The sequence below is a fragment of the Solanum lycopersicum genome, chromosome 3, assembly GCF_036512215.1.
Source record: "Solanum lycopersicum chromosome 3, SLM_r2.1".
NCBI lineage: Eukaryota > Viridiplantae > Streptophyta > Magnoliopsida > Solanales > Solanaceae > Solanum > Solanum lycopersicum.
In genome coordinates this window covers 24,805,964-24,878,052 of record NC_090802.1, presented here as the reverse complement: position 1 = coordinate 24,878,052, position 72,089 = coordinate 24,805,964, and the positions used below count along the sequence as shown (strand labels likewise).

Genomic DNA, 72,089 nt, shown 5'->3' with positions numbered 1-72,089 from the left:
TTGTTCAGTGTGTGCCCAAAAAGGGGGGAATGATTGTGGTCCCTAATGAGAAGAATGAGCTTTTTCTAATGAGGCTGGTGACCAGATGGAGAGTTTGTATGGATTACCAAAAGTTGAATGCATAGATTGAGAAGGAACATTTTTCGATGCCCTTCATACATCAGATGCTGGATAGACTCACTAGAAAGGGGTGGTATTATTTTCTTGATGGGTATTTGGGTTATAATAAAATCTTTATTGCACCAAAATATCAAGAGAAAACCACATTTACTTATCCTTATCGAACATTCGCGTTCAAGAGGATGCCTTTTGGGTTTTGTAATGCACCGTCTACTTTTCAAAGATGTATGATGTTGATATTCTCTGATATGATGAAAAATACTATTGAGGTGTTTATGGATGATTAATCAGTTTTTGGCGACTCCTTTGAACATTGTTGGAATCACTTGGCTGAGGTTCTCAAGTGGCATGAAGATTGAAACCTTGTGCTATATTGGGATAAGTGTCACTTCATGATGAAAGAGGGTATTATATTGGGTCATTGCCTTAGAAACGGAAAAGAGGTTTATCGAGCCAAAGTTTAAGTGATAGAGAGACTTCCTCCGCCCATCTCTGTAACAGGCGTGAGGAGTTTTCTTGGGCATGGGGTTTTCTACCGGAGGTTTATCAAGGATTTTTCAAAAATTGTTCATCCTCTATGCAAGTTACTTGAGAAAGAGTGTAAATTTTATTTTGATGAATCTTGTCTGAAAGCGTTTGGTAAGTTGAAGGAGAAGTTAGTGTTTGCGCCCTTTATTATTTCCCCGGATCGGAATAAGACATTTGAGGTGATGTGTGATGCTAGTGGGGTTGCTCTTGGTGTACTTTTGGGTCAAAGAAGGGAAAAAATCCTTCACCCCATTTATTACGCTAGTAAGGCCCTTAATGAAGCTCAAAAGAACAATACTGTGACTAATTGGCACGAGATTCATAGTGCATACTAATCATTCTGCTTTGAAATATTTTATAGCAAAGAAGGATCGAAGCAAGGTTTATTAGATGGGTGCTACTGTTGCAAGAAATTGACTTTGAAGTGAAAAATAGAAAAAGGACCAAAAGTCAAGTTATCAATCAGTTGTAGAAGATAAATCTATGAAAGAGTTGGGTGAAAAGGCTGAAATTAATGATACTTTCCCTGATGAGCATGTTTTAGCCGTTTCGCATGACTTGATTCCATGGTTCGCCGATTTCGCGAATTATTTGTCTAGTGATATAATACCATCAGACTTGTCTTTTGATAAAAGGAAAAAGTTCATGCATGATGTGAAAAAGTTATTTTTGGATGAGCCATATTTATATAGGAGTTGTGCTGATGGTCATATTCACTGTTGTGTGCCGAAAGTTGTGATGTTAAGTGTTTTGGAGGCATGGTATTCCTCGCCTGTAGGTGGGCATTATAGTGGCATCCGGACTGCCCATAAAATCTTACAATGTGGCTACTATTGTCCAACCATGCACCAAGATGCTCATTAGTTCTCCAAGGCATGTGATAGGTTCCAAAGAGATGGAGGTATTTCTAGAAGGCAAGAGCTCCCTTTAAATCCCATTCTTGTAATTGAGTTGTTTGATGTATGGGGCATTGAATTTTTGGGACCTTTTGTGTGTTCTCATGGGATGAAGTACATTCTTATGGCGGTTGATTATGTCTCAAAATGGGTGGAAGTTGTAGTACTTGCAAACAATGAAGGGAAAAGTGTCACCGCTTCTTGAAAAAGAACATAGTTACCAGATTTTGCACCCCTAGAGCTATTATTAGTGATGGGGATCCCACCTTTGCAACATGTTATTCATGTGGTTGTTGGAGAAATATGGGGTTCTCTACAATGTAGGCACTCCTTATCATCCTTAGACTAGTGGGCAAGTTGAGGTGTCAAACAGAGAAATCAAGCAAATTCTGTCAAAAGCGGTGAATGCTAGTAGAATGGATTGGTCAAGGAGGCTTGATGATGCTCTTTGGACCTACCGTATAGCATACAATACTCCCATAGGTATGTCTCCATACCAAATTGTATATGGGAAGGCTTGTCACTTGACGGTTGAGTTAGAGCATAAGGCCATGTGGGCAATGAAGAAACTGAAGATGGGTTGGAATGAAACAGCAAAACAGAGAATAAATGGGTTAAATGATCTTGATGTGTTTCGCTTGAAGGCATATGAAAGTTCAGCCTTCTACAAAGAAAAGATGAAGAATTACCATGACCTAAAGATTGAAAGGCGCGAATTTGAGATTGGGGATTTGGTGCTTTTGTTAAACTCTAGGTTGCGGTTGTTTCCGGGCAAACTCAAGTCCAAATGGACTGGCCATTATTGATTACTCAAGTTTTCCCTCATGGTGCATTTTAGTTGGAGAACACGGAGGGTGCAAGGTTCAAGGTAAATGGGCAAAGAATCAAAATCTACCTCAGGCATGTTGAAAATGCGAATGAACTGGTTGAGGCATACCATCTTGATGAAGTCTGAGTAATCAAGTCTTGTGTCGTGCCGCGATGTTAAATCACACGTTGATTGAGAGGCAACCTAATATGTATCCTCTAGACAACATTAGTTTTTTCCTTGTCTTTATAGGAATAGTTTCATTATTTTGGTTTTCACTTAATGTCATGTGTGGATTTTCTTTTATTTCTTTTGGTATGTTGGGTAGAGAATAGTCTAGGGTCCGTGTAAAAAAACTGTCCAGAAAATACAAAAAGAATGGATTATTGGGTGCTCAATGTGCAAGGACCAAACCTAAGGAAATCGATAGAAATTGGTTTGGTGCATTGATCTACGGACCAATCGACGGGCCGTCGTCCCATTGACGGACCATCGATGACGTTCGTGGATCCTGGGTAAGCTTTTTAATTTTATTTAAGTTAGGTCAGAGTCGACGGAGCTTTCAACGGACCGTCAATTGACTTATGAGAATCGTTAGTTCCCAGAACCCATGACCCGACCCGACCCAACCAGCTATATATTCAAATAACACTTTTCAGTTAAACCCACCTTTTAATATTCTCCCAACCTTTTCCTTCCCCTTATTCTCTTACTCCCCCACTCACTCCCACATTAAATACGCCATAATTCCCTTCCGATTTCCCATATTCTCCAAAAATTGCTCAGTTTCCCAAACACTTCTCTCCCAAATTCCCATACTTTTTCTTTCATTTATCCCGTCGGAGTTCGAAGGTTGGATCGGTGATGTTACTGCAAAATTTATCCTCACATTCACTCCACTACAACGTACAATTATTCCATTCTCATCCGCTCAATAAATTCTCGTTTATTTTCATGCAAAAATGATGAAACTGTATGTGGGTCTTGACTTCGAGACAAAATTGCATGATTAACTTGTTAAAAATTGGGTCCCTTGTCCCTTAGAATGATGGAAAGTGAATGGGTTGGGAGTGCTAGTGTCTAAATGAACTTTGTTATGTGTTTTGTGGTTTTCCGACTTAGAGCTTGATGGTCTCTTAGAATCAAGGATTGAAATTGGAATGACCGAAGCCCTAGGAATGATGAAATTGTGTGTTGATTGATATATGAACATGATATGTCTTGATATGCTTGAAATTATCCTTTGATGGGTGCCAAAAATGGCTTAACAAAATCTATCTCTGACCGACAGTATGAGACAGCGTCTACGGAACGTCGATGGGGTCCGTCGATAGCTGCACCATATATTTGCTTAACTCTAGGACTACAGAAGCTGACTACGATCCGTTGATTTATCGACGGGCCATTCTGCTCGTTTGTCATTCCTAACTGAAACCCTATTTTTCGTTGTACTGTAAATTTTTCAAAGTGTTCAACGACGGAAGTGGAATACGGTACGTCGTTTCATCGACGAACCATTCTGCACGGTTGTCTTTTTTAACTGCAAGCACTTTTGACCTATAACTTCAAAAAATTTCTAAGTGTCCACCGACGAACCCTATCGACAGACCGTCGATAGTGCCCGTCGTCCTGTTTTTCACTTCACTATGCCTTTTGTTCCAAATTTTGTTTTTGCTTCTATTGTGTGTATAGGATGATTAAAATGAATCTAATAACTCTCTCTTATAGGTACCAATGGCCCCCAAGCGGGATTTAGTCTATTCAAGAGGACGGTCTAGATCCGTGGCACCTTACGTCGGATGGTGATTGGCTCGTCGGAGGATGAGCGTGATCCCGAATACCTGTCACCAGGCACCCAAACACCAACATGTGCTGCTAGGATCACTAAAGGCACGCCGAAGAAGGTGGCATCAGGTGTAGTAACTGCTTCCCAATTTGATGCGGAGCGCACACTGGCCGGCACACCCTCTAGGTTTACCTCGGGTTCTGAAGGAGCGTCTGGCTCCGAGGAGGCTTCCGATGCTGAGTCAGCCCACTCTACAGGGTCGAATGAGGCCACCGCCTCAAGTTATGGTTCATAGGGTGCCACTGTTACAGATGCACCTTCCCACCCTACCTCGTCTAATGAGGACTATAGTTTGAAGGCTGCTCCATCACCCCCAAATGAGGATCCTTCACCGGTTGTTCATCAGCCTAACCTGTGGTGCGTAGAGGGGAAGCACCAGATATACAGGGACGCCAAGATGCTCAATGATAAGGGCGTCATGATTCGGACTCTGACAGTTGAGCAGCGGGTTCTTACATGGATTCTACACACGGTCCCTTCCATACATGATATTTTCACCCGCCACCAGCTCGATTGGATGGTTACGAGAGATGGACGCTATAGTGAGGAGTTGGTGCGATATTTATATGCTTCTTACGTAGCAACTCTTACGGCTTCTTTGGACAGGAAGTCTTATCCCGCCAAATAGGCACCACTTACCTATGTTCGAGTTTGTGGACGCCGGGTGGACATCTCTATTCCCACCATTAGCCGTTTCTTATACGGTGTTGATACTGATGCCACCATGGTCACCCTAACCCCCAAGTTTGACTATAGGTGGGATGTGATTAAGCAGGGTCATTTCCAGTGAGACAAGAATCTGAGAGAGACCACCAAGAGGTAGATAGCCCACCACATATCCGTAGACCGTGAGGGCGCAGACTGGGTGCTGGATCACAGAGGTGTTATCAAAAAGGCCAACCTCACGTTTGCAGCCAATTTCATATAGCTTTTGGTCCACCACCGCCTATCCCCGCAGCTGCAGACAATATACTTACATGGGATAGAGTGGTCTTGGTTGCTGCTATGGTCACGGGATTCGAGGTTGATTTTCTAAGGCTATTGCTGGCAGTCATCCATGAGAGGGATTTTAAGGCCTCGGCCATTACCCCTTTCCTTGTATGATTTTGGAGTTGTGCAGCGCTGCTGGAGTGCCCATTTGGTACATTGATGTTCTCCAGACTCGTACTGGGAAAGTGGACTTCGGTCTCATCAAGGATGAGGCCAATGAGGCGGCACAAAATAGGGGGCCCCGAGTAGAGGTACATTTGTTGGGTGAAAACCTCGCAGATACGGCAGAGCAAGCCCAAGGAGCTGATCGTGCTGCTTCAGAGCCTACCGACACCACCCCGGTTGAGTTTTCCCCAGGCACTAGAAGAGCACTGAGTTCCTCCCGATCAACACCATCACCAGCACTAGTCTCGATTGCTAGGGTACAGAAGATAGAGTCCCGAATTGCCACAGTGCTACATTATATCCAGCCTTAGATGCAGAAGCTATTGATAAGGCTGAGGATCAGATTGAGAAGAATATTTCCCATCAGATTGAGCGGCAGATTCTGGCGGTGTACTAGCTCCTCGATGCATTTGAGTTGAGATTCCTCACCCGGCTAGCCTCCACTATTGATTTGAAGACTCTCCAAGCTGATGTGGTGAGTCTGAGGGCTGATGTGGATGCCATTATGGATGTGCGGATGCTCGAGTCTAAGGCCACCCCTACGGAGCCTGCTAAGGATACGGTGCTTGCTGCACTGTTCACTACCTCTACTACACCACTACCCCCACCACGTGGGCGTACCAAGAGGCATCGGTCCTGAGAGAGTGAGGAGGCTCGGTCTATGAAAAAGGAGTGCACTGAGTTGGAGGCCACGAGAAGAGTTTCTTTGGCAGATGAGGAGGCCCGGCAGATGAGGGTGCGTAAAGTTAGTTGTTGGGGTGTCTAGCTCCAGGCTTGATGATGTTTAGAGGAGAACCACTGAGGGTGCTGATATTGATGCGAACACTACTGATGGTGTCCCTACTACTGATGAAGCGGGTTCAAGGAAACTGCACCCTCCAGCTTGTTGATCGCCGGTGGAATGCCCCTCAGGTTTGCTTCACCTACCACTTAATCTTATATTTCCTATGCATTGTATACAATTGCATGCTTTTTTGTTGGGTGGGGTAAATGGAAAGCGAGTGCTAGGGTGAAGTGTGAGTAGCCCAACTCACGATCCTCTTTTGGGGTTTTCTTGCTTGTGCTCTTTTGCCCCAAGATACTGGTTATTTTACTGTTTAACCGGCATGTTTACTATCTTGTACAAAGTATGAATGTGAAATCTGAAGCATGATGGATAAATACAATGATTTCCCATTCTAAAAAGAATGCTTGCATGATTAGGCATAGTGAATGTTGAATGTGTTGGCTCTAAGCAAGACATAGAGATACATCATTGCATGACCCTCAATCTAACACTCGAAGTAGGAGTCCAATAATCTGGTAGGGTAATGAGGTGTTAAGAGAGCGTAAGAGAATTTGAATACTCCACTATTGGTACCTAGCTAGAACTTGCCCGGTTAATCCTGCAAAAAGTATTCTATTTTAGACAATTAGGAAAGGATCATAGGCCGTTATTCAAATTAGACAATCTTTAGTTTGAATAAAAGAAAATCAAATTAAATTAATCACTTTTTTATCCAAATGATTTGACCTTACAATGGACTTTTATTTTTACACCAACTCGTCTTTTAAGGGTATAATGTGTTGGCACTGGTCCCTCCTTGGACATGTGCACCTCAACTTAGGCCAAAAGCATAAGTTGAGGGTGGCTAATGCAGAAATCAATCTCGTCTTGGCCCTGACCCAACCTTGGGTATTGTGTATCTTGACTCATGGCAAAGCCATGAGTTGAGGGTGGATATTATGAGTAATGTTCCAAAAAGTGGAGTTGAGAAGATTAATGTAAAAGAAAAATAAAGAAAAGAAAGAGTGAAAAAGAGAAGTGACTCAATCAAAGATGAAATCAAGTGAAGAATTTGAAAGAAATAATAATAATAATAATAATAATAATAATAATAATAATAATAATAATAATAATTATTATTATTATTATTATTATTATTATTATTATTTCTTTCAAATTCTTCACTTGATTTCATCTTTGATTGAGTCACTTCTCTTTTTCACTCTTTCTTTTCTTTATTATAATAATAATAATTATTATTATTATTATAATCATAAAATAAGATTCATTAGCACAAAAGAAGGAAGAAAGTAGAAACTAAGGTAAAGAATACAAGAAAATGAAGAATAGGATATAATAAACAATAAAAGAGGTACGACGCTTAGCCGTAATGTCAAGAAGTGCAACAAGCCACTAAAATGCATCCATATGTACCATACCTGACCCTGAGCCTACGTTACAAACCAAGGAAGTCCTATCGTGATCCTAAGAGTCTAATATGGTGAACTTAAAGTAGTGAAAATAAGGGCAAGCCTATGGTAACAAGTATCAATTAGGTGTGAAGTTGTTCTGAGACTGAGTATTGAATAATGATACTCATACTCAAATTTGAAGCCACAATGTGAAAAAAAGGAGGATATCTTTTGAAATGAGAATACTAGTTGCAATATTAGAGAGTTAGTGCTTTTGTGAGAGATAAACGAGTAGAGGTGTCGGCGTGGTGAGTATGTGTCATGGCCTGATCCACATGAGTGAGCCTAAGAGTGATATCATGCATAAAAGCAATGAAAATAATAGGGATTGATATCCATATGATAGCGAAAGCTTAAATGAGGATACTTTTGTACAAAGGTGTTGTGGTGAGTCATAGTTTGTCACTTGAGCACAAACAACGAATTTAAGTTGAGGGTGTTGATATATCGTGGTTTCACGGTACCTTCATTGCTTTTTCCTTAAGTTTAGTGTGTCTAGGGACTTTTTGTAGTAATTCTAATGGTTTTTTTCTGTGTTTTCCAGAAAAGTCATCCAAAATAGAAATGCAGAAGATTGTGCAGAAGAGGTGACCCACGAAGCCATCGACGGTCCGTAGGTGGTGGTCATTGACTAGAGATCCAAGTATATGGAAGAAACTCAGGGAATTCTGATAAAATGTGGGGCTACGGAAGGATAGACGATCCATCGACTGACTGACGTACCGTCCAAGCAAACCGTCGATCAGATCAGAGATTAATCCTGGTACCCAAACTTGAAGAAAAACTAAGTGTGGAATGACGGAGGCATCGACGGATCCTAAGTGTATCAACAAACCTTGTTTTTGGTCCGTCAATTGGATTAGAGAAGATGCAAGGATAAAGGCTGAAGAAAATTTTAAGTATGGACCGACGAAGGCAGTTGACGGTCCGTCGTCAGTGGTGTCGTCGATTGAAGACGCATTTCTGGACAGACTTTCCTTATTTTGAACTCCTTTTAATTTAGTACTTTATTATTATAAATAGGTTTACAAACCTCATTTTTTGGGTTGGACTTTTTGTTATTTTTCATACTCTTGTTATTGGAAGTTGAACTTGGGATTTTGGAATGACTTCAAGTTTCCGGAATCGATTCTCGAGATATTTTTGTTAATTCAAGTGTTATTTCTGGATTTTCTTCAAATTTGTAAAAATAGGTACATGAACTCTTGTTTAACAACCATGAATTGTGTATTTCTAGGCATGGGTAACATAATCCATGACTAGGGTTGTGGGAACCATGGGTAATTAAACGGTAAAACTACCTAAATAACAATTCTAGAATAGGTTCTTGTATGTATTGATAATTCTTTAATTTAGAAGTCTTTTTAACGAGTACACGCATTAGAACTTGCCCTACTTCTACTTGCCGGACCTAGGAGGTAGTTGATAGGAAAAGAATTATCAATATATATTTAGTATGCACTATCTAATAAGCTAGTTTTTATTGGTCAAAAGTAGTAATTAAGTCATGCATCGAATATGATGCTTAATATGAGGTAAAAGGTAAGGGTTAGTAATTTAAACACATGTAGCCGGACCAAGGTACGGAGTGAAATTCTCTAGTTGCCGGACCAAGGAATTAGAGATACATAACTTACCACTTTTTATGCAAGACACTAGGAAAGAATTGTTATAGATAGGATTTCCGCGTTATGAACCTATGGGGAACACTTACACCCTAGTTACTCTCATCACTTGATAAACACCAAAGTATTAATCTTGCTACTTGTTTTACTTAGAAATAATTGAACATTTTTGTTTCACAACCCCCCCCCCCCCATTTTAATTAATTGTTTTCGAAAAGCGTTTGACTAAATAGACGTAATTGTAGACTAAAGTTAAGTCTAAACCATTTTCCTCGTGGGATCGACCCAACCTAACCATTGAGTTCTTTACTTGATATGATCGCTTATACTTCTAAAGGGAAGTATAATTTGAGTGTATCAGCAGCCGTAGTCAGACGCACATCTGGAATAGAACTATGTAATCAGCAGCTAGGGTCGGAGAGACATTTGATTGATCAGGCTGACTGGGTTCTGAAACCTTTGTTTGGGGGTATCCACTTTTTTGTTCTTTTTGGTGGTGGTGGAGGTGATGTATCAGAGACTCTAGAATATCTCCTCAAGAATTTTTCAAAGGTCTAGTGGAAAAATCACAAAAAACATCTTCATCATTCGGTTGTATTACAATTGGATTTATAGCTGATAAGGGGGGTGAAGAAGAAGGAGCATGTTCAACTTTAAGTAAGACAAAAGCTTCAGGTTCCTCCGTTATTGGGACAACGTTTGAACATCCATCCTACAATAACAAAATAATTGAAATATTAACATAAAATAATGTATCATATAACAGAAAATAATTAAGACACGAAATAATGTATCACAACACAGAAAATAATGGTATTAAAAGAACAAACTTGGAACCTTTAATTTTCACAATATAAAAAAGGATTCAATGTTACCTCTTGAAAAATGCTAGACATAAGAATTTCAAACTTTGTATTATCAGACACAAATCTACAATTGCACATTCTTCGGATGACATTCCGTTCTCTGACAGCAATTTAAGGATTTTACTGGCATATTCGTGTATTCATACCTTAAGTGGACAAGGCAATTCATATAATTGATATAATTGTTTGCTAATACTGAAATCGTGTCTAAGTGAAATGATGAGATTTTAGAATCAAATTTGTCTTCAAGGATGATCTCGATATCTACCATCTCCAACCATTAAAAATCGACAATCGACATAGATGTATTATAAGTTTGAGTTAAGACAAATGTATGAATAAGTACAAGATAGACATTTGGAGTGCATCCTGATTGTTCTCCCAGTTGCCCATCTTTAATTGTTGGACTAGATGATTCTTGCTAACACTATTCACTGCACCGGAAAAATACTTTTGGAATAGCATAGAAAGAGTTGATTCTGGGTATTCAAAATCTTTGGTACTTCCTTTAACTTTAAGTCCACTTATTATTGCAAATTCATTTATCCCAAATTTTTACCCCCATTTGTATGTCTAATATGCAACACATTAGAGTTTCTATGTTCCAACTCTAACAACAGTAAACATTTAGTGATTTGGCCCTAAAAATTACATTTAGGAATATCTAAAAAGGTTCTAAATATTGTAGCCCAAAATAGTTGAAATACATGCTCCCCTATAGACTCTTGAAAATCCTTTTGAAAAAAGTTGTTAAAATGGACATCAAACCTTATGGGATGTGTTGCTATCTTTTTTATCTAGTACTTCAGTGACTGTAAGTTTTTAAAAAGTAATACAATTTGTAATGATATTCAATAAACATAAATAAAATAAAATCAGACTACACAACAATTAATGATACATGATACAACATAATGATACATAAATAACTCAAAGGATGCCAAATTTCAACTGCCTACACAATAATTAATGATACATAACACAAACATTCTGTTACACAAATAGCATAAAAGGATACCAAATTTTAACTGCCTACAAAACAATCAATGATACATAACACAAATATTCTGATACACAAATTTCAACTGTCTGATACATGAGACAAAGTTTCAATTGTCTAATACATGAATGTTAGTAGAACTTATTTTTTTAAAAAAAACATGATAAAATATATAAAATGTGTCACTTTCTAACACAACAACTATTTTTTTGTTAAATTTGACAAAAATATTTTCCATTATAAATTTTTAGATAAACATATAAAACAAGGGTTTATAACACATACATTAAATCTAAAATCGATATGTATCAGACAAATATTGGATTTTTGAATGTATCAACTTATAACCCAAATCTACTAAACGCTAAAACACATTTAACTCATGTGTCATCAAATTTAAAATTGATATATACCAAACGTACTATAACTCTCAAACAATTTTAAGGAAGAATAACAAGACATACCCTAAGAAATGTGTGAATATAAATAAAGGTTGTTGATCTTTTCCCCTTTTTTTAGGTGGGGGGGGGGGTTGCAACCTTTGGTTTAGAGGATTCCAGAATATCTTTGTTCGGCTCCTTCCTCAATTTCAAAGGATTATGCAAAAGAACTCTATTATGTTCCCAATCTTCGTTATAAAAATCTTATATTTTCAAATTTTTATCATGATCCATGTGTATGAAATAGAAAAATAATGAAACAAAATAAAAATCAAAGTCAAAAGATGAGAAACTTTCGGAGAGAGTAAGAAGAAGACTATATATCAAAGTATCAGACAAATTTGAGAGAGAAAAATTTTGAACACTGAAATTCAAAAGCGAAGACTAGTATTTGGAATTTGTTTGATTGAGGGAGAAAAAAATTTTGAAAATGAATTTGAATATTGATTGTAACTTAAAAGATAATTAAGTGTAATTGTGAAGAGAAGGCATGACATAGGGAGTGATGAAATTTATAGGGAGGAAAGAGTGAGTTATGTATCTGCTAGATTATAATTACAAGAGAAAAAAGGAATTTAAGTGATTTTTAAAAATAGTAGGGAAGAGTAGACAATAAGAAACTTAAAGTTGTGCATTTAAGTTATTTTATCTTTAATCCCTAAAGTAAATTTTTTCTTTTTAAAAATAAAATATTAAAGTGAACTTTATTTGAGTCAATTGCTTAAAAATTGATGAAAAGACACTTTAGTTTTGTGAACTTTAAAGACAAGATTTTCTTGAAGTCTTAATTTTACTTTAAAAAAAAAACACTCCTGACATTCAAGGTCAATGATTAAGGAGATATTGTGCAGCCCCTCTACCACTGAGATAACTCTTCATCTTGTGTTAAAGTGTGTCACCTCTAATATAAATAGGACCAAAATTAAAATTTAACCTATCTATACAACGTAATTTTTAGATGAAGGGGTGTCGCTTGACACCCTTTGGGCAAGGATAACTCCACTCATGCTCACATATTTATCATATATCTTTAGTAACCATTTGTGAGTTTTTTCTACATACATAATACACATTTTCTTTTTAGAAATTTTAAACAATATTTTCTACACTTGTAGCAACAATTTGTGAATAGCTACTATATTCACAATACACTTTTCTTGTACAATTTTTTCACAAATATTAGATTAATAATTATAGAAGTTTGCAATGCTCATATAAGATTGATATTTCAAAGAAATAAATACTTCCACATATGTTTGTACTTGTAAGAAAAACTAATAAGCAAGTCACTAAATATATTCTAATCGTACTAGTTATAATTTTTGAATAGTTCAATCTACCAATAGTACTTGAAGCAATGGTTTAATTATGCATGTTCATCCTACAAATTAAAGAAAAATAGAATTATAATTTGACAAAGTAAGTTATAAAATACACAAATATTAATCTAAAAAGTACAGATATTCACATGAATGCACTCATAAATATTGAAATAACGAATATCGCATACTTAAAAATTTTGTTAGGCTCTACGAAAATTCCTTTAAAAGAAAAGGAAATAAAGGCAGTGTCTCCTCTTCCAATGCTCGAGCTAAGTCACATGTGACTTAAAGATGATGATTAGCCGAGAACATCTCAAAAATATGATAATAATGTTGAAGCAAATTTGGATTTAAAGGATGATGTATTTGTGGCCTTGGTGATATTATTCATATGGAAGTTGATAATTTATTTGGAGATCTAAACTGATATTTGATCTTTCAGCTAGGGAATGTAGTGTGTTGTTATTTTACTCATGTGATTTAATTACATGCTCTTATGTTGAAGCATTTAAATTTTCGTTGTTAGTTTTGTTTTGTACTTCTTTTTTAGGTATTTCTATTTTAATGAAAACGAATATAATTTTTCAGTTGTCAATTGGATCCAAGATGAATAATGGAGATATGTGTCTTCTTGATATTGCTACAACACATACTATACTAAGAGAAAAAAATACTTCTCTAATTTGAGTATGAAAATGACATATGTTAACACAATATCAGATAGTACAAAATTAAATGAGGACAGTGAATGACGATCTTATTCATAGTTGTTCGTCATAGTGCTATCATGTTGAGACTGCTAATGAAGGAAAAGTTGAATACCTTTATATTACTACAGTTAATACAGAGGAGAAAGTTGTGCATGAAAAATTACTTGTACTTTCTCATGGGTTGTACTGTACAAGTATAAGTACAGTTGAACCACATACTGTAGTAAATAAAAGGTTTTTTAATTTTATTTATTTTATCATTTGGCATGACCGGCTGGCCCATCCTATTTTAATATGATGCACAAAATAATTGAGAAGTCACATGACACACCTCAAAGAGTCCAAATATCCTTCAGTCAAAGAAGTTCTCTTATGTTTCTTATTCTCAAGGAAAGTTGATCATTAAAACATCAATAATCAAGGTTGGAATTGAATTCCCTGCGTTTCTGAAATGTATGCATGGTGATACATGTGGACCAGTTCAACCTGCATATGGACCCTTTAAATATTATATGATCTTGATAAATGCTTCTATAAGATAGTCATGTGTGTGCTTATCATCAACTCGCAACATGAATTTTGTGCAATGTTAGCTCAAATAATAAGACTAAAAGCACAATTTCTAGACTATACAATAAAGAAAATACATCAAGATAATACTGGTGAGTTTACATCTAAGACATTTAATGATTATTGTATGTCTACTGAAATAACAGTAACAGTTGAACATTCAATTGTTCGTGTTCATACTCAGAATGGTCTAGCATAATCATTGATTAAACATCTACAATTGATAGCTAGGTCATTACTAATGAGAACAAAATTGTTTTTTGTATATGTAGGAGCATGCTATTTTGCATGCAGCAATACTTTTGCGTATAAGGACGACCCAATTATCATGAATTCTCTCATTACAATTGGCTTTTGGTAAAAATACAAATATTTACTATCTTAAGATTTTTGGATAAGTGATACATGTCGATTGCTCCAACAGAAAGCACAAAAATGGGTCCCCAAAGAAGATTGAGTATATGTTGGGTATGAATCTTCTTCAATAATAAAATATTTGAAATGTATGACTGAAAAATATTTAAGACAAGATTTTCTTATTGTTATTTTGATTAATCAATATACCCAACATTAGGGAGAGAGCATAAGCAGTTGAAAAAGAGATAGATTGAAATTTATCATTACTATCTCATCTAGATCATGGAACAAATCAATGTGAGCAAAAAATTCAAAAAATAATTTATTCCAGAATATTGCGAATCAAATGCCAGATTCTTTTAATGATCTTTCCAGAATTATTGACGCATATGCTAGATGTTAATGCTTATGCTCGATGTCCCGACAAAATAAATTGTTAAGGTAAATGAGTCCATACCACATTAGAGGTTTGGTAGATCAATTGATTTCAAGGATACAATCTTCGAAAAAGAAAAGAAGAAAGTGATTAAGATGATAATGAGGTGAAAGAAATTTCTCAAGAATAGACCCGAGTCATAACACATGATGAAACCTCTGAGGAGGTTCAAAATTCTGAATATAATGAGAATAAATAAATTTTAATGAATTATGTGTCGACGAGAAAGAGGTGGAACTGAAATGGTGTTGTGATTGACAATATATTTGCCTGTAATGTTCCTGTTGAAAAATACAAGATGAAGATTTTGAGCAAAAATTTATTGACAAATATAGATAGAGAAGTGATTGTACAAAATAGAAGAACACAATTCAAGCAAAATCGACTTCACTAGAAAAATGTGATACTTTAGGGTCAATAATTTGAGCACCAAAAGATATCAAGCCAGTGGGGTACAAATGGATTTTTGCACAAAAAATATATGAAAAACATGAAGTCGTTAGTTATAAATCTTGACCTGTTGCTCAAGATTTTTCTCAAAGACCTGAAATTGATTACATAGAGTCATTTCTCCTGAGATGCAATCACCTTCAGATATCTCATAAATTTGGCAATTTATGAAAAATTGAAATGCTCCTAATGAACGTAAATGCTCATTGGACCACAACATTTTTATGAAAAATTCTGAAGCTTTCGAGGTGCCAAAAGCATACAAAAATTCAAGAGAAACTTTTTCAATAAAGTTTCAGAAATCTTTATGGATTGAAATAGTCAGAGAGGATGTGATACAATTGTTTGAGTGAATATTTTCTAAAGAAGGGGTACAAAAAAAACTCGATTTATCACTGTATTTTAATTAAATAGTCGAATCTAAATTTATTATAATAGTTGTTTATGTTGATGGTTTGAACATCATTGGCACTCATAAAGAGCTTTTAGAATCAAATTTGAAATGAAATATCTCGACAAGACAATGTCTTGTCTTGGCATAAATTGAAAATTTTTAAATAAAACACTTGTCAATCAATCAACATACACAAAAAAGATATTAAAGCAATTTTACATGGATAACTCACATCCATTAAGTACCCCAATAGTGGTAAGATCGCTTGACATTTATACAGATTCATTTAGACCTCCAGAGAAGGATGAAGAACCTTTTGGTGATGAAACTTCATATCTTAGTGCAGTCGGGACACTAATGTACCTTGCTAATAATACTCAATCATATATATGTTTTACAGTGAGATTACTGACAAGATTTGGTCCCCTCTCCAACAAAAAGACATTGGAATGGTGTTAAATCATATTTAGATATCTTCGGGGGGACCTTGGACATAGATTTACTCTATGATAAATCCAAGTATTGATTACGCAGATGATGAATATTTCTCTGATCTGTATAAAAATTGATCTCAAACAGGCCATTTATTTACTTGTGGAAACACAAGAACATTTTGGCAAACAATGATGCAAACATTGGCAGTTACTGCTTCATATTGTGCAGAAATGATGGCAATTCATGAAGTAAGTCGAGAGTGCGTCTGGTTAAGATCAATGACCCGCCATATTCAGAAAATGTGTTGCTTTCTTTGAAAAAGAATATACCAACCATAATGTACGAAGATAATGTTGCATGTGTAGCTCAACTGAAAGGAGGATACATCAAATAAGACCGGACAAAGCATATTTCACCAAAGTTTTTTTTACACATGATCTTTAACAAAATGGTGAGATAGAAGTTGAACAAATACGTCCAAGCGATAATATTGTTGATTTATTCATTAAGGCATTGCCAATATCAACATTTGAGAACAAGATTGGAATGTGTCGTCTATGAGATATCAAATGGAGCTTTCATCGGGGGATTGAAATACATGTTGTACTTTTTTCCTTAACTATGATTTGTCCCAAGTTAGATTTTCCTAGTGAGATTTTTAACGAGGCAACATTCAAAACATATTTTGAGATATGTGTACTCTTTTTCATTCACTAGACTTTCATCTATACACTCATCATTTAAAAGACACACTTGAATAAGAAAAATTCAATCTTCTGCCTGTACTTTTTATCTTCTTCTTATCATCTTATATTATTGTGAGATTTCTTTCATAATAAAAATTAATTAAAAGTTTATGTCAAATAACGAGAAAAAAGATCAACTATAACTACCTACTAACTTCTCAATTCTATCTTAAATTAAAAACTGCTAGAACTTTTTTAATTATAAACTAATTAAAAAATTTCAAATTAATTTTATAGTAATTAAAATTATCAATTATTAAATTAAAAAATATATATCAAAAAACAAGACTTACTATTCCATTTTTTAAATGTTACATTATATTTTTAGTTTTCTACTTTAGAAAGATTTTTAAATAAATTAGTAAGAAACCTCAAGTCCCGTGCCCTTATTTCGGAGTAAATTTGATGTAGTTATAACTTCGCAAGTTTTTATCTATAAATCTACTGCCTACAATTTTTCACTCTTCTTTTCTCTTTGTTTTCTTTGTTCTCGGATCTCAATAATGGTGAAGAAATGACTTGATACATACTCACATTCATATTCTTAACATGTTTATGGGAGACTCTAATATTTCTACTACAACACTTCTTTAAAGGTAATGCCAATTTTCTGTCTAAATTTACTTTCATATTTTTCTTAATAGTCTTAAATTTGAAACTTCTTTCTTTAGTTTTATCTAAAAAGTTGAATTGCTCAAATTTTCATCTTTATATCAATTCATGTGCCTTTTTATGGAGTTGTTTTAAACTATTTGAAAAATAGTTTTGCAAGGATTAAATTCAATTCACCTTTATAGTTTATGGAGTATATTATAATCCATTTATGATATTTGTGTTTTTGCAAATTTACGATTTTTAATAGATAATAGGACTTCATTTGAGATGTTCTAAAATAGTAAAGACTTATATTATTTATGAAAAAATTAGGTTGTTTATCTCTTTCATATTTATTTTCTATTTTATTTATTTATTTTATATGTTTGATTCCTCTTTTATCTATCTTTATTTTTCTTTTCTTTTTTTAAACGGATTGTAGTCATAGGATCAGAGGCAGTGGCTTTATTGGCTCTGCCATATGCAAGACTTTAGTGTCAAAGGGTACATAGACCATTAGTTTGAGAAGGTATTTATAAATAAATTTGAATAGTTTAATAGGGATTTCAATTATTAAAATCACTATGTATTATGTTATGTGATAATTTAGGCATAGTACATATAATTGAATTTTAAATTTAGCTTCAAATTTTTAGTTTGACCTTTAATTTTTATAATACACAAACAGACTGTTTAACTATCTTACTTTTAAATAAATAAACACATGAGTAGCAAAATACACGTAGGACACCACATATGACAAAAAATGACATGTAGGACATGCGTGTATATTTGTTCAACTTTATACAAGTTTAAGTGTTTACTTGTGCGTATCCAAAATTGAAGGACATAAATATGATTCGAAATCAAGTTAAAGGCATATTTATGTATCATGCCGATAATTTATGAGATAGATCTTATACATTATCTGTTGATTCATTATAATCCATATAATTATCTTCTTTTTATTTTGTCACTAGCATATATTCATAACCAAAAAAAATTACAGGATAGTACTAGGAGCCTGGACAAGCTGCTTCTACATAAGATCAGAAACCTTCAAAAACTATGACATACTAATCAAGAGGCCTGTGACCTTTAACCAGGATAATCTGCTAACTTGTCTAGGGTCGTTTTTCAAGTAGCAATGTCTCTTCCGCTCATGTGAATATGTAGCACCATATCTTTAACGAACAATGCAGAGTGAAATGGTCGTCTTTGGAAACGAATGTAGTTTCTAGCTTGCCACACCATCTACACAACCATAGCAAAGGCACAACTAGTAATCTTAGATAATCCTCCTCTGCTTCTTGCGAGTAAACTCATCTGTTGTACTTCAGTTTCCTAGTCCATGATTTGCCTTCTAAATCCAAATAATTATCTATCCTCTTATGCTATTTTTAGTGTATTATGGATTCTCAAAATTTATAGTAACACCTATATAAATTAATATAGTTTGGGATCATGAAATTTTATTATTTGATAGAGATATTATTTAATCGATATTAATATTTATTAATTTAAAGAATGATTTGAGATTTAGTGAGGTTAATTTTGAATAGATCATAATCATTGCATCTTACTAATTTATGTATCATGTTTATTGATTTCACATAAAAATATATTATACATAAAGTACAAATTCATCAAAATCATTTTATCTTATTAATTTCAACATTGTGATGTTGGGATATTAAGAGTTTTCAAGATATATTATCGAACAAATTTTATCGTAGGATATTAGAAGATTAAGAAATGGGACAAACTGATCCAGTAAAGATTAATGTTTTGGATGCTGTCAATTTTACAATCCCTTCTGAACAAAAAATGTTTAGTCAAAGATAATAACAAATTGTTTTCGACAATGTAAAATTTGTTCGGAGGATGCAATCTCAGAGAATTTGAATGAACCTACTTGTAAGAACGTCATTAATAAACTTGAGTTGTAGATTAATGATCTCGATTACCACAATAAAATGGGTGTCAATAACATGTTGGATTATCCGGGTGAAGTGAAACACTTTAAGAGGTCCAGAACATAGAAGAAATTGTGGATACCCCTAAAAAAGCAATGTTGAAGATGATACAATATATTTGAAATCAAACAAATGTAAAGAAACACTTATCACATCTAGAACTCTTCATAATTTTATGGTACAATTTGAAATGACAACACTAGAGCTCATAGATGCAATGAGAAAAGTTAGAGATGAGCTTCAACTAGATTAAGTTTTAAGAAAAAAAAACCCAATAGAATTATATTTTACTAAATTGTCTTAGATATATTTGCATATTTAAAGAATTATTAACTTATGACACTAATGATCATATGTTTATATAGGGGTCTTCTGAAAATATATTATATTACTGTCTTATCGAAATAGATGATTTTTTCCATTGACCCAAGTCAGGACCGAAAAAAATATTATTTTAGAGAGATCATTATTTATCGAGTATCAATTTATAGAGAGTTTACTATAGCGTTCTTATACAGGTTCGAACATCCCTCTTACTTGGATTTGTGATAGATAAAGTCACTTGGATAATAATTATGTTCTTTTCTTAATCATACGCTTGAAAGATTGAATGAACGCAAATGAATATTAGAATTGGTGAAATTAATGTAGAAATTAATTGTAGGTTATTGTTACTCCAATTTCACATTTGCTACTTTTTAATATGCTTGCAATTCATTCAATGTAATAAAGGCATTGGATTATGAATACAATATATAAATATTTTATTAGTCTGTAAATTTGTATGAAATTAAATAAGACTTTTGAATATTTATGGAAGTGTCTAAAGTTTCAATCATGAAATATAATAATCAAGAACGGAAAAATAGAAAGAAAATAACAGTATTTCTATTTGAATTTATGCGAAGGTTATCATATTTATAAAAATCTTTAAGAAAATATATGTAATCCCTTGATTCTTCTCTTCATTGATGTTCTTAATTTGATGGAGTACTTGCGGCTTAACTTTTGGAGGAAAGACTTCTTTGTACTTGCGGCTCAACACTTGGAGCTAAGATTTGTCTGTATGTGGAAGACTTGCAAATCACCACTGAAGAGAAAGGATTCTGTATGTGTCTTCTTCCTTTCTTCCTTCTTTTTCTTGCTCTTATGAAGACCTCTTTATATAAGCTTAAGCTATGATTTTAGGGGTACTTTTGTCCAAGCAATTTTGGTCCTTGGGCTTGAAGAACATGATTTGAACTCATATTGTCAACTTAATGGACTGGCTCAAATATATTTTGGACTTGGTCAACGTATCATGAATTTATTTAATCTAAATTTAAAATGGATTTATCAATAAAATTTCACTGTCTGCAAATGCCTCCTGCTTCGAGGCTTGTTGCAGTGTCCAAATTGTTGAACCTTTAAAGACAAGGCTTTAATCATTCGTAAATTTTTTTTTATGAAATCTTTCAAACTTACCATATTTGATTCCAATGAAAATATTCCATTACTTGATTCTTATGGAATTTTTCATAGCTTGATTCCTATAGAAACTTACCATAATTTGGTTCCTAAGAAATTTACCATAATTTTGTTTTAAATATGATTTTTTTTTTTATAATTTGTAGGAACACAATATATATGCTTTTATTTCTATAAATATAGTTACTCTTACAATGAAAGATTTTCAACTTGAGGCATATAGAACTCAATTTTCGTCACTTTTTTTCAGCACAACACAGCACATCTGCGGTAGAAAGTTCATAAATTGATGTATAAGCAGCTAAATCATGATCCCTTTGTTGTTCCAGATAAAGACTCAAAGAGATACAACATATCCGGAATTAAAATCACATCCATTTTGGATTGGCGAAAATTGGTTTTTGAAGTTTGTTATAAAATATGTCTTCTTTTTTAATAGCTCTATGTTGTCCCATCAAAACGTCGCTATCTTGGTGTAGGAGATTCCAAATGACAAGTCACTTATTTCTATATAATCAAGACATCAAAGTCTACAATATATCCAAAAATCAAGGTAAAACTCTTCATGGATTGACGCGAATTAATTTTCAAAGTTGATCTTCAATTCTTTCGTTATTGTTTTGCAGATTTGTGGAGTCTCATTAAAACGTTTATATCTTGGCGTAAGAGAGTTCGAATGGAGAGAGAAGACTCTTAAGTCTTCATGAGTTGACTTATCTGCATCTTTAACGAAGAGTCACATAATAATTTCCATATTGATTGAGAATCTTTTATCATCTACAAAGAGAGACAAAATATAACTCTTAAGTCAATAGGACCATATTCATCATGAAGTGCGCGGGAGAATATATCATAATTTTTATCATGCCGATTTGAAGCTTCGTGCAATTGGCACCGTGAGATACATCATTCATCATGAGGACCATGAGAGCATATGTCATAATTTTCATCACGCTGATTCAAAGCTTTGTGCAATTAGCACCGTGAGACACATTATTCATCATGACGAGCACGAGAGAGTATGCCATAATTTTTACCATACCTATCTGAAGCTTCGTGTAATATGAACCGTGAGACACATCATTCATCATTACGAGCACGAGTGCATATGACATAATTTTCACCAAGCCTATTCAAAGTTTCTTGCAATTAGCACTGTTTGACACATCATTCATCATGATGAGCGCGAGAGCATATGCTATAATTTTCACCATGCCAATTTGAAGCTTCGTGCAATCGGCACTGTGAGACACATCACTTTTTCTTTTCTTTGCAGGTTTACGATGGACTGCAAAAAGCCTCAGTATCATAATAAAAAAATTTTGAGGTGTAATCCATAATTGGCGAGAAACCATTTGGTGTATTTTTTTCTTAGCGGTTGTGGCTTTGGTTAAGATAAATCACACTTCGTGCATCTTCTTTTGAAACGACAGCTTTCACGACAAACTATACTTGCTGCATTTTATTTTGCAATTACGGATTTGATAAGAAACTACACTTAGTCCATCTTTCTCTACAATAGAACCTTTGATGGCAAACCACACAGGAGATATCTTCTTTTGCAGTTGTGAATGGGACGACGAACCACATTTAGTGCATCTTTTTTTACAGTTGTGACTTTGATGAAGAACCACACATAATGCATCTTATTGTGTAGTTGTGATTTTGATGACGAACCACACATAGACATCATCTTCTTTGTAGTTGAAGTTTGGCAATGAATAATATTTGTGTCTTTTCCTCTTTAATTTTGGTTTTGGCAAGAAAGAGATTTTGCTGCAATTTTTCCTAGATCTAGAGGGAAACTACCTTTCATATGATCAACTCCTTAAATAAAACTTCAAAATATGCCCCCATGTCAACAATAAAGTTTCACTTGAATAAATGATGTTTGATGAAGAGACGATGCAAACTTGATAAAGACATCCAGGACGAGTTGACAAATCACTTCTTGAAGTTTGATTTTTTTTTCTACTTAAACTTTTTGTACAGGATGATACATCTTTATTTTACACTCTCTTATGATTCTTGATGTGTAAAAACTTTTGCAATTTTGAAACAATAAAATATAGTTACTTTGCACTTCAATGCAAATTATGCAAGTTTTTTTTTTGTCTATGCCACATATTTTAAGGTTTTCAATATTTGGACCATATAATTTAAACTCATGAGGGACAAAAGTAACAACTTAAAGATTTAACCTGGAGCTTTTGTGACTTAAGGGCTTGACTCGCATTAGAGAAGTATCATGATTTGAAAACTTAACTCGAATTTGAAGAGCTTCAAAACTTGAGACTTGGCTCGAATTTGATGAGCTTCATAACATGCATTTGAGACTTGTGCATCGAGATGCATTTTGATATGAAGATTTTTCTAGAATTTGATGAGCTTTGAAGCTTGAACATTAACAAAATTTGATGAACTTTATGACATGCATTTAGTTTCGTGTATCAAGGAGTATTTTGATTTGAAGATTTTGCTTGAATTTAATGAACTTCATAACTTCAAGAATCAACAAAATTTGATGAACCTTATCACATGCATCTTAGGCTAATGCGTCGAGAAGCATTTTTACTTGAATATTTTTCTCGGATTTGATGAGATTTAAGACTTGAAGATTCAGCTCATATTTGAGAAATTTCTTGACTTGAAAATTTAGTTTGAATTTTATGTGCTTCATGACACATTTTTTTTACTTGTGCGTCAATGAGCATTTTGACTTGAAGATTTTGCTCAAAATTCAGAACCCTTGTAACATGATGACTTAGCTTGAACTCATTGAGTTTTACGACATGAAAATTTAGCTCAAAGTTGATGAGTTTTACGCCATGAAGACTTAGCTTGAATTTGATGAGTTTCATGATACACATTTAAGGCTCGTGCATCGATGAGCATTATGATTTGTAGTTTAAGCTCGTACATCAAAGATCATTATGTTTTGCAGTTTAGGTGCGTATATCAAGAAGCATGACAACTTACACAAAGTCTTCAGTTTTGGTTTCATATGAAAACTTGTTCTTATCCTCAATGTCAATTATATTTTCTTTGTAAGTTTTGAAATTGGTTAACTATTGATCTCCATTTGAAATCATACTCAGTTCCATATCATTAGTACGTGTTTCTAGTTCTTCAGATGTTTTAGGTGTTATGTCTTGCAGTATGTAATAAAGATCCCAATGCATATCTTAGATGCATATTTCATCCCTGAATTTTAATTAAGACGATCTTTGCAGTTAAGACTCAAGCTCCTCCAACGATTTATCAAGTCAATGACTTGTTCATCATTTCTTTGACAGGCGTTTGCAGTCTCTATCAAGCTCACAACACGCCTTGTGTTACAGAAATGTTTGAGGAATTCTTGCTCCATTTGTTTCCAACTATCAATGGAACCAGACTCAAGGTACATGTGTCAATTGAAAGTATTGACCTTAAGAGAGTGGACAAATTGTTTGATAAGGTAATCACCGTATGTTCCAGCATTGTTGCAGGTTTGAATGAAGTGTGTTGTGTGTTTTTTTGGGTTTCCATTGCCGTCAAATTGCTGCAACTTAGGAGGTTGATAACCAACATGTATTTTTAGGTTATCGACTCTTTGGGATACGACTTTACATATGTAAGTAATAACTTAGACATGGTCTCAGATTTATCTTTGATAGTCTCTTTGATGAAATCCTTTAATTTGTCAACAAGAATTAGACCTTCGGCATACACTTGAAACTCCTTGATGATTGTTTCTTGTTTTGCGAAGGACAGTCTTTTCTCTTGAGTTTCATGAAGAGTTTCACATAATTTTGCGGATTCTATTTTCTCCATATTCTCCATCATGTTCGTCAACTTGGTAATTTGGACGTCTTAATTGTTGATATGCATCAATAGGCCTTAAACTATGTTGTCACCCAATTTAGATCGACCTTTAACCATTTTTAGAATGTTATTCGATTAAATACGTGTTTTAAAATATATTCAAAGTATAGAATTTTAGTCGATTTTGCATTAAAAAGTTATATATATTAGTATGTCTACTTTATAAAATTATTATAAATATTATTAAGATATTTTTAAAATTATTAATAAAATTTTGAAGTAATTATTTTATTCAATTTTTCTAAAACTTAAGTGATTTTAATCATATTAAAATTTTATGATATTTGTAGTATTTTAATTAAATAGTATTTCTTTAAATTTCTCTTTAATTATTTAAAAAATAGCCCATTTTATTCTAGTTCCTTTCAATTCTAGCCTATCTAATTCCAGCTTTATTTCAATCATAGTCAAATTTCAATGTCTACCCAATTTTATTGCAATTTTAGTCATTCCAATCCTCAATCCAATTTGATTCAAAGATTTAATCTTTTAATCTCAGCCCTCATTTTTTTAGTAGATCCTTATCAAATCCTAGCCCTCCATCTCTATCTAAATCAACGCTCCAGATCTATCAACTTTCTTTCCTATTTTAATTCTAAAAAGACCACTAACCCTAAAACTTTTTTCATTATCTTTTGCTCCTCTTCAAGAAGCGCCGCTGCTTTTCCTCCTATATGGCAAACTCCGGCGAGACGTCGTTCGACCCCTCTCTCCAGTCGTCTCTCCTTCTCCTCCCTTATGTCTCTCTGTCCCCCTCTCTCTCTCTCCCCTCTTCACCGTCTCTCTCCTTCCTCCATTCTATCCTCCGAGACACCGTCCTACCTCCTTCCTCATTCTTCTCTGTATCCCCCTCCTCTTCTCTTTTCTCAGATAGGGACAACCAGCAACAGACAGCAGCAACGGCGACGACCAACAGCAGCACCGGCCAGCGCCCCAGCCTCATCTCCTCTCTCTTCTCGCTTCTCTCTTGTCCAACAGTTGCGCCCAGTAGGAACAACCAGCAGCAAGCGAGAGCATCATCTGCGACAGCGAAAACCAACAAGCTCCGTCCAGTGAGTAAGGCAAGCTCTGGCCAAGTCATTTGAAAACTTCAAGTTGGTCAAAAGACGGATCTTTAACAGATTTGTCTAGGTACATTTCTTTCAAATTATTCTCATCTTTTAGAAGTTTTATTCTTCTACTTAATTGCTATGTGTCTTTGTAAGAAATGGAGGAGACAGTTCGTTGAAATTTTCTAGTGATCTTTTGATCATTATCTTCAATCTATATATACAAATATTTTGTGCAAGCATATAAGCAAAAAGAAAAATACAGAGATATCTCAGTTGTACACTTGTCTAAATCTTGTAGAATTATTCTAACAACCTAACTAATTTTATTCCCTCACGTGCTGATACAATGTGCTGCTCACATGCTCTTTTTCATTTCTTTCTTTCTACAGCTAATTGATGAGTGGGAATTATGTTTGCCAACATCCCCCCTCAAGTTGGAGGGGAGAGAAGAAACCCTCAACTTGGGTATAATGCTATTAGGGGAGGCGCCAGTAAGAGGCTTTGTGAAGATATTTGTGAGCTGGAGGTTTGAAGGAACAAACTGAAGCGAGATCAATCTAGATGCATATTGTTATCGGACAAAGTGATAATTAAGTTTCATATGTTTTGTCCTCTCATGGAAAATAGGGTTGTGAGCAATATAAATCGCATCTTGACAATCAGAGTCAATAGGTACATGTAATGATGGTGAGACTAAAAGATCCTCCAGTAAACGGATGAGCCAAGAGATCTCGGCAATGACTTTTCTTATGGACCTGTATTCTCCCTCTGCTGAAGAAAGGGAAACAGAGCTTGCTTCTTTGATTTTTGTGTGATGGGGGAACCATTAAGGGTAATGAACAAACCATTGATTGACCGACGAGAATCCTTACAAGATGCCCAATCGACATCGCAAAAAGCATTTAGAGATAAAGAAGGAGGAGACGATAAGAAAATCCCATGCCCTGGATCCAAAGCCAAATATTTCAATACACAAAGAGCAGCAGAGAAATGAGAGTGGCATGGACACTACATAAATTGAGTGAGTTTCAATACCATGAAAGCAAGGTCTGGACGCGTATGTGTCCAATAGTTTAGTTTCCCTACTAAATGCCTGTAAGTTGTAGGATCGGAAAGCAGTATATCAGCATCTATATGTAGTTTGATAGAGGGGTCCAAAGGGGAAGTAATAGAGGAAACATTTGAAGTATCAAATTATTTGAGAAGGTCAAGAACAAATTTGTGTTGACTGATGATAAAACCTTGATTCTCTCTAATAATTTCCAGACCAAGAAAATAATTGATATCCCCTAAATTCTTTACCCTGAATTCAGCAATGAGAAAAGACTTGATTGCAGCAATTTCAGGAAGATCATCACCATTTAAAAGAATATCATCCACATAAACTGCAATAATAAAGATATGCCTGCGGATCTTTTTTTTTAAAAAAGGTAGTCATTCAAAGACGAAGTGTACCCCTTGTAACTGAGAGCATTAGCAAGTCGAGAATACCACTGTTGAGAAGCTTGTTTCAAACCATACAAACACCTTTTAATGATACAAACATGGTTAGGTAATGGTGGAACAAGCCCAAGTGGGATTTTCATGAAACTTCCTCCTCTAATGAACCGTGTAAGAAAGCATTATTGACGTCCAATTGTGAAAATTTCCGATCTTTCTTTACTACCACTGCTAAGAGACATCTAATGGTTGTCATTTTGACAACAGGAGGAAAGGTTTCATTGTAGTCAATTCCCTCTCTTTGAATATATCCCCTCACCACCAATCGAGCTTTAAATCTTTCAATTTAACCACCGGAAAGAAGTTTGATCTTGTAAACCCATTTGCAAGGTAAAACCTTCTTTCCTAGAGGTAATGAAATGACTTACCAAGTGTTGTTGAGTTCTAGAGCTGCAATTTCTGCAGCCATAGCAGATACCCATTCAGGGTGTGCAGCACCTTGAGAGTAACTAGTGGGTTCAGTAAAATTGGTGAGGGATTTGAAAATGTGTTGATTAGTAACAGACAGGGTGTTAAAAGAAAACACTTGAATAGAAGGAGGGGAAGCAAAACACGATTCAGTAAGATTAGTGAGATAAACACTACTGCATGTGAAATCCTTGAGATAACCTGGTTTGTGAGAAAGCCTTTCTGATCTTCGTATAGAAGGGACAGGAGGAATGACAAGGTCTGGTGAAGGAGGATGAACAACATTTAAGAGAGAAAGGTGGTGGAGGAACAGAATAAAATATGTTATTATGGAAATTGAGGGAAAAAGATATTGATCAGTATCATTAAAATAAAAAGGAGAAGGAGTGAAGAGTTGAGAGGATGAGGTAGAAGAGGTAGCAAAAGGGAACTAACCTTCATAAAAACAACATTCGTGGATACAAATATCTTCTTAGAGGTGACTTCCATGACTATGTACCCTTTTTGGAAATGAGGGTAGCCTAAGAAGCCACATTTCGTAGATTAGGGATAAAATTTTGACCTTCCTTGAGATAAGGTGGAACAATAACAGAGACAACCAAAAAATTGTAAAGAAGAGTAGGAAGGTGGATAGTGAAAGAGAATTTTATAAGGGTCTTTCCATGTAAGACCTTTGAAGGAAAAAGGTTGATTAAATGTGTAGCAGTGAGAACATGCTCACCCCAATAAGAAATGGAAACATGGGATTGAACAAATAGACTACTAGCAACCTCCAAAAGATGTCTACGTTTCCTTTCTACCACCCCATTTTGTTGTGGGGTGGCTACATAACTCTGTTGATGTAAAAGGCCATGTTCTTGCAAATAAGCAGCTTCTAGGTTTCCTTTCCCAAGTTCGAAAGCATTATCAGACCTTATACACTTAACCTTTTTGCTAAACTGTCTTTTGTCCATGGATAAAAAGGTCTTTAAAATTAGAAAACCATTGCTTTTAGTACTTAGAAAGAATGTCCAAACACATCTATTATAGTAATCAACTTTGGTAAGAAAATATTTGTAACCATTGTGAGTGACATGTTTATAAGGGCCCCAAGTATCAATGTGAATCAAGTCAAAATTCCCTTTAGTTTTGATTGAACTAGTGGGAAACGAGGACCTGGTTTGTTTTGCTTGAGGACAAATAGGACAAATAAGAGTAGAATTAGAAGAATGTTTGATAAAATTAAATAATTTCATTGGGGATAGGGGAAAATGCCCAAGTCGCATATGCCAAAGGCTTACATTTGAAAGATCATCACAAAAAACAGGACAAGAAACCGGAATAAAATTGGAATTGCTCCCTTTTTAAAAAGGGATAGATTGCTTGACAGAATTTAAACTAGGTCTAAAATTAGTTGGCTACAGAAGATGTAATCCTACTCTAAGTTCACCAAAAGCTACCACTCTCTTCATCATAGGGTCCTGCAAGAGACATGCACTAGAAGTAAACAACATATTCGAGTTGATTTGATCACACAACCTATGTATTGAAAAAAGATCGTATTTAAAAACAGGAACTTCAAGGACGTTTGTTAGAGTAAGGTTAGGCAGAACAGAAATACTACCTATATGAGTGACAGTTTCCATGAAAGAATTAGGTAAACTAATGTTAATGGGAACAGGAAGAGGTTTCATAAAGGAGAAAGAAGAAGAGTCAAAACACGTGTCTTCTGATGCTCCTGAGTCAATGATCCAATTTGTAGAATTTAAAACTGAAAAGCATGTGCCTGAGTATTTAAGGATGGTACCAGCTACACCATTTGCATTTATCTTTGTTGAAGGCACTGATTGCCACATCTACATTTCCTTCACCATTTGACTAATTTGTGCTAACTGTTCCTTAGTAAAGTGTTGAATGTTATTCGTCCCTCCTTCCTTAGAAGACTGATAAGGGTTGTCCTCTCTTGCAAAAGTTGCAGCCCCTTTGATCATAGAGTTTTTCCCTTTAGTGAACTTGAAATCCTCAGGATACCCATGCAATCTATGACAATTATCCATGACATGTCCAGTTCTAAAGTAATATGTACAGGTAACATTTGGGTCGTACTTGCTTTTCTTCCCTTTGGTTCTTTGTGTATTAATGCTAGATGTTTTAGAAGGAAAACCAGCTTTCGGAGGGTAGACACTAGACCTCTGACCACCATACCCGTTTCTAAAATTTTTATTACCATTTCCATTTCTAAGATTTGAAGAATCAGAAGTGTGATTATGCTTTCCTGCCATGAAGGAAGAAGAGTCTAGAGCAGTTTGAGAATATTGATAGATCTCCCTCTAATTTTCATCCTACAATAACAGAGAATATGCAAGATCCATGCCTGGAAGTTGATTCATCATTAGAATGGTACCTCTAGCTTGACTATAGGTGTCACTTAGACCCATTAGGAATTGAATATGTCTTTGATCCTGTAAAGACTTAGAAATTTTGGATTTTCCATTACAAACACAGATACAAGAACAAGCAATATCTGCATTTAAGGGGTCCAACTCATCCCATAAACGTTTCAATTTAGTGAAATAACCTGATATATCAAAATCACCTTGCACTAATCCTTCAGTTCCTTTTTAAGGTGAAAAAGTTCGGTACAATTAGACTTACGAAACCTTTGTTCGAGGCTATCCAAAAGCTCCTTAGCACTGTTGGAATAGATAACACTATCTCCAATTTCTTTGGATAATGAGTTGAATAACCAAGAGGTTACCATGTCATTAGAACAATTCTATTGAGAAGAATCAGAAGTATTGGAAGTTGGTGCTTGACAAGTGCCAATGATGAAGCCTAGATTCCTTTTAGCTGAAAGAGATATCAAGATCAATCTCCTCCACCCAGGAAAACCTCGTCCATCAAACACAGTGCTTATAAGGTTCATTCCAGGAGAATCAGAGGGAAGAAGATAATAAGGGTGACTGGAGTCCATAGCAGATGCTGCAAATGCAACACTTGTTCCAGAATTGTTGGAGGGTTGATGAATCTACCATTGTAGATGATGAGTGAGTGAGAAATGGATCGAGCTTTCTGCTCTGATAGCATGTAAGAAATTGAGGAGACAGTTTGTGGAAATTTTCTAATGATCTTTTGATCATTACTTCAATCTATATATACATGTATTTTGTCTAGGAAAATAAGCAAAAAAAAATACACAAAAATCTCGGTTGTACACTTTTCTAAATCTGGTAGAAATATTCTAACAACCTAACTAATTTTATTCCCCCACGTGCTGATACAGTGTGCTGCTCACATGCTCTTTTTCATTTCTTTCTTTCTGCAGCTAATTGATGAGTGGGAATTATGTTTGCCAACAGTCTTTGATATGGAAGTTTCATGCATATTAAGAATAGGTAGAATTCATTTTAGTACTGCTAGTTGGGTTTTCCAAATTTTATGAATTACATTTTATTTTGATACTTGGTTTGATATATTAATTAGTTGCTCCAGCTGGCTAAGTATATTCATGATACTAATATTGTCATGACTACTAATCCTCCGGGTGTTATTGATTTTCCCAAAGTCGCTTCTACTGTAATTACTTTACTTAATTACTATCGAAGTTTTTCTAGTTTATTTTGATTTTTCATTATGACGACTTGTTAAACTTACATTCTTATGGTATGCAGTATATTTAGATGATTTATAATTTAAATGTTTATTTTTCAATCGTTTGTTAGTGGTTTATTTACTGGCGACTACTCTATATGTTTATGCTTGAAAAGTGCCTGTAGATTGATTTATTTGTGGTATGCATATATTTGGCTTATTTGGTTCTTCTCTGTTAGGGAAATAAATTATTTGTGATTTCTTAGATAATTCTTTCCTTGTATGGGTCATTCTTACTTGTCTCATTTTGCTTAATTGGAATCTTTACAATTTTGCTTATAATTGGTAAAAAATAATAATTATTTTCTAATTTGCCTCCCTTAAAATAAAAAAAATATTAATTGATCAGCGTTTTCTTAATTAAAATTGAGGGATCTATAAAAATGATTTCATATTGGGTAAAAAAAATTAAAAATAATTCTAGTTTTGGCTTTCCTTTGAAATAAGGAAATTGTGGTTTAATTGATTCCTTAAAATATATTCTTTCTTCCTAAACCATGTCTCTTACACTATAGAAATAAGACCCCTCCCTTCATTATTGTTAACCCTCACATTCTCTCATTGCTTATACTTGAATAATAATAACGTAATGCTCTCTAATCTTATGATAATTAAGATTCCGATAAACATTCAAGTGTTTTCTTTGCTATTTTGGTGTGTTCGGATCGAAAGTTGGATTACGTTGTCTCTATTGCTAAGAATTTTTTCTGTTTAATTGTTTAGTGTTCTTATTTAGCATTTATATTAGTCTTGCATCCATCCTTTCTCTCAATGTGCTCTGATATGTTGGAATTCGTCTGAAACTCATTATTATATTTCTATTTGCTCCATTTTTAGTTTGTATTGTAAATTTGTAGTAACTCTAAGTCTCTAATATTATTAAATAACTCGGTGAATCGCCTAAGGGTGAAGGGGTTACACGCTACTTTTTAATTTTATTTTATCGTAACTTATTTGTGTTAGAAAATATGCTTATAGGATTGTGATTCATTTGTTTGTCTGTGTTTTAACAAATATGTTTTAGATCTAACTAATTTAAAACAAAGTATGTCATCATCATTAATCATCATCTATATTTTAATTATAGTTTTAAATTGTTCGTTTTTAATATTATCTTTTAATATGTTATCGGATTGGCGTTAACCACCTTATTAATTGTAAACAAATAAATGATATTAAGGTTTTGAATATTATCATGTTGTGTTTTTATATTGAAAACTTAATTTTGTCACCTTAGATTCCATGACATAAGACTAGATATTTGTAATTGGATTATATTAATCATTTGTCCGACATGTTAAAAGTTTATTTGCATATTTTCTGTCTGCCCTTGTACAAGATTATTTTCTACATACTTAATTTTGAATATGTCTGAAACGTTTATTTGTGCACTATAATCAATTGTTCTGCTATATAAAATCAACCGTGTTATGCATGTGTCTTTTAAAAATCTGCAACTATATGTTGTTTCGATTAACTCTGCTCAAATTAATTAATTTTCTGCACTATTTTTCAACTCAAAGTCTTCTCTAAAAATTATTTTCTACATCCAAACATATTTTAAAATCTGTCAATAACTAACTACATGCTAATTTAAAATAATCTTTACATAATAGTCTAATCTACTATTGCATTAACACGCTATTCTGCATAATCTCTCACTTAAATTTTTCTATCCTAATAAAATTTTGCTCGATCTTAACTTTTGCATTGTAAAAATTGTCTGGCCCCATAAAATTTATTAAAATAATAAGTAAATAAACTCTGCACTGTTCTATATCTTTTGTTCTTTTATTAAAATATTGTCTTGTTGTTTGCTCAAATATTCGTATGTTCACATACTTTGCATGAGATATTTCACAATTATGTGTGTTTGCTAGAATGCTTGTAACCGAATGTAGAGGCAAACTGAGACTTTACGTGTCAAATATTGTCCAATACTTGTTGCTTGGTGTTACAGGTGTCAAAATGGGTTGGCCCAACCCAATCTAACCCAACCCAAACGGGCTAGAGAGTTAAATGGGTTGGGGTGGGCTGACCCTTTTAATCAAAGAGCCAATAAAATATTGGCCCAACCCATCCCTAAGCGGGCCACGGGTTTGGACGGGTTGACCCTTTATAAAAAAAATGAACAATATATTCTTTTAGAAAGAGTATCGAATGTTGACATCTATAAACACGACATCATTTCATATAAATATTCATTTATAAATTTTTGGTGAATACTTATAAAAATACATTTATGAATCACACACTTTGGTGAATACTTACAAAAATACATAATAGCCAATGTAAGATTTAGCGGATAAATGTTGATCATTCCATCATTTCTCCCACAAAAAACTAGTTAGTTTAAAAGATTTTCAGCAATACAAGGCAACCTAAATACTTAACAAATCTAAATTTCTAAATGTTACATGACTCCTCAATTGATGTTTCACAACCCCACTTCTACTTCCACCATCAATCATATTTGAATCAACATGTGATATTATTTCCTTAAGAAGTTCATGTTCATCTAAAATTCACCATGCAAGATGATATTGCCAAATACTTGATTTTTAATTTTTAAATTATTCATAAAATCTTTACAAATAAAACACTATTAAAATATATATAGAAATATTTTAAAAAATTAATAGCCCACGGGTTGGCCTCAAAGGCTTGTGGGTTGAGCATATGATGTCAACTGGTCAAATGGGGCAGGCTAAAAAGCCTCGTTCATAAATGGGCCAAAAATATTAAGTTCAACCCCACTTATTTCAAGGGTTGGGTTGGGCTGACCTCGCGGGTCAAGCCCATTTTGACGGTCTACTTGGTGTCTCGGAGGGCGTTATATTTATTTTGTCTAAACCATACAACTAAGTCCAATGCCTCTTGGACATTAAGTTGTGATGATTAGACATCTTTTAGGTACAAAACGCATGTGGTGGTTGGGTAGGGATAGTTGGCCTATGGATATGATGACATCAACTCAGTCTAAATGAGAAATATTGATTTTGTGTGTCCCTATACAGAAGTTGGCCGACATAAAATTAAAAGTCGAGTGTTGATTTAAAAGTCTCTTAGAGTCCCCCTTTCATTTTGTCCCTTGATTTGTTCTAATTATGTTTATTTGGGGTAGTTTAAAGAAAATATAGAATTGTTTGTCTATATGATTGTACAATTTCTATCATCTTTCCTATCTCTTTATTAATTGCTTAGTATATATTTTATTTATTACTATCACTTAGACCCGCATGCTTAAATAATTAATTAAAATACTAATGTGGAGCTATATGTTCAATTTGTTATTATATCACATAATTTTTCGTGTTTTTAAATAAAAATTATTTTAATTGTTTATGTTATCACCTAGTCTCGCATGCGTAATCAATTATATAAATAAATAAATTGATCTTAATTGTTTATTTTTATCAGCTAGTATCGCACGCTTACTAATTTTTAAAAATGATAATATGAGCTAATTGATTAATAGTTGTTATTTATTATATCACTTAGCTTAGCTTGATAAACTAATTAATTAAATTATCAAAGAAGCCTTAATTGTTTAATTTTATATTACCACTTAGTAAGCATGGTTAATTAATTAATAATAATGAAGTGACCTTATTTGTTACTTGTAACCCTCACATAAATTGCATGAGATACGGCCTGGGCCCACATATGTGGACCTCGAGAGATGCCTAACACCTTTCTCTCGAGGTAATTTAAACCCTTACGTGGATCTCTGATTCGTTCACTTCTTAGTAGATTAATTAGGTTAGATAGGTGCCCTAACGCGCTTTAATTCTTTGAGTGGCGACTCTTCAATACCCAAATTCCAAAAGAGGTGTTAGGTCGTGCACAAAACCCATTTTTACGGGAAAAATCGGGTACAACAGAATGACGACTCCGCTAGGGATATTGGATTCTTACCAATATGTGTTTCATCCTTATTTATGTGGGGTGTACTTTGTTTGGTCATCTCATTATTTGTTAGGTGATTACCTTGTTTAGTTATTATTTTGTTTTCTTATTTATTGTATATTTTCCATGTTCCACCCCTTTCCCTTTCCCTTTTCCTTATTTGTTTATTTTCATTTTTCACCCTTTCCCTTTCCCCTTGTATGTTTACTTGCATGTTTAATCACATACCTTCTTTGCATGATTTTTAATATGTTTATAGTTTACTTTCCTTTACTTATGTTTATTTATTTTCTTATTTGTCGCTTTATAAATTGCCTATGTGTTATTATTTTTCCTCTAAATTCTAAATGTTTACTGTTTTGATAACTGACATTTCGCTCATACTTTCCCCCCAATTGGGACCCTCTTCATTTTTTTTTGTTCTTGTGATGGTGTGTGATTGCACATCTCAAAAATACTCCAATTCTCTTCAAACAACCCTATTAGAGAGATGGTTGATGAGAATAGCTTTACTACCGTGGAACCATGTGCCTTCTCGCATAGAATCCCTTTCTAGTCTGCGTCAAGCCAATTCTTAGAAAATCTTGATTAGGTCATACGTGATGCATAAGCCTTAGGTGGTTTGATCCTTGGTGTCAATCCACATAATTATCAGCCACCCTATTGTCAAAATGTCCCCTACAACTTTTTTAAAAATTGAATATTTACGTGTTAATGTTATCATAATAATTAAATCAAGTCAACTTTGCGAAAATGGAGTTTAGAACTTGTTTTTTGTTTGTTTTTAGTCATGGACGCTCCCTACTTCCCAAACACGCAAATGGTTGTGGGAGTGAACAATATTTTAAAGAAGTGGTGGATGAGTATTAAGAAGGACCATGAGTTCTAAGTCCACAAACTATTGGGTGGGTTGACCTTCCTCTTGTTTGTTGCTCGTGATCGCTACATGATTATGGAGATGCTTAAATTTTGGGACCCATTGATCTTCAAATTCAAGGATTTTGAGATAACTCCGACACTTGAGTAAATTGGCGAATATATTTACCTTCCTCACCAAGGTCGCCAAATGATCGTACCGCATAAGAAATCACCAAATAAGTTCTTGAAGAGTCTAGGGATGAGGCGAAATATGAAATTAGATTTTCTAGATTCTGGGTGGATTTCAATGGAATTTTTGTACTCATGCTTTTGTGACAAAAATCGCATAAAAATTTCAATGCCGATTTTGGTTGTTCTGTCATACAGTGGTAGAAATACAGTCTAAGAGCTTTCGCCATCGAACTATTGGGATCCTTAGTCTTCCCTATGAAGGAATGGAAAATTAGTACCGCTCTAGGTTATGTGGTTAGGATGTTAGCTCAAGGGGAGGGGGGAATCCTAGGAACACTATAGTGCCTATGATTCTTGCAGAAATAATAAGGGCTTTGACCGTATGTGCTAATGGTAAAGATATTATGAAGGTTGTAACCTTTTGTTACAATTATGGGCCACTGAACATTTTTATAAACGAGATAACTTGGTAGACATTTGAGTGGCATGGTAAATAAAACTTCCAGTCATCCCATAAGGATGAAGCATTTTCTTGCTCCTGTGGGAACTGAAGATTGGTTCATGTACCTAAGAGTGCTTTCTGGAAATCAAATCCAATGGAATTACCAGTGGTTGAGGCCTAGTCATTCCATGGTTAGTGTTCATGAGCTATACTTCATCGAGCTTATTGGCCTAAAGGGGGTCCAACCATACGCGCCTCTCGAGCACAAGATTTTGTAGTTGGCCTAAAGGGGGTCCAAGTTGCCTATCTCTGTGGGAACCCGGTTTGGAGAAAATATAGAAAATCCTTGTCACATAACCAAACAACCATGCCAAACAATCCTTCAATCAATATATCCCAACCCGAAATCCACTCATCCAAATATCTTCCCACCACTTCATGCCCAAAATACCCAAATTCCTCTTCGCCATTACTGTAAACAAACCAAGCCAACCCTTCCAAAAACAACTTAAAAACCCTTCACATACTTTTGGAAATAACAACTTCAATCCCATATATATAGAAATCGCTCCTGTAACCCATGACCTCCATGATTCAAAGTCCTACCAAAAAGATATTATGATAAAAACACTGACCGAGATATTAGATAGCTTGACCAATAGGGTGCAACATGTGGAAGGAAGAAAGAGGTTAGGGCTGAGATACGAGGATTTGTTCATACACAGTGATGTAAAATTTCCAGAAGGATACAACCTTCCAAAGTTTGAGATGTTTAATGGCATTAGGGATCCCAAAGCCCACCTGTCTCACTAGGGAGGCCCTATCATGATTTATTGAGCATGACCCTCAGAAATGGGTCGAGTGGGTGGACATGGCGACAAACTTTATGAATAGGTTTGGTTTTAATGTAGAAAATGCACCTGACTGGTTGTACATTCAAAACCTGAATAAGAAACCTAGAGAATATTTCAGAGACTACGCCATAATATAGAGGTATGAGGTGGCTAGGGCCAGACCTCCCATGAAGGAACCCCAGATGAAAGACTACTTTATCTATGCCCAAGAGCCACAATATTATGATAAGAATAATGTTGGTGGCTAAAAAGAGTTTTGCTAAAATCATAAAATAAGGAAAAAGAATAGTGGAAGGTATAAAAAGTGGATCTATCATCAACTGGAGGCCTTGCGGGCAACTAAGACAGCTCTGCAATCCGACGGAATAGAAGAAAATTGGAATAAAACATGTTCCATAGTGATGGATCATGGAACCAAGACCCCTTTGAGGTACCAGGCAACAAACCCACCTCCATCTCGATATCCTCACACTCCATACCCTTAACATACCTCAGCTTCTCCATCTATATCTTCCCAACCCATGCTAGAATATAACCAAAATACTCCTCCTCAGTATGTTCAAGCTTCATAGCTTGTTTATAATGCCCAGACAACATACTTCCAAACTCGGACACCCACCCAAATGCCAAATAATCAAAATAGACCTCCATATGAAAGAAGACCTGCAAAAATGTATACCCCTTTGGATGAACCCATAGCCCAACTTTATGAGAGGCTGAAGCAAACTGGCTACGTTACCCCAATTCCTACATTACTTGTGGATGTCCGCGCAAAATGGTGCGTCCCTAACAAGGTTTGTGCCTATCATTCTGGATGAAAGGTCACACTACCGAAGTTTGAAGATCCTTGAAGGATAAGATTCAAATGCTGATTGATACAAAGTCCATCTAGCTCAAGGATCCTACACAGAATGTTGCAAATAATCCTTTTCCTAACCACCAGGCCAACATGGTAGAAGTTGGTGATATCTAGGATTGGGAAGAATCTATCTGGATCCTCGATACAAAAGAAACCATGATTGCCATCGCCCAAGCACCAATGGTAGTACAAGGACGTCCTCCGTTTGAGGTGGAGGTTGCCCGCCCAGACCGTCATTCACTGTTTGTAGAGTGTCTTCTCTGATCCAATATGATATACATGTTATCTCTTGGGATTACAACAAAATAAAGACAAAAGTGGTAAAAGCAGACGTTGCAGTAGGAGTGACTAGATAAAGAAGAATTTACACTTCTAAAAATTTGGTCCAGGGAAGTTCTAGCAAATCCAAGGCACCAATCGTAGATTATGAAGATCAGGGTATCTGGAAGAAGGTTCAAGCTAATGAGTACTTTTTCATTGATCAATTGAGTATAACCCACATCCCAAATATCAATCCTGGCACAATTAAAATCTTCCAAAACTCATCGGAATGCCCTTTAAAGGTCTTGGGTGAAGCCTATGTCCCATCTAGCATCACTCATTGAGAGGTAGCCCCGATGGTCGGGCAGGTTTTTGAGGCCAACAAAATATCTTTTCACAAATATGAGTTGCCACTTGAAGGAACTACACACAATAAGGCTTTGTACATTTCAATTCAGTATCAAGACAAGGTGATCACCAAAGCGTTAGTCATATAGGCTCGAGTTTGAATGTTTTCCCTCTAAGCATGTTGACAGGGTTGGGCGTGGATAGTACAAAAATTCAAAATTGAAACATGAATGTGAGATCATTTGATGACTCTCAGAGGGGTACCATTGGGGAAATAACCTTGAACGTGCTCATTGGTCCTGCCACTTTTCCAATAGATTTCCAGGTCTTGGACATTCCCTCATCATATAACTTATTGTTAGGTCGTCCATGGATTCATATGGTCGGAGTGGTTCCATCTACTCTTCACTAATGCTTGACGTTTGAATGGAATTATAAAGAGGTTGTAGTTTACGGAGAAAAAGTACATCATGTACCAAACAGTGGAGACTGTCGACAACATTGAAGTGCAACCTTAGTGTACCCAAAAGATCATAGATATGATGTCCTGGTTTGGTTTCGAGGTTGGGAAAGGTTTTGGAGCTGAATTGCAAGGGAGTGTCGAACTTATACAACATGTTTTTCGCTCCTCCACTTTTGGCTAGGGATATAAATACACTACTGAAGAGTGGCTTGAATGGTAACCACCAAGAGATGGGTACTATTTTCCATTAAATAAACCCATAGAATCGTTGCATCAATCATTTTGATCAGCAGGTTCTGTGGGTGGCATCATGGATGAGCTTTTGGAAGAAATGAAGGGATTATTTTTTACCAAAGAAGAAAGGAAGGTTTGCAATGTCATGATCAAGGAGGATGAGAAAAGGGACCCTAGCGGAAGCAAGAGGCGAAGATTAGTATCAGCAATTGGACCTCAACTCCATCCTGACCTCGTCGGGCATCTGAGTAGCTTTGAAAGATGTTTTCTATCGAGTTTTTTTAAAATAAAAAAAGCTTTTCAATAAAGAATTTTAAATTCAAATTTTTCCGCTACTACTTTGAAATGCTAATTTTATGCAAATATGGAGTATTTAATCAATAAAGTTCTTGTCCCATTAATCTAATATCTTTTATTTATTTGTGTGTTATTCTTTCTCCCAACATTTGTTATAAAAATGTTGAATATGAGACTATGGCAAATAACGGGACGGCATAACTTAACATTAATGACTTAGAAGAAGTCAAAGAAAGTGAGGTCCCTGAGGAATTTATCAAAAGGGTTGAGGAATTCAAGGAGAAACCCAATCAAAACTTGGTGGAAACAGAAATAATAAATCTGGGAAATTCAGAGATGACACAAGAGACTCAAGTAAGAATCCATATGACAGAAGATGACAAGAAAGAGTATACCAAGTTTCTCATGGTGGATAAGGATATTTTTGCATGGTCCAATGCAGAAATGACAGGGCTAAGCACTTCAATCGTAGCCCATCGACTACCCACCGATCTAGTATGTCCCCTTGTGAGGAATAACTGAGAAAATAGAAGCCTGAGTTGAGTTTGAAAATAAAAAAAAATAAGTATCAAAGCAATTAGATGTTCGAATTCTTCATGTAACAGTATCTAACCTGGCTTGCAAATGTCTTTCCAGTGCCCAAGAAAGAAGACAAGGTTAGACTATGTGTGGACTATCAGGATTTCAATAAGGCTAGTCCTAAGGATAACTTTCCATTGCCCAACATACACATCTTGATTGACAACTATGCTAAGCATGAAATATAATAAATGTGGATTACTTTGACGGATATCATCAAATTGACATGTACAAGGACGATTTTGATAAAACTGCCTTCATTACACCGTGAGGTTTCTACAACTACAATGTAATGCCTTTTGGGTTAAAAACGTTGAGGATACGTATATAAGGGCGACGAATATTTTGTTTCATGACATGATCCTTAAGGAAATTGAAGTTTATGTGGATGATGTCATCATCAAGTCATAGAAAGTTCAAATCATTTAGATGACTTGTAAGAGTTCTTTGCTAGGCTACACAAGTATAATCTAAAGTTGAATCCATAAAAATGTGTCCTTAGTTTTCCTGCAAGAAAGCTTTTGGGTTTCATTGCCAGTCGTCAAGGTATAAAATTGGATCCATCGAAGATCAAAGAAATTCATGACCTTTTCCCTCTAAAGAGTAAGAAGGAGGTAATGAGTTTCTTGGGACGACTTAACTATATTAGTCGCTTCATAGACCAATCTATTGTAATTTGTGAGCCTATCTTCAAGGTGTCAAAGAAGGATGTTGCAGTAAAATAGACAGACAAATGTCAACGGCATTTGACAAGATCAAAGATTATCTATCTAACCCTCCTATGTTGGTTCCATTTGAGTCTGATAGGCCATTGTTGTTATACATATCAGTATTGGATAATATTTTTCAGTTGCATCTTGGGGAAACATAATGAAAGAGGAAGGAGGGAAACAAAGCTTGATACTCTCTATTGGAGCGTACTTGTTGTGCTCTAACCTGGGTTGCCTAGAGCTGGGACATTATCTCTCCTAGCACACTACTTATCTTATTTCTATGATGGACCCTCTAAAGTATATCTTTCAAAGCCCATGCCTACTAGTAAATTGGCTAAATGGCAGATATTATTAAGCGAGTTTGACATAATGTATGTTACACAAAAAGCAGTAAAGGAACAAGCATTAGCCGATCATATGGAAGAAAATCCCGTGGACAAAGATTATAGACCATTAAATACCTAATTTTCGAATAATGAATTGTCTTTTGTAGGGGAAGAAATTTTTGAATAATATAATGGATGGAGGATGTTCTTTGTAGAGCTAAAAGTTTGAACAGGTTTGGCATCAGAGTTGTTTTGATCTCACCAATCGAGTAACATTATCCGGTATCAACAAAATTCAGATTCCTTTGTTCAAATAATATGGGTGAATAATAATCTTGCACATTCGGTCTCCTATGAGAGATTAACCTGGATGTCCAATAAATACTAATAATAGGGGATTCAGACTTATTGATTCATTAAGCTTGAGGCAATTGGGCAACCGAAATTCAGAATTTTTTACCATACATGGAGTGCGTGCATAGGTCGTGCAAAAGGTGTATCAAGATAAATTCAAAGATGTGACAAGGATCCAAATGAATTCGTAGATGCCTTAGACACTTTGGCTTCCATGATTCAACATCTTGATCGTAATTACATTGATCCTATTTACATCCACATATATGAGCAACCAACCTATTATTTTCATGTTGAGGAAGAGCCTAATGGAAAACCTTTGTACAATGGCATTCGAGGATATATGAAGCACAAATAGTATACAGAAGATGCAAACAATATACAAAAGTGTAACATTCGGAAGTTAGCGACTCAATTCTTTTTAAGTAGAAAAATCCTTTATATGAGGACTCCTGAATTGGGGTTGCTAAGTGCGTTGAAGCTAGAGAGGCTAGCAAGCTAGTTGAAGAGATACATGCATGAACGTGTGGCCCTCATCTGAACAGTTTCACATCATCAAAAAAGATTCTAAGATCGAGATATTTTTTGCTAACTATAAAGACAGACTGCATTCGCTACGTTCAAAAATGCCACCAATGTCAGAATCATGTAGATATGATTTGAATTCCTCCCAACGAACTACATGTTGCTAGTTTACATTGGTCATTCGCAGCATGGGGCATGGATGTCATTGGACCCATCGAGCCAGCAGTATCTAATGGACAATATTCATTCTTGTTATAATTGAATACATCACCAAGTGGGTCGAAGCCACCTCCCAAAAATTGGTGACAAAGAAGGTTGTGGATGATTTTGTCAAAAATAACATTATTTGTAGGTTAGAGATTCCTGAGTCAATCATCACAGACAATGGAACCAACCTAAATAGTGATTTGATGAGATTACTGTGTGAGAAGTTCAAGATCGGTAATCGAAATTCTACAACATATAGACCACAAATGAATGGGGTTGTTGAGGCGGTAAACAAGAACATCAAGAGGATAATGCGCATGATGATTGATAATCACAGACATTGGCATGAAAATCTACCATTCGCATTGCTTGTGTATCGTACCCCAATCAAAACTTCTACTGGGGCCACACCTTACTTTGTGATATACGGTAATGCCTGTTGAAGTAGAGATACCGCCTTTAAGGATTATTCAGGAAGTAGAGTTGAGTGATGTTGAATGGGCACAAGTTTGGGCAGAGAATATGTCACTAATAGATGGAAGAAGAATTAACTCCATTTGTCATGGTCAGCTCCATAAAAATAGAATGGTCAGAGCTTGCAACAAGAAGGTTAGACCTAGACATTTCTCACTTGGCAACTAGTTTTGAAGCAGATTTTCCCAAATCAAGATGAAGCAAAGGGTAAGCACTCACAAAACTAGAAAGGCCCATACATAGTCTCTGGGTACTGACAGGCGGAGCCCTCATACTTGCAAAAATGGACAGAGAAGTTTGGCCCAAACCTATCAACTCAGATTCTGTGAAGAGATATTGCATCTAAGTTTGTTTCATGCTCTAACTTTGGGACTACGTCACACCTGATTTCTGTATAAGAGGGCATATCGTAGGCGCTCCTATGGAGTTTGGTCTTATGATAATAAAAACATCGTTTTCCCCTTTTCATTGGTAACCGGGACAAAACTTTTAAGAGGGTCTTAAAAATTGCATCAAAGCTTTCTCCTTACACATCTTGATACCGGGGCATAATTTTTTAGAGGAACTCAAAAAATCCATCAAAAATAGTTCGTCACACAAAGCAACAACTAGAGCATAATTTTTTAGAGGGTCTCAAAAATTCACAAGCAATCAAGCTACAAATCTTCAACAAAGATCAAAATAACAGATTTGCTACTTAGTTAGATGTTGTAAAGTCACAAACTATGCCATGGTCAAGGATTCATCACTTTTTTCAAAATGATAATTTCAAAATCTTTCAAAATTTCTCTCTTTCTACTATAAATATTTCTTTTAAGTAGATACCAGAGAGGTGTGGATGGCGAGTCAAAGGAAGCACACCAGAAAGAGCAGATCAACCTCACCAAGTTTTAAATTCATGAACGTTTCTTTGAATGTATAAAGTAAGGTAATATATACAAAAAGCAGTTTCAACCATGCTTGAAAGATCATCACACCACTATCGATCTCGACAAACCCTTCCAACAAGGTGAATGTCCGATCTACTTTATGCCGCAATCAACTATTAAATGTGCCTGAAATTGCATTTGCCCAAGATTGCATGTGCCCGGTATTGCATGTGCCTAAAATTGCAAGTGTCTCTGATTGCATTGTGCCCAAAGAATTGCATTATTACATGTGCCCCAAATCGCATTGTGCCCAAATTGCATTGTGCCCGAGAATTGCATTATGGCATATTCCTGAGAATCGCGTTATGCCCGAAATCGCATGCGCCCAACCAAATTCAAATCAAGTCACAAGTATCAACAGATGTCCAAATTACCGATACACTTTATTTACTCATTATTTATATTCCTAAGGCATCATAGTCTAAAGGCATCATCTTTCATGGTCTGTGGATATCATATCATTGCCTAAGGGTTTAACTTTTATCTATCATGATTTGAACGTATCATAGTCTAAAGGAATCATTTGATGGTCTGCAAAAAACATTTTCATGACATGAGGAATTAATTTTGCGTATCATGGCCCTAGACATCATAGCCTAAGACATCATTTTTGTAGTCTTAAGGCAAAATCCATGGTCGACATGGGAAATTGCATCCTGTTTACATTTATTGTTATCAATCATCGTATCTTCTCTAATCACTTTATTTAGTAAGATTACAAGTTACAGATGTGCATATTACACACAAAATCAATCGTCTTCTAAACTACCGTTGCTTACACGACTACCGCAACAAAGGTCTTACTCGCATTATCGTTTGGTTACTCAGGCTATTTTGAATATATTATTGGATTAAATTCGCTATTGTGATCTACTGATTCCATATTTAGGCTTGTCCGCCTCATAATAGATCACTAGGTTCATCTGCCTTACAATATGACGTTAGGCTTGTCCGCGTTACAATACGGCATTAAAGCTCATCCTCCTTATAATGGGACATCTAAGTTGTCGACCTTACAATACGACATTTAGGTCCTTCCGTCTTATAATGGGATGTATAGGCTCGTCCACGTAACAATGTGACATTTAGGCTCAACCGCCTTATAATAGGACATCTAGGTTCATTGACCTTACAAAACGGCATTTAGGTTCGTTCGTCTTATAATAAGACATTTAGGATAGTTCGCCTTAAAACGGCGTTTAGGCTTGTCCGCCTTACAAAAAGACACTTAGTCATTTTAGAATTTGCAGGTGTGATCAATCTCTCTTTTGGATTCTCTATCATGTTGTTCTCGCTTCTCTTCATTTCTCTTCTCGCTACTCTAATCTTATCCATTCAAGCCCGATATCGCCCTTTCGAATTTTAAGAGTTTCATTTGCTTTTGAATGTAAAACTACCCACGACCTGATTCTCGTATAACTAGAGATATGTAGGTGTCTTAATACCAAAGTGTCAGTCATACCTTTTTTCAACTCTACATCGTTTCAGTTGATCCCACTGACATCTCTCGTCGGTCGGATAAAATTGGCTACTAAGTCTCCGTTGAATGCTCGATAATTCATTGTTCATTCTCAAGCAACCAAGGGGCATTTGTTGACACCCAATTTTGACCAACCTTTAACCAATTTTTAGGAATGTTATTCGATTAAATATGTATTTTAAAATTTATTTAAAGTTTAGAATTTTAGTCGATTTTGTATTTAAAAAAAGTTATATATTTTGGTATGTCTACTTTATAAAATTATTGTAAATATAATTCAAATAATTAAAGATTATTAATAAATTTGAAGTAATTATTTTATTCAAATGACCTCAAACTTAAGTGATTTTAATTATATAAAAATTTTACGATAATTGAAGTATTTTAATTGAATAGTATTTCTCTAAATTTCTCTTAAATTATTTCTAAAAATAGCCCATTTTATTCAAATTCCTTTCGATTCTAGCCTATCCAATTCCAATTTTCTTTCAATCATATCCACTCTTTCATTCCAATTCTAACCAATTTTATTGCAACATCGTTCCAATCCTCAATCCAATTTGATTCTAAAATTTAATCTTTTAATCTCAGAATTCATTCTTTAAGTAGATCCTGATCGAATCTTAACCCTATTTATCTAAATCAACGGTTCAGATCTATCCAACTTTCTTTCCTATTTTAATTCTAAAAAGACCACCAACCCTTAAACTTTTTTATTCTCTCTTCCTTCTCTCCAAGCAGCGCCGCTGCTTTTCCTCCTCCACGGTGAACACCGGTGAGACGCCTTTCAACCCCTCTCTCTATCCTTCTCTCCCTCTCTCTCATTCCTCCATTCTATCCGTCAAGACTCCATCCTCCATCCTCCCTTCTTATTATCTGTCTCCCCCTCTCCTCCTCTCTTTTCTCCAGCAAGGATGACCAACAATAGACAGCAGCAGCAGCGACCACCACCAGCAGCGCGGCCAGTGTCCCCGCCTCCTCTCTTTTCTTTTCTCCAGCAGTTGCGCCCAACAGGAATGAGCAGCAGCGCTCAACGACCAGTAGCAGTTGAGAGAAGCAGTTGCGACAACAAAAACCAACAAGCTCCAGCCAGTGAGCAAGGCAAGCTCTAGCCAAACCCTTTGAAACCTTTAAGTTGGTCAAAAGATGGATCTTTAACAGATCCATTCAGGTACATCAGTTATATCTCATCTTTTAGCAATTTTATTCTTCTTCTTATTTGCTATGTGACTTTGATATGGAAGTTCTATGCATATTCAGAATAGTTTGAATTCATTTTAGTACTGCTAGGTGGGATTTCCAAATTTTATGAAATACGTTAATATTTTGATACTTGGTTGGATATATTAATTTGTTGCTCCAGCTCGCTTAATGGATTCATACTACTTATATTGTCATGACTGTTGATCTTCCAAGTGTAAAAGTATTGATTTTCCCTAAATCGCTTCTACTGTAATTACTTCTCTTAATTACTATTGCCAGAGTTTTTCCAGTTTGTTTTGATTTTCCATTTTGACGACTTGTTCTACTTACATGTTAGTGGTATGCAGTATAGTTAGATGATTTATAATTTTAACGTTTATTTTTGAAGCGTTTGTTAGTGGATTAGTTACTAACAACGACTCTATATGTTTATGCATGATAAATGCGTGTAGATTGATTTATTTGTGGTGTGCATATATTTGGCTGATTTGGTTCTCCCCTGTTAGGAAAAATAAATTATTTTGTGATTGCATAGGTAACTTTTTCCTTGTATGGGTCATTCTCACTTGTCTCATTTTGTTTAATTGGAATCTTGACAGATTTTTTATTATAATTGGTAAAAAAATAATTATTTCTTGTTTGGCTCTCTTAAATTTTAAAAAAAATGAGAAGGACTTAAGTAGCTAAGTTTCCAAAGGCTAGTAATTGTCCCTGTTTCCTTAATTAAAATTGATGGATCTATTACAATGTTTTCATATTAGGTAAAAAATTTAAAAATAACTCTAATTTTGGCGTTCCTTTGAAATAAGAAAATTGTGATTTAATTGATTCCTCAAAACATATTTTTTTTTCCTTCTAAATCACGTCTCACCCACTATATTAATAGGACCCCTCCCTTGATTATTCTTAACCCCCTCACATTCTTTCATTGCTTATAATTGAATACTAATAATATGTTGCTCTCTACTCTTAAAATAATTAAGATTCCTATAAACATTCAAGTGCTTTCTTTGCTAATTTGGTGTGTTTGGGTCGAAAGATGGATTATGTTGTCTCCATTGCTGATAATTTTTTCTGCTTAACTGGTTAGTATTCTTATTTAGTATTTATATTAGTCTTGTATTAGTCCTTTCTATCAATGTGTGGTATGATATGTTTGAATTCGTCTGAAACTCGTGTGTTGGTTGTGAATAATTATGTGTTTCCATCTATGTAGCTATCGCCTTTAGTATTTTGTTTAGCAGGTTTGAACTAAAAGCTCAAGAGATGAATAGTCGCTTGACATGGGTTTCCGGACAAGATTTAGTTTATTATTATATTTCTATTGCTCCATTTTTAGTTTGCTATTGTAATACATGTAGTAACTCTAACTCTCTAATATTATTAAATAACCCGGGGAATCGCCTAAGGGCGAAGGAGTTACGTGCTACTTGTTTATTTTATTTTATCAACTTATTTATGTTAGAAAATATGCTTATAGGATTGTGATTCATTTGTTATTCCTTGTTTTAACAAATATGTTTTAGAACTAACTAATTTAAAATAAAATATGTCATCATCATTCATCATCTATCTTTTAATTATAGCTAGTTTCAAATTGTTAATGCCTTAATTGCCTCTTTTAATATGTTATCGGATTGGCGTTAACCACCTCCTTAATTGTAAACAAATAAATGATATTAAGATTTTGAATATTATCATATTGTGCTTTTATATTGAAAACCTATTTTGTCACCTTAGATTCCATGTCATAGGACTGGATAAATGTAATTGGATTATATTAATCATTTGTCTGGGGTGTTAAAAGTTTCTTTGCAAATTTTTTGCCCGCCATTGGACAACATTATTTTATGCTTACTTAATTTTTGAATATGTCTGAAGCGTTTATTTTGTGCACTATTATTAATTGGTCTGCCATATAAAATCAACCATGTTATGCATGTGTTTTTTTAAAATCTACTACTACATGTTGTTTCAATTAAATCCTGCTCAAATTAATTAATTTTCTGCACTATTTTGAAACTTAAAATCTTCTCTAGAATATAGTTTTCTACATCCGCAAATATTTTAAAATCAGTCAATAACTAACTGCATGCTACTTTTAAAATAATTTTTACATAATGGTCTAATCTACTATTGCATTAACATACTATTTTCTACATAATCTCTCATTTTAGTTTTTCGATCCTAATAAAATTTTACTCAAATCTTAATTTCCGCATTATAAAAATTGTCTGGCCCATAAAATTTATTAAAATAAATAAGTAAATAAACTCTTGCCTATGTTATATCTTTTTTTTCTTTCATTAATTTATATTGTCTTATTGCTTATTCAATTTTTCGTATGTTCACACATTTCGCATGAGACCTTTCACAATATGTGTGTTCGCTAGCATGCTAATAACCAAATGTAGAGGCGATTTTGAGAATTTATGTGTCAAACATTGTCCAGTATTTTTTGCTTAGTGTATTTTGTCTAAACCATCCTACCAAGTCCAATGTCTATTGGTCATTATGTCAGGACGGTTCAACACCTTTTAGGTACGAAATGCATGTGGTGGTGGGCTAGTAGTAGTTGACCCTATGGATATGATGACATCGACTCGGTCTAAATGAAAAACATTGGATTTGTCTGTCCCTATACAGAAGTTGATCGAAATAAAATTAAAAGTCTAGTGTTGATCCAAAAGTCTCTTAGAGTCTCCCTTCCCTTTTGTCCCTTGATTTGTTTTAATTATGTTTATTTGGGGTAGCTTACACAAAATCTAGAATTGGTTGTCTATATGATTGTACAATTTCTATCCTCTTGGTTATCTCTTTATTAATTGCTTAGTATATATTTTATTATTATTATCACTAGATTTCCATGATTAAACAATTAATTAAAATAATAATGTGAGCTAGTTTTTCAATATGTTGTTACATCACATAGTCTCGCTTGTATTTAAATAAAAATAATTTTAGTTGTTTATGCTATCGCCTAGTTTCGCATGCCTAATCAATTATATAAGTAAATAAATAAATAAATTGATCTTAATTGTTTATTTTTATCACCAGTATTCCATGCTTAATAATTTTTAAAAATTATTATATGAGCTAATTGTTGAATAGTTGTTATTTATTATATCACTTAGCTTCTTAGCATGATAAGTTAATTAATTAAATTAATAAAGTAGCCTTAATTGTTTAATTTTATGTTACCACTTAGTAAGCATGGCTAATAACTAATCATAATGAAGTGACTTTATTTTCTCCTTGTAATCCTCATATAAATTGAATTAGATACGGTCGGGACTCATATTTGTGGACCATGTGGGATGCTTAACATCTTCCGCTCGAAGTAATTTGAATCCTTACCGTAATCTCTTGTTTGTTGACCTATTAGTAGATTAATTAGGTTAGATAAGTGTCCTACGCGCCTTAATTCATTCCGTGGCGACTTTTCAATACCAAAAATTTCAAAAGAGTTGTCAGGTCGTGCACAAAATCCGTTTTTACGGGAAAAAAATGGTGCGCCACAAACTGCTTTTGTTAGATTTGCAAGTTTTTCTTCTATTGTAGAAGTTTCGACCATCGTCGTGTACATGTTATGTGGGGTAGATCTCGTGCTTAAGACATCATTATCAGTTGAAGCGAATGGCTTCTTGGATGTAGATAGACTCAATTGGGCAAGAACCCTCTCAACCATTTCGGCAATATATTCTTTTGCAGCTTTTGTAGGAGACTTCACATGTTTTGGAGACAAACCAATGACAGTAGAAGATTCGCATGGAACTCGTGAGGCTTGTTATTCTAGCAATTTGGCTTGGTTCCTTTTGATAGGTCCCATGTTTTCCGCATTAACATCAAGAATATTTTCCATAGCGATGTAGAATTTAGATCCATCTATTTTTGCAAAAGTAGATGTGGATTCAGATGCAGATGCAAATTTTAATATAGATATAGATTTCAACGTAGATGCGGATACCGATGTAGATCCAAATTTAAATGTACATGCAAATGCAGATAGGGATGTAGATCCAAATTTGGATGTAGATGCAGATTTTGAGTGATCTTCTTTGGAGTCATCTCAGTATTATTGAACTTTGATTTCGAAAATAAAAGGTGAGAGGTAAGATTGTCCTACTGGGTGTACCAATTTGTAAGCATCTAAAGTTTTAATCCTGAAATACAATAAATAAGAAAGGGAAAATAGCAAGCAAACAACAATATTTGTATTTGAATTTATGCGAAGACTACAATCTTGATAAAAATCAATAAGAAAAGATATTTAGTACCCTGATTCTTTTCTTCAATGATGTTCGTGATTTGATGGAATACTTGCGGCTCAACTTTTGAAGTGAAGACTTATTTGTACTTGCGGCTCAATTGGAGCGAAGATTTCTCTATATGTGGAAGACTTGTACTCAACACTTGGAGCGAAGATTTCTCTTTATGGGAAAGACTTGTAGATCATCACTGAAGAGCAAGAATTCTATATGTGTCTTCTTCCTTTCTTCTGTTTTTTTCTTGGTCTTATGAAGAACTCTTTATATAAGCTTGAGCTAGAATTTTAGGGGTATTTTCGTCTAAGCAATTTTGACTCCTGGGCCTGATGAACATTAGTTGGGTTCATCTTGTCAACTTAATGGATTGGCCCATGTGTAATTTGAACTTGATTTAAGTCATACAATTTTAATTTAGATATTAATCCGACTTTATCAATCAGTAATTTGCTTTGTTCAATGTAGAGCTGTCAATATGGGCTAGCCCACCCCATCCGGGCTAACCCATACAGGCTTTGACATTTTACGGGCCAGGACGGGCTAGCCCAGTTTTTGTGTGGGCTAGAAAATGGCCGGCCCAGCCCACAAGTACGTGGACTACAGACTTGCCGAGCCAGCCCACTTTTTAATAAATTATATTTTTTTATAATTATTAAATTAAATTATAAATTATAATTTAAAAATATTATCATAAATATCGACAAAACAATATTACATTATGTTAGGCCTCATTTATTTGCACTTAATGGGGTTTGAATCTTAATCATTCAGATTTGTCTCATTAAGAGTGTTTGTTCTTAAGAACTGGCTCTTAATTATTCAGATTCAATTCATTAAGTTCGTTTGTTTTATTTTCTTACAATCCTCTTAATGGGTCTGGATATATCTGAATGAATCATATATGTAACACACCCTTAACACTATTCAGACTAAAAGATAAGACTCCTATCTTAATTCAACTAAATCACAACAACTCATAAAAATTGTTTTCTTATTTAATTAATATTAATTACATGCTTCTAATTATAATTTCCTTTATTCATATTAACTTAATAAGCATCTTTTACTTTATAAATTAATTAATATATTTGAATTGATAAACACTCCCATGATTTTAAAAAATAAAAACGTATTAGTTATTTGATCGATAACAATCAAAAATTTCTATAATAAAATAAAATAAAATTTTTTCTAAACTATATATTTACTACTCTGTATGAACTATTTTAAATTACATTATATTAGATTCTCAAAGTATTTGAGTGCAAAAAATAGTCATTTAATGATGTAACTTGATGTTGAGTTCTTAAAAGATAAATCATATTACCTTGTTACGGTAAAAATGTTCAAAATATTATTTTATATGGAAAAAAAAACTATTTTACTAACAAGGTTTTTATAATATTTTGTTGATATAACGTTTAATTTCATATGTGCATTCAGATATTGAAAACAAACTGTCCCAATAATTTAGTGTTCAGATTCGGAGACAATATTTTAATATTCAGATGTTTATTCAGATTTACACATCTACATCTTAAGACACATCTTAACATTTAAATGTGTATTAAAATTCAAACGTCTTAATCTTAATGGAAACAAATGAGACTTTGTCACTACTTGTTAATCAAATTCACAAATATAATAATCTTTATAATATTTAGGGAAAATGCACTAGTACCCCCTAGACTAAGACCGAAATCCCAAAGACACACCTTACTAAGTTCGTATCACCCCCTGAACTTATTATTTTATTTTTTTTTGTAATTTGGTGTACCTCTTTGGCTTATGTGACATCCAAATATCTCTGACGCGCCTCAATTGCGTGGAGTCACATAGAGTGCCACATAAGAAAAAAGGTGTATAAAATTACCAAAAAAAAAAGTTTAGGGGTAATAGGACCTTAGTTTAGTTAAGGTGTGTCTCTAGAATTTTGGTCATAGTCTAGTAGGTACTTGTGCATTTTCTTTAATTTTCAACTAAAAGTATAAATATCTAAATAGAAATATTAACCTAATTGTTTTGATTTTGGACTCTCTTTATTTTTAAATTTTAATATTATATTATATTTTTAAATTAATTCTTATTGGCCCACGGGCCGACTCTACCAATATTTCTCAAGCCCCCAAATGAGCAGGTTTATTCAGGTTGAGCTAAAAAGCTTTTCTTAAAATGGGCTTCAAAAATCTTAGCCTAACCCTATCAAATCCCGGGTTAGACCAGGTCGGCCTTACAGGTCTAGCTCATACTGACGGCTCTAGTTCAATGTATGATAAATTTAAGATTTAATTCAAATTTAATATGAATCTCTTAATAAAAAATCACTGTTTTCAGTTTCATATTCATTGTAATTTATATATTAGTGTTACAATTACTTCTATTGCAGCAATGTTATCACAAATTTTGATTATATAGATGTTTAAGGCTTACATCGGTAAGAGGTTTACGATATCAACCTTCGAGAAAAACTTTGAGTGTAATTATTATGCAGATATAATAATACTTCGTACTCGAGTAAAATTTCACTTACTCTTTCTGATTTTTTAAATTTAAAATCATTACAAATAAATAATACAAATTAATTGTATATTATTTAGAGCTTCAAAATTACTATTATTTCCTTTGAATAAGATAATATTTACATTTGAAGAAATGACCAAATGAGATCAAGGTTAATAAATAACATTTTAAAATTGAAATAATTAGATAATACAATAATAATGTGCAAAAATCGATTCTTTTTTTTAGCTTATTCAAATTTATGAGCGTAATATTAAGCAAAAAAATTATAATAATTAGTAATAATGAATTTAGAGAGAATAAAAATTTGTTTTCCCACATGTGACCGTCTAATATCAAGTCATACGGTAGTTTTAGTACAAAACTAAAACAAAAGAAAAAAATTAATAAACAACAAAATTAATTATTTGAATTTTTTTAAAAAAAAATCATGCTACAAGACTTATATTAATAAGAAGTTTACAATATCAGTCCTTAAAAAAATTCTTTAGCGAGATTATTGTCCAGATGTTATAACACTTTGTATTCAAGTAAAATTTCACTTATTCTTTTTTAATTTTTAATTAAAAAATCATAACAAAAAATAATACAAATTGTATATTACTTAGAGCTTTCAAATTACTATTAGTTTCCTTTGTATAGAGTAATATTTACATTTGAAGAAATGGTCAATGAGGTCAAGGTTAATAAACAATATTTTAAAATTTGAAATAATTAGATAATACAACAATAATTTGCAAAATTGATTATATTTTTTTAGTTTATTTGTAAGTTATGAGCATGATATTATGCAAAAAAAAATTGTAATAATTAGTAATAGTTAATTTAGAGAGGCAAAAAAACTTAAAATGATATTTTCACCCATGTGGCTGTCTAATATCAAGTCATCAGGTAGTTTCACAGCAAAACTAAAACAAAAGAAAAAAAACTAATAAACAACAGAATTAAAGTATTTGAAAAAAAAAATTATCTCATGCTACAAAATAAGTTTTTTAAAAAAACAAAATAATTAACGAAAAAAAAAAGAAAAAGAAACATTAACAAAGACATAGCTATAAATAAGTGATAAATTATTTTTCAAAAAATAATGATCCAAATAACAACTAATCTAAAGCATCTCCTGAAATTTCCAACCCCACTTACCTAGCTATTTTTAATTCTCAAAACTCAATTATATATTTAAATTTTCTACCTGTATTATAGGAAAGATAAAAGTTCACACATAAAAAAAATCAATTCAAATTTTGAGTTTATATAAAATAAATTTGGTATTTCAAATTTTTATTTTATAATAAGAAAATAGCATCAACATAAATATTTTTAAACTATAATTTTTTTAAAAATATGGATTTAAAATATTGTAAATTCATATTTTCCAAAATATTGCAACATTTATCATTAGAATAATTCTAAAATTTTCAGTTTGTATATTTTTTAAAAAAATTATCTCCGTAATTCGTAAAATATATTTTTAATTTGATAAATAATTATGTAAAGATCTATCATATGAGATTGTCAAAAACAAAAATAGACAGTTATATTATTTTAATAGTCATACATACATTTTTGTTACTCAATAATAATTGGTACTAATTATTTTGAATTTAAAATTATTATATTTTAAAATACCCGCATAATCCACGAGTATGTTTACTAATTTATAATTGTTTTAGAGTATATTATTACTCTTTCCCATTTTATAAGTATTAATGGATTTAAAAGTTATTATGTTATAAAAATATCTGCATAATGCACGTGTATGTTTACTAATTTATAATAGTTTGAGATTATATTATTACTTTTTGGAAAAGTGCAAAACTACTCCCTTGACTTAAAGAATCTCAGAGACACATACTTATTCTATATTAAGATTCTATTATAAATAATTTGGCCTACGTGACACTAGTTTAGAAAAAAAAGTCAATTAGTATTGCACCCACAAAATAGTGTCACGTATAAGTCCAAAGGATAATAGAACCTTTGTATAATATAAGTGTGTCTCTAAAATTTTAAGCATAGGTTCAAGGGATGCTTGTGTATTATCCCTTACTTTTTTACATTTTATATATATTACTTTTTTACATTTTATATGTATTAATATATTAAGTGAAGGAGTAGCTATGGATAAAATAAAAGGCAAACAACCTAACGCGGGTGACTAAAACCTTATGCTTACCATATTGAGGACTTAGTATCTTAAAAGTTCATTTTTAAAATTTATCTAATAAAATTATTAAACTTTATTTTGTTGGGTAATTTTCACATATAGCAAATATAAAATTTATATTTGTATGTTATAGCAAAGTTTGCATAATTGCGTTCCATAGCAAATATATATATGTAAAATTCGTTATACATATACAATTGAAGTAAATTGTATAAAACGAGAAAAGAGAAATTATATACAATTTATATTTGTATAAAACGAGAAAGAGAGAAAGTTAAAAGATACTTGGGCAGGAAAATATTTGTATTTTATAATTATAGGTGTATAGAACGATTATATACAATTTGAATTTGTATAATATGAGAAAGAGAGAAAGACAAAAGAGACTTGGGTGTGGAATATACAACTGAATCGAATTGTATAAAATGAGAAAGAGAGAAATTATATACAACTTGAATTTGTATAAAACGAGAAAAAGAGAAAGACAAAAGAAATTGGGCAGAGAAGTATTTTTATTGTGTAATTATAAGTGTATAAGACGAAAATATATGTATTTGCATGTGTATATACAATTTTCTTTCTCTTTATACAAACAGAAAAATAATTTATACATTTTGTTTCTGTTTGTATAAGAGAGAGAGATGAGGGTGGCGAGCAAAATTAGGGAGAGTGGAGAGCGAGATCTGGAAACGAAAATATATGTATTTATACAATTTCCTCTCGTTTTATACAAATACAAACGCATTTTACACAATTGTATTTCTATAAAAAGCGAGAGAGGCGAGCGAGACTGTCACCAAACGAGAGTGACGAGCGAGATTCCACCAAGGAGAGTGGTGAAAATAACTATAATTTTCTATAGGGTACAATAAATTAAAGTATATTTATAACATTTAATTTGAATTAATTGTTCGCTATTATATACAATTTTTCCTATTTTGTATCAATAAAATTACTCAATTTTAATCTTTATATCAATAAAATTATTCAACTAAATTATCATTAAAATTATTTTGATATATATAATAAATTATTTTTATGCCATATATATACTAATTAAGTTAAATAATAAAACTTTTGAAATTGTGATATGCGACCTTAATTATTATTAATTTAATAAGATCAACTCATTAAATCAACATTTTACCCGTGATATATCCCACCTATAAGCCCTTATTTGTTGGTTATAGTTTAAAGTCTTAAACCTAACTGTAATCATTTAAAATTTATTAAATATAAATTTATAAAATGATTTAGATTATATGAAATTTATAAATATATTAATCTAAATAAATATTATGGATTAATATAATTGAGTTAAATATTTAAGTTCAATAAATATGGTTTTAATTAAAGTTTAAATTGATTGATTTGGATCGAGCCCAATTTGTTAAGCCCAATTTCATCTCATTCTAGAGGCTCATCTTGCCGCCACGTGTGCAAATGATGTGGCATGCCAAGTCAAATAAGAAACCAGTGGAATCATGACATGTGTCCAAAATGACAAGCACACTCCATAAAGCCCTATTTCATGTCACTTAAGTCTGATTGGCCAAAAGGAATCATGTTCCAATCGCAACTCCCCTATTCTAAAACTATAAATAGGGGTCCTCATAATTAAGAAAAGGGATAACATTCTAAACAAAAAGTTAGAGAAAATCTGTGGTACAAACGTCATAAAATTCTCTATAAGGTTACAAGTTTAAGAATTCAAGCATTCAAGTTCAAGAACAATCAAGTTCAAGAATAATCAGGATAAAAGTAGAAGTAAAAGTCAAGATCAAGATAAAGTTCAAGTTCATTAGAGATTAAAGAACAAGATTTAAAGCCCATGAATTTATATTTGAAAACGCGGATTTAAAGGAATCATAGAGATTGTAACACTCACACTTGAAATAATAAAACGATTGTTGCTATAATTTTTCAGTCTTGATTATTTTTTTCTCGACGTAAATTTTATCGTCTATAAATTATGGCACGCCCAGTGGGACAATTTCTACATCTCATCTCAACTTTTCAAGCATCAAATAATATCAAGATGACCTCCATGAACAACAACTCTCGATCAACTTCCTCTAAGGCCACTAGCTCCACTATTGAAGTTGAAGGCATCCTTGGTGTTACCTTTGAAAGTTTCAGAGTTGTTACGAGAAGCAAGGATGCTACACTAGAACAACAAACATTTCAAGTGTCGTCAACACCAACTCTTTTTTTTGGGTCTTCGACTCCAAAAGAGAAAGTTCCTCCACAAATGCTCTACAAGGAGGAAGCAGTGTTGTTGAAAACATCAAGAAGACATTGTCTCTACTTGAGCAATTTGGTTCCAAGAACACTACCACAGGAAGGAACTATGATTTAACTGATGAATCATCTCCATATACATCGCGCAATGTGACTCTGCTGAAGATTAACTACGCAACAAACTATGCTACTTTCTACATCTCCAATGATCATGCAAACAATGGCGACCGTTGCTTCCTCTCCGGAGGAAGAACTCGCAAATATGACGAAGTTAGTTGAAGGATTGACAAAGCATGTACAACACCAAGGTTTCAAATTGATAAGTTCATGAATAGGATGGAAGAACTTTTAGATGGAGAAGCAAGTCATGCGCCTTGAAAGGGTTCTAAAGTTCAGGAGATCGAAGATCCTACGAAGAAAATTCCACTTGTTAAAGATATGCCAATTTTATCTGAAGGAATGACCCCACTCGATTGCTTGAAGGAGTATATTGAAGGTACTATCAAAGATAATTATGAAGTCTGCACCAAGTTTTCTCATATGTATGATAAGTCATACACTGCTAGGATTGATATCTTTAAAATGCCTGCTAGTTATCAACATCCAAAATTTCAACAATTTGAGGGAAAAGGAAATCCAATACAACATGTTGTACCCTTTGTGAAGACATTTAATAATGTTGGAACCTATGGAGACCATCTTGTCAAACAGTTTGTCCGCTCTCTAAAAGGAAATGTCTTTGATTGACACACGAATCTTGAAACTAATTCTATTGATAGTTGGGACCAGCTAGAGCACGGGTTTCTAAATCGCTTCTATAGCACAAGGCGTCAGTGAGCATGGTATAACTCATGAATACTATCCAAAGGAAGGATGAACCAGTTATAGATTTCATAAATCGATGGAGGAATGCGATCCTAAATTGCAGGGATAGGCTTAGTGAAGCTTCTGCAATCGAAATGTGTATTCAAGGAATGCACTTGGAGATTCTTTACATCTTGAAAGGAATAAAACCAAAATCCTTTGAAGATATAGCTACTCACGCTCATGATATGGAGTTGAGCATGTCCTCTGCTGGAAAAGATATGACTATTGTCCATGATCTGCACAAATGAAGAGAAAAGCAGGAACCCAAGAGATGGAGCAAGTTTGTGCCCATAAATAACAACAAAGAATCCATGAGTGTTAATGTGTCGCTTGAAAATTTCACCATGAATGAGGGCATAAATCAAAATGTGAGAACGACATTCCAAGCACGTTCAAATCAAAAGTCGACACTAAGAGAGATGCAAGGAGAAAAGTATCCCTTCTTGGATTCTGATGCTTCTGATATTTTTGATGAATTGCTCGAGTTAAAGCTCATTGACTTTCCAGAGATGAAGCGACCCAATGAAGCTGGAAAATTTGATGACCCAAACTACTGCAAGTATCATAGACTTGCGAGTCATCCTCTTGAAAAATGTTTTGTCTTCAAGGATAGAGTGATGCGACTGGTTAACAAAAAGAAAATTGTCCTTGATGAGGAGAAGACTAGTTCTAACAAGATCTCAATCACATTCGGCTCACTCGATCCGGTCCAAATATATATCTCCAAAAATCATGAAAAAAAGTCATTGAAGCAGGAATTTGATATAGATAGTGATGAAGGCTATGTTCTTGTAACTAGGTGAAGACGCAACAATTCAAACTTAAAAAAATAATCATCCAAGTAACCTATTAGAGTAATGTGGTAAAAAAATCAAATAAGCAAAAAGCAATCAAGCGCCCTAAAAGGCAAAGGTAGAAGTGCATCACTACCAAAAACCTCAACTTCCTGCGACTCTGAAAGGAATTCTTACTAAGATCATTTGACATAAAGTCTACTCAAGACAATGTCAAGGCATCATGTTTCAATACTGATAAAAAAAAATGAAGGCGCCTCCTACTGGAAGAGAAGGAATAATGAGTGTATCCTCACCAAAAGTATATCCTAGTGATGAAGAAAAAGCAACAAGCAAAATCTCAGCAATGATGACTCTTTCGTCTTCTGAAAAATTTATTGAACCTCCTTCCCAAGAAGCACATGCATGTGATACTAAAATCACATTTACAGATAATGATCTTCTATTTTGTGAAACACTACACAACCATCCTATGTATATGGTGGGTCATGTGCTAAAGAAGAAGAAAATGAAATCTTAATAGATGAAGGATCTTGAGTTAACATTTTGCCTATCCACAAATTGAAGGAACTTGGCATCACGACTAGGGAACATAGTGAAAGTTGTCTATTGTTACAAGGATTTAATCAAAGGGGGCAGAGGTCCATTGGCACTATTAAATTAGAGATCCACATATAAGATTTGTGATCAAGCACATGGATGCATGTGATCGATGCAAAGAAATCTTACAATATATTACTTGGCAGGCCTTGGTTACATGAGAATAGAATTGTCTCATCTTCTTACTATCAATGTTTGAAATATCTTGAAGGTGGAGTCGAAAGAAAGATAGTTGCAGCTGATAATCCTTTCACCGAAGTTAAGACACAATTTGCCGATGCAAAATTCTATTTTAGATGTTACGTTGTTAAAGGGGCCAAATCTAATGATGTCAAACCAATTATGTCTGAAAAAATATAAGGAAAAGAATCGATGCGGTTGTCAAAAAGGTGAAAGTTGATGCTAAATAACATTGTCCTATCCTTAATGGAGGGAAGGGCATGTCTTCAAAGAAAAATCAAACCTCTAGACTTTGCTATGTTCTAAAAGTAAATAAAGAAGATGGTCAATCATCTAACCTTCAAGAAAATTCTTTAAAAGGGCTAACTCTTCCTGTCAGAAAAATTGATACAATAAACGTGTCTTCAAAGTTTCTAGAAAGGTCAATCACTCAAAAACAAGTGCGAGATGTGGCGCTCCCTACAAAACACACCAGAGAAGGTTTTGGTATCAATGCTTACAAGTTATTTGCGAAGGCAGGATACAACCCTAATGAGTTGTCAATGTTAGGGAAACTTCCAACAGCAGATACAACCAGGCAAGCACGTGAAGTCCTAGGCTATAGCCAACCGCCACCAATTTTCATTTCCATAAGAAGGGCCATCAATAAACATATAACTTTTGAAGATGAGGTCACTACTCCTAATAAAAAGACTTCCGTCTTTGATCGACTTGGGGATGCGACTACAAGAACTTCTGTGTTTGAGAGGTTAGGACCATTGAAGAAGAATAAAAAAATCTGAGAAGTTATTTAAAAGTTACAACGCCTACTTCACATTTCATTTGAAAGGATTTCAGAAGTTTAATTCCTTCTAAAATGAGGCGATGAGTGGAACTTGTGGTTTCGTGTAAAGAGGAACTCAAGACAAAGGTTCACACTGTGGTTTACACAAAAGAGCGCGAGGAAGATAAAGAAAGTGTAGGTTCTTCAAATCATGTTACAATCTAAAATGAGTATGAATCTTTGCCTCAAATAAAGATTGATAAAGAGATAGAAGATGTTGTATCGTGTTGTCATGTATCTGTTAATGACAATGACCTTTTGGATGAGGAAAATGTTGGAGATGCTCCACTAGAACTAGATCTTGAAGAAGGAGTAAAGACCACAATAGATCCTTTGAACGAAGTTAACTTTGGCACTGATGAAGACCCAAGGCCAACATACTTGAGTGGATTTCTAGAAGATGATGAAGAAATCCCTTATATGAATATACTCAAATAGTATAGCGATGTCTTTGCTTGGAGTTATAAAGAAATGCCTGGATTGAATCCTAAAGTAGCGGTCCATCAGTTGGAAATCAAAAATGGTTCTCGTCTTGTTAAGCAGGCTCAAAGACGTTTTAAGCTAGACTTGTTTCCATTGATAGAAAATGAAGTTAACTCATTGAGGCAAAATTTATTCGTTAGGTCAAATATTCTACATGGGTTTCAAAGTATTGTTCTTGTGAGGAAGAAGAATGGTCAAATTCAAGTTTTTGTTGAATTTAGAGATCTCAATCATGCATGCCCTAAATATGAGTTACCTCTTCCCATTCCGGAGTTGATGATTCATGCTACCACTGGTTATGAGACGATGTCGTTCATGGACGGTACTTTTGGCTATAATCAAATACGTATGGCACCAAAGGATGAATAACTCACCGTATTTCTCACACTGAAGGGTATTTATTGATACAAAGTGATGTCGTTTGGTTTAATGAATGTGGGTCCCACATATCAAAGGGCTATGCAAAATATCTTTGTTAACTTGCTCCATATAAATGTTGAATACTATGTTGATGATGTGGTAGTTAAGTCGAGAAAGAGGGGTGATCATTTGAAATACTTAAGTATGGTGTTTGATTTGCTTCGAAGATATCAATTGAGGATGAATCCATTGAAATGTGCCTTCGGAGTTACTTCCAGAAAGTTCCTTGTCTTTAGTGTGAGACATCGAGGAATTGAAATTGATCAAGCCAAAATAAATGCAATATCAAAGATGCCTGAGCCTCAAAATATTCATGAGTTAAAAAGTCTCCAAGGAAAGTTAGCCTACTTGAGAAGATTCATCTCAAATCTAGCAGGGAGATGTCAACCATTTGGGAACCTCGTGAAGAAAGGTGATCCTTTTTATTGGGACCAAACATGTGGTGATGCCTTTAAAAGTATCAAATCGTATCTAGTGAAACCTCTGGTTTTAGTAGCCCTTATACCTAAAAAACCATTAATACTCTACATTGCAACACAAGAAAGGTCTGTAGGAGTCCTGTTAGCTCAAGAGAATAGTGAAGGAAAAGAAAACACTCTTTGTTACTTATAGAACGATGACACCGAATGAGTTATATTATTCTCCAATTGAAAAGTTATGCTTGGCACTTGTCTTTTCATTTCGAAAGATGAAAGTTCATATTGTTGGCTTTATTTCTAGAGAAAATCCCATCAAGTTTGTTATATCAAAACGTGTCCCTAGTGACTGACTAGCAAGATGGTACCTCCAATTTCAACAATTTGAGATTGTATACATCACTAAAAATCTGTAAAGGGACAAGCATTAGCGTATTTCTTGGCAAACCATCTGATACCTGATTATTGAGAGTTAACTAATGAGCTTCCTGATGAAGATGCAATGTCCATTGGAATTTGACCTCCTTGAAGAATGTACTTTGATGGGGCTACACATCGTAGCGGAGCTGGCGCCGGTGTAGTGTTCATCACTTTGCAAGAAGAGATTATACCATTCTTCTTCACTTTGAAGCAATGTTGCTCTAATAATGTCGTTGAATACCAAGCGTTGATACTAGGACTTGAGATGGTTGTCAACATGAAGCAATTACACTTATGAGTCTTTGGTGACTCTCAGTTGGTGATCAACCAACTCTTGGGAAGTTATGAGGTGAAGAAACATGAACTGCGTCCTTATCGTGATTATGCTCAAAAGTTGATTGGATGGCTTGAAGATGTAACCCTTCAACATGTGCGTAGAATGGAAAATAAAAGAATTGATGCATTGGCTGCCCTAGCTTCAAAGCTAACCCTTCATGATCAAACAAAAGTTACTATTTGTCAAAAATGGATAGTACCATTTCCAAATAAGGAAGAATATATAGAAAATGAGTTTGAGCATCTCGTTGCCGTTTGTGAAGTCATAGAGGAAGATTGGAGACAACCCAATATTGATTACATGTGATGGGATAATTCCAGAAAATCCATCCCTTGACAAATTGACGGTAGTAGCTAGCTAATCCAACGAAGCTCCTTACCTCTGTAACATTAGTAGGTCTTACCCAACTCTTCACTGCTTCGATCTTAGAAGGATCCACCATCACTCCATCCTTAGAAACCACATGCCCCAAGAAGGACACTGAATCTAGCCAAAACTCACACTTGGAGAATTTGGCATAAAGCTTTTTCTCCCTCAACATTTCCAATACCATTCTCAAATGCTCCTCATGTTCTTTCCTGCTCTTTGAGTATACCAGTATATCGTCGATGAATACAATGACAAAGAGATCCAGATATGGCTTAAAAATCCCGTTCATCAAACTCATGAAAGCAACAGGGGCATTTGTAAGCCCAAAAGACATTACTAAGAACTTGTAATGCCCATACCTGGTCCGAAAATTAGTCTTGGGCACATCCGTTGCCCGTATTTTCAATTGGTGATAACCAGATCTTAAATCGATTTTTGAGAAGGTACAAGCACCTTGTAACTGATCGAACAAATCATCGATGCGAGGAAGAGGGTACTTGTTCTTAACAGTTACCTTATTCAGTTGTCTGTAGTCAATGCACATCCAAAAACTTCCATCATTCTTTTTTACAAACAAAACAGGAGCACCCCAAGGGGATGCACTTGGTCTAATGAAGCCTTTGCTTAACAACTCTTGAAGTTGGGCCTTTAACTCTCTTAACTCAGCGGGAGCCATCCTATAAGGGGGTATGGAAATGGGGCGAGTACCCGACTCCAGATCAATACAGAAATCAATATCTCTATCCGGTGGCATACCATGAAGGTCTGCAGGAAACACATCCAGAAACTCATGGACTATCAAAACCGACTCAATTGAAGGTACTTGAGTAGTATCATCCCTGAGGTGTGCCAAGAAATCTAAATAACCCTTACTAACCATTCTCTTAGCACGAAGAAAGGAGATAATACGAACTGGAGTGGAAGTGTAGTCACCCTCCCACACTAACGGATCTGTCCCAGGCTTGGCCAATGTCACAGTTTTGACATTACAATCTAAGATTGCAAAGTTTGGAGAAAGCCAAGTCATACCCAGAATTACATCGAAGTCAACCATTTCTAGGATAACCAAGTCTACATGAGTATTGCTCCCCACAAAAGTTACAAGACAGGACCTATACACCTTTTCAACTATTACAGACTCACCCACCGGAGTAGAAACACGAATAGGCATGTCAAACAATTCACAATGTAAATTAAGACCAGTAGCAAATGAGGAAGATACATATGAAAATGTGGATCCAGGATCAAATAATACAGAAGCTATGCAATCACAAACCAAAAGATTACCTGTGATGACAACATCAGATGTCTCCGCTTCAGATCTCCCAGGGAAAGCATAACAATGGGCCCTATCACCTGTCTGCCCGTTTCCCCTACCATGTTGCGCTACAGTAGTTCCAGTTTGCCCGTCAACCTGGCCTTTTTGGTGACCACCATTACCTCGGCCACCAAGTCCTACAGAATAGCGACCTCTTCCATGACTACCTCTACCTCTGACTATTGGGGTTCTGTAACTCTATTTTGGACAATACCTCTTAATATGTCCAGTCTCCCCACATCCATAACACTTTCTGGATTCAAGCATAGGTCTCTGTGAGAAGGACGAAGTCTGGGAGTAACCTCCAAACTCAGAGAAATGTTGACCGGTCTGCGGTGGACCCCCAGCTACAGCCTGTAGTGAGGACTGAATTGGTCGGACTGGGTAACCTCCTGAACCCTGTCCTCTGGAGTAAGAACCATTAAAATCACCTCCCTTACGAAACCTTTTTGATGTCGATGCCATGGTGAAGTCATCTGGCTTCACTCCCTCCACCTCTATCACGAAGTCTACAACTTCCTGAAAGGATTTTGCTGTAGCCGCTACCTGTAAGGCTGAAATCCGCAACTCTGACCTCAACCCCTTCACAAAACGGTGAATCCGCTCTTGTGGATTGAAACATAGCTGGGTGGCATACCTGGATAATGCACGAAACTTAGCCTTATACGCAGTAACTGACATCCTACCTTGCTCTAGGCTCAAGAACTCATCTCTCCTCCTATCCCTCAAGTCCGGGGGATATACTTCTCCATAAATAAGCTAGAGAATGACGCCCAAGTCATAGGTGGTGCCTGTGCGGGTTGACACTCAACATGTGACCGCCACCATATTTTGTCATTTCCCTGGAACTGATAGGTTACAAACTCAACGCCAAATCATTCCACTATGCCCATTTTATGTAGTAACTCATGACAGTCAACCAGAAAATCGTAGGCATCCTCAGATTCAGCATCCTTGAAGACTGGAGGTTTGAATTTCAAGAACTTACTGAAAATTTCATGCTGATCACTTGTCATTATAGGCCCTGTAGTCAACCGAGGAAACATGCCTATTTCCAATGAGGCATCCATGCAGGGAGCCACAACAGCTGCATGTTGTACCTCCGGAACCTGGGGTGCTGGTGCAGAAAACACTGGAGGTGTCTGGCCTTGATCAGATAACCCGCTAAGATAGGCAAGAACCTGGTTGATCATTTCTGGGGTAGGTTGGGGTGGTAATTCCTCATTCTGCACTTGTTCATTTCCCCCTTCCTCACTCTCTCTTAACACTTCCTCAATCGGTGGAGGAGTCACCGCCCTAGTACCCGATGGGCCAGGTGCTTGTCCTCTTCCTCTAGAGGACGTCCTCCCGCGGCCTCTTGCCACTGCCCCTCTTAGAGCTACAGTCTCAGTGTCTGGATCAGACGCATCTTGTCTTGCCGGTGTTGGTGTTGGCGCAGTTGTTGCTCTAGTTCTAACCAGCTGCGAAATAGAGTGAAGATGGTCAGATACCAATTTGTATCACCTAGATACCAATTGGACCCAAGTAATAGCACGAAAGAAAGAAAGAAGGAATGGAATTTTCCTAAAGTCTTATAGCCTCTCAAAGAAAAGTAAAGGCGTCCCCCTACCGTTCCTTAAGACTCTACTAGACTCATTCTTGTGTGATGAGACCAATGAACCTAATGCTCTGATACCAAGTTTGTCACGATCCAAAACGTGTCGTGACTGGCACCCACATTTACCCTCCTATGTGAGCGAACCAACCAATCCAAACCCCAACATTCAACTATAATGAACAAAATATAATACGAAAGACTTAAAACTCATTAACGAAATCAAGTAAATAACTTCTAAAATTTATCAATTTCTATCCCAAAACCTGGAAGTCATCATCACAAGAAAATCTATCCTCAAATTACTAAATCTAAGAGTATCTAAGAAGCTAAAATAACTAAACAGCTAGTCCATGCCAGAACTTCAAGGCATCAAGACGTGAAGAAGTAGATCCAGTCCAAGCTAGAAACAATAGCTCACTCTGAAATCTGACGTGATGAAGACTGGCTAGAGTTGTGGTTGAGTTGAAGACGACGGTACGTTTGCTGCACTCCACAATTAACAAAAAGAAAACATACAAGTAGGGGTCAGTACAAAACACAAGTACTGAGTAGGTATCATCGGCCAACTCAAAATAGAAAACAATATATATCAGATAATATCATAAAATCAACTACAATACTCAACAGGTAGCAACAACAATTACAAGAATTATTGATAAATAACGCCAAGTACACCCATGAGGACTCAAGCCTCCATACCATACTCATTTGGGAAAAGGTTCATTAAATTGAGTATATTAACATATTTCAAGATTCATTCTCTTTACTACCCTGGTGTCGGAACGTGACACTCCGATCCTCATCATACTATCCTGGTGTCGGAAGTGACACTCCGATCCTCATCATACTATACTGGTGTCGGAACGTGACACTCCGATCCATTAATACTATCCTGGTGTCGGAACGTGACACCCGATCCATTAATACTATCCTGGTGCCTGAACGTGACACTCTGATCCTCATCATACTATCCTGGTGTCGGAACGTGACACCCGATCCACTAACCTCATTCTTTTAGTTTATCAAGTCTTCTTTTATACCAAGACATCATCATTAACAAAGAGGTTTCAAGGTTTAAGATTCAATAGTCTCATCATGCTTATTTTATCACAATTATATAATCACATCATGCAAGCACACAATTAAGCATATAGAAGGGTTTACAATACTACCCATACATATCATTCGCTATTAAGAGTTTACTATGAAATAGCATAAACCATAACCTACCTCCACCGAAGAATTCATGATCAAGAAATCTACTTTTCCAAAGCTTTGCTTTCCTCTTCGTTTCTCCTCTCCCTCATTCGTTCGTTCTCCCTCTCCTTGTTCTTTCTATTTTTCTTATTCAAACCCTTTTTCTTTTACCCTAATTAGCATATAATTAAGTATAAAAGATGACAAAAGTAACCCACTAATTAATTCATGGTTATCTCCTTTAACCCCCAAGAAATTGAATTATTAACATTAAACCACTAACTTCATAATTATAAGCAGGAATAATCCAAAACGCCCCTTAAAACATTTAACAGAAATCCGACCCAGGCAGGGTTACGCAGACTGTGACGGCCCGTCGTGCCTGCGACGGTCCGTCCTGCTGCTTCCATCACACAGTTCAGAGACTCAATTCCTTGAAGAGTCTGTGACAGCCCATCATGCCTATGACGGTCCGTCCTGCCATTTCGTCGCGAAGTTCAGAGAGTCGATCTCAGTACCCAAATTTCAGAATTCTAAGTGTTTTGGAACGAGACACCCTTGATGGTCCGTCGTGCCCATGACGGTCCTTCGTGGGATCCGTCGACTCAGACAATTATTACCAGAAATAAACTCCACTGCTCAAAACGATTAAACAGGTCGTTACAAAAAGCGACGGAGGGAGTACTATTTTTTGATATAAAAAAAAGGAAAATGGTAAAAATTACCCCTCAACTTTGTTTTATTGTTGATTTTACCCATACCATTAAAAACAAGTTATTTTTACCCCATTTCATCAATAAACTTAACATATATACCCCTCATTGGGTGTAAAAACCCAAATCAATTAAAATTATCCGATTTTACTTAAATTACCCAATTTTAATCCGACCCAACCCACTGAATAATATAACTCATTTCTTTTACCCAAATCTCCACTACCGCCAAAGCCATCATCCTATCCAAAATCTCATTCACCACCACCACTCTTCCACTACTCTACCTCCTCACAAGCAAAACGACATCACTTTGCTCAGTCGTTTCCTTTCTTTTTTTTGATCCAAAAAGGCACCTTTATTTTTCTCTCTCTCAAACGAACGAAAAGCTACTCTTTCTCAGTTGTAAGTAAGATCAAACCAAAGTTGAAAGCACCATAGACATTTGTTTTTCTTACCAACAATGATTGTAACTAAGCATACCCATCAGCCCACACACGGGTTCACTATAAATCAGGCAAGGTAGAGTAGTGGGAGAGGTGGTGGTGAAGAAGATCTTGGAGAGGGTGGTGGCTTTCTAATGGTGGTGATGGAAAAACAAAGTTGATTTGGGAAAAGAAATGAGTTATATTATTAAATGGATTGAGTTGATTTAAAATTGAGTAATTTTAGTAATATTAGATAATTTTAATTATTTTGGACTTTTCGATCCAAGAAGAGGTATATTTGTTAAATTTATTAACTATAGGAATAAAAATAACTTACTTTTAGTGGCAAAAATAAAATTAACTAATAAAACAAAATTAACAGATAATTTTGATCCTTTTCCTTATTAAAAATAATTCAATGAGAAGGGGCTTTATTGACATAAAAATTTAAGTTGACTGATGATAAAAATATAAGAAAATGATTTTATTAATATAAAATGTTTTAGAAACTTTCGTAGATAACTTTTCAGAATAATCTTCAAGATATCAAGGGGAACTCCATATTGAGAGTCCTCTTCTGAATTGACCCTCTCCTAGCTCTACTTTATCTTTCTCCAACAATTTTGCTTCTTCACTCCACAGGTTCTTCCCTTTAACCGACCTAAATATGTCTAATTTTGTTGGAATATTTTGTTGTATCATTTGATGATTCTGTGATGAATTTGATAATTTGGTTTGGAAATTGAGGTTATTTTTATGGAGTAAAATGTGATTATCCATTCCGTTTGATATATTGTGGAGTGGTAGTTCGTATAATTTTTGAAACTAGGTTTTCTCTTGTATATTTTAATAATTTCAAATTTCAGTTGGATAAAATCTTAGGAAATATGCATATTGATGATATTTTTTTGTTTGATATCTGATGAGTTTCTTTGATCCGTCATAGTTTTCATCAGCTCATGCATTTTCTATCTTATTTTGATGTATTTGTTTGTAATTTTAAACTGATTCGGTCGAACTGTCTTCTTCCCTGAGCATCAGCATTAGCCTACTAACTGTGCCTCTGGAACATGTCAACACGATGCTATTTCTTGTGTTGATCAGCTGTTTTTGCTTCCACCTCTAACTATGACTTGTAAATAATGATCAGCAAACAGAATTGTGAGATGATAACAATTTCAAGTATTATTTATATATCTGCTACTTCATATTTTGTTATTCCTAATTTTCGATTCACATGATGCTTTTAGATTTGGACTATGGGTCAAACACTCGGTTGCATTCAAGTAGATCAGTCAACTGTTGCTGTAAAAGAACAATTTTATAAGTTTGATCAAGTGCTGCAGCCAGGGTGTCACTGCTTGCCGTGGTGTTTTGGGTATCAGGTTGCTGGTTCACTCTCATTGCGAGTGCAGCAGCTTGATGTTCGCTGTGAGACAAAAACAAAGGTACTCTCACATCTATCTCGAAGATCTAAATTGTTCTGTTTCTTTGCTTTTTACTAAAAAATGTTAAACTCATTAATAGAAAATCATGATCTATTTGTATCTTGCGCAAAGCTTTTTGTGAGGTCAAATTTGTGTCTCATTCCCTAAACCTTGTATTTTTTTAAGTTCTACGCATGTCTCCCTTTTGGAACTTCCTAGTTTGATCATCAGAGAACGCAGCTGATGCATTTTACAAGCTTTCAAACACCAACGGACAGATCCAGTCCTATGTTTTTGATGGTATGTTTTCAGAACTGTATTTGTAGTGGTTTCCATGGTAAGATGAGGAGCTTGTGGTTTTTTTTAGTATATGACTGACTTCACTTTTGGCTTTCCTCCTCTAGTCAGCCCCCCAAATAAGAAGTATGAAAGGGTGAAAAGGGGGAGAATGTAGATTGGTGTCAGAATTGTAGAATAACGGGTTGGGAATCTGTGTAATGGTTGGCAAATCGTGTTTCTTTATGCCTCATTTTGTATTTCGCTTAACCTACTCTGGCACATCTTTACAAGCTTTTCTGATATTATATCGCATTTCTTTTTGGAGAGGCATTAACTTTAATAAACAGTAAGTAGATTGGGTGGTTTTTCTGCTGGTCGTCTTGGGTTTTTGTAGGACTTCTATATGTATGTTTTTTCTGTTTATCTTGATATGGTAGCACAATGAGTTTTTTTTTTTTTTTTTAATACTAAGCTTGACATAACATCTATCAATCTCCTTTTAGTTATAAGGGCCAGATTGCCGCGAATGGGGTTGGATGCTGCATTTGAGCAGAAAAATGAAATTGCTAGCGCTGTAGAGAAAGAACTTGAAAAGGTAATATGGTTCTTGCCTTAAATAACCAATTCACTTGTTTCAGTCTCTTTACATTTTAATTATGCTAAAATTCTTGTCCTTTTTTCTATAAAATTACAGGCTATGTCTGCTTATGGGTATGAGATTGTCCAGACCCTCATTGTGGATATAGAGCCAGATATCCATGTCAAGAGGGCAATGAATCAGATTAATGCTGTTATGGACAAATTAAAATCTGAGAGACAAGTTTGTTTGTTAATTGTATGTTTAGATTATTTAGTACCTGTGACAATATTGAGCTAACCATGTTTTTCCTTTTTCTTCTATCTCTTTTGATAGAGGCAGTTGCGTTTCCTAGACAATGACTGCATTTGATATTCTTTTCAAAAATGCCTGGTAGTAGGGTATGTGATTTGCTATGATAACCCTTTACTGGTGACATGACAACAGCTGCAAGAATCCGTGTTGCTGCGAATGAGAAGGCTGAAGCAGAGAAAATACTGCAGATCAAGAAAGCTGAAGGAGAAGCTGAATCCAAGTACTTGTCAGGGCTTGGCGTTGCTCGACAGCGTCAAGCCATTGTGGATGGTCTTCGAGACAGTGTGCTTGCTTTCTCAGAAAATGTACCTTGAACATCAGCAAGAGATTTGATGGACGTGGTTCTTGTTACTCAGTATTTTGATACAATGAAGGAAACTGGAGCTTCTTCCAAGT

General features: G+C 34.7%; 1 protein-coding gene and 1 long non-coding RNA gene across 8 annotated transcripts in view; both read left to right on the top strand.

The window, feature by feature from the left end:
- Nucleotides 1-46,213: 46,213 nt before the first annotated feature.
- LOC104646281 (uncharacterized) lies at nucleotides 46,214-48,369 on the top strand. The gene is made up of 2 exons (XR_740419.4): nucleotides 46,214-46,908; nucleotides 48,185-48,369. It is a non-coding gene; the product is annotated as an uncharacterized lncRNA (long non-coding RNA).
- Nucleotides 48,370-69,594: 21,225 nt separating this feature from the next.
- Nucleotides 69,595-72,089, top strand: part of LOC101254574 (hypersensitive-induced response protein 2-like) — a 2,863-nt gene continuing 368 nt past the window's right edge. Inside the window, exons 1-7 of one of the 7 annotated variants that reach the window (XM_069294895.1) lie at nucleotides 69,617-69,737; nucleotides 70,137-70,256; nucleotides 70,346-70,543; nucleotides 70,709-70,822; nucleotides 71,305-71,396; nucleotides 71,496-71,636; nucleotides 71,826-72,089. The exon at nucleotides 71,826-72,089 is cut by the window's right edge and continues 368 nt beyond it. In XM_069294895.1, coding sequence (XP_069150996.1) covers nucleotides 71,328-71,396; nucleotides 71,496-71,636; nucleotides 71,826-72,026 — 411 coding nt within the window. In that variant the 5' untranslated portion in view covers nucleotides 69,617-69,737; nucleotides 70,137-70,256; nucleotides 70,346-70,543; nucleotides 70,709-70,822; nucleotides 71,305-71,327 and the 3' untranslated portion in view covers nucleotides 72,027-72,089. Of the gene's footprint in view, nucleotides 69,738-70,136; nucleotides 70,257-70,345; nucleotides 70,544-70,681; nucleotides 70,823-71,304; nucleotides 71,397-71,495; nucleotides 71,637-71,825 lie in introns of those variants that run through there. The other 6 variants (XM_019212862.3, XM_069294894.1, XM_019212861.3 and 3 more) reach the window with 6 other exon arrangements.